The sequence below is a fragment of the Leiobunum rupestre genome, chromosome 3, assembly GCF_980474605.1.
Source record: "Leiobunum rupestre chromosome 3, qqLeiRupe1.1.hap1, whole genome shotgun sequence".
NCBI classification, from domain to species: Eukaryota; Metazoa; Arthropoda; class Arachnida; order Opiliones; family Sclerosomatidae; genus Leiobunum; species Leiobunum rupestre.
The window spans coordinates 21,964,953-22,022,442 of NC_143386.1; the positions used below are offsets into that span (position 1 = coordinate 21,964,953).

Genomic DNA, 57,490 nt, shown 5'->3' on the forward strand with positions numbered 1-57,490 from the left:
TGATTTACAGATTTGTTAAAGCTTAAAAAATGCCACACTAAAACTTACTAATATAGGGATTTATACCTCTCTAATTTAGCTGATGAAAAGACTAACACTTTGCAAAATTCAATCTTAAGGGAACTTGCGGTTTTTTATTAGCAAAGACCAAATAAATTGCTTATTTTTTTAAAAACTTTATTTAAATACGATAAACATTAACATTTTAAACTAGTAACTTTATTATTTGAATTGAAATTAGTTTAAAAAACTTATTAATAAACCCCTCCTAGGGTACAAACTCCCCTCGGAGAGGTAAAAACTTCCTTTGGACATCCGATAGAAGTCACACTCGGATCTAGCCTTCGTCCGTTTAGACATCCTCAAATCCGGGGTTGACGTCGGTTGGATGTTAAAGGACGACCAAATGTCAGCCACCAGGGTATTAGTTCCGTGGGAATAAAAATACTCAAAGAAATTGACCCACTAAAGTTACGAAGATCTAACGGCACTTTCGTCTAAAAATTTCAAATGAATTCTTAATTTAAAGTTTAAACACATCACACTAAAAATTTATTGCTGGCTTTGCTCGCTCGATAACAACTATATACCAGAGAGTGTAAAGATTATGAGAGGCGTCTCTTCCTATTCCCGTAACGTTAAAATTTCGTACAAGATTTTGAGTGCACGCGCCCATAGGAGAGGTTACGATACTATCCGACACACGATGTCGCTACTGGAAAATTTTTAAATTTTGTAAACATCCGGAAAGTATTTTTCATCAGTCATGGCTGTTAAACATAGTTTAATTATGCTAATTTAAAATTAATAAAATTCAATTCCATGAAAAATAAAGAAACGTAAGTACAAGAAAGCGGACTATTTATAATATTTTGATACTAAAAGAATTAATTTGTTTGATTAACCAAGGAAATTAATGGGAAATTTTTATGAAATGGCCGAGGCTTAACGAGAACAGAGCGGTATAAGTTAAAAAATACGAGGAAACATTGAAGTTGGTAAAATGTGATTAATATTGTATTTTTAACAGTTTCCTAACTTATCTTTTCTGGGTTTTCATGTATTCATGGTTGAGATCTTGTTTTTTAAGGGAACTATGTATGCAGAATTCTATGAAAAAAGATATCATGTTTTGGTAAGCAGTTGCACATGGAGAATCTTCATTAGCTTTAAAATATTTCTTGTCAATTCTTTGAATGATGAATCTCTCCAAACGTCCTTTAATATTTGTCATGTGCGATAAAAGCTTAAAACTGGTGTCAAATACTTCATTTGTCTCCGTTACAAATTTGAAGAAACTATCAGTTGGTACGATGAGGCTGCTGAACAGCTGATAGAAGAATTCTTTGCTGGTTTGAAAGCTTAAAAGTAAAAGAGCAGATTTGTTGGGTCAACAATTGGATTGTATTTTTTGAGTTGACTTATGCAAGAAGAGCATTGAAGGTTTGAGTAGCAGCGGTGAATTAGATATTCTGAAATGTAACTAAGAACATTTTGTTTTAGCAGGTTTGGACTTTCAATAGATTTACAAAATTCTAAGTCTTCATCGGAACATTGCCCCTGGCTTTGCGAGACTACAAGATTTTCAAAATTTGAGAAATCTTCATCCAGTCCTGGAGTTGCAGTTTTAAAAGTGTCAATGTTTAAAATGAACTCATCCAAATCATCAATGCAATTAGAATCCGGTGGTTTCAAGAGATTATTACAGAGGCAGCCCTGTATGCAGCTCGAAATTGTTGTCTATTGGGATGATCACGGTTGCCTCCTTTCTGTCTTATAGATCCAAGAAAATTATCTACAAAATCTTGGCTAATCCTGTCCGTTAATAAAATCTTAAAACCAAAATTATCATTTAGATCTTCCCAGAGGAGTAGCAAGGCTTGAATTGAAATTACCATTTTCTGAAATTTCCAATGGTGTAGAGTCATTAAGACTGAAAATTGTTGGCACAGCGGATGGTGTGAGCCTATTTTTAGTTCTAATATTCATGAAACTGGCATCAATGAAATGATTCGCGCAAATTCTATGGTTAACGTGTAAATATTCCGTAGTTTTATTTGTAAGTCAATCATTATTTACAATTTTCAGCCACAAAATAGAACTAAAATTCTAATGAAAATGCGAATTTACCAGGCTTTTTCCTTTGGAAACTTAAAAAAAGATAAACAAGGATTTCTTGTTTTCGATATTTTACAATTTAAAACGGAACAATATACCCCAGACATACTAAATTATTTAAAAACCTTGTAAAACTAGCATTAAAAATCTGGAAAGTTTTTGCGTCTCTTTTAAACCTAACATCGAAACGCACGCGCTGTAGTGGACATTTTTGGGAAAAAAAAAGTTAGTACGCTTTTTTGAAAGAGAGACGCCTCTCATAATCTTTACACTCTCTGTATATACTATTGAAGTAAACAACTGAATATCATTAAAACATAATTTATTCCTGTTGTGGTTCTAACTAAAATATGGCTATAACAATTCTGCAAATGATTTTGAAATTGGCAAAGCTTTGCCTAAGGCCCGTAATTTAACTAACGAGGACCTGAGTATAAACAACTTAAAATTTGTAAAACAGCTTTGTGTTAATTATTTCCTTAAAATCCTTGTATTTCGGGTATTTTATCACAAAAATATTTACCAATATCATTTATCGCAAGCTGACTATGCACGGAGCCTCACAAACCCTAAGGTCGGCACTGGTCGCCATTTAAGTTTACTTACTACCGTACGAATACCCTGTTGGCTGGCCAACCGCAGAACACGTTGGCCTATCACCAGGGTTTTTGCTTCGCGGGAAAGTAAATTTTAAGGGTGACAGGCTGAAGAAAACCTAGGCCTTTGAAATGACTTTGATGTCCAACCCCACCTACTCTTATGAGAGATATTGCAAACTGTGGAGGACGATGACATGTATCAGAATTTATAGCCCGGTGAACCGGTAAGATTGAAACCACACCACCGGAGGTTTATCATCAGAATGCTCTACGCCCGCGTTCACAAATGCGGACAGGTGACAAAACCAGCATGGGCAATAGAACCCTACCACCGATGGTCGCACCCTTGACGCAAGCAGCTCAACCCAGCAGAATTTGCAGCAATGGGTGGACGAATTCCCACTTCGCACACAGCAGTGGGATTGAGAGCGGATGCTCTAGAAACTCCAGCCGACACCCTACCCAGGAAGGTAGAGAGCCAAACCCTTTGGAAAGAGCTCCTTAAGGGGAACGACGAGCACACAGCAGCCCAAGTAACCCTGCACAGCTGGCACCGGAGATCCCGGTGGACTCCAAAAGGCCGGAAAACAGGGCCGCCAGTAGGATAGTCTAACCTCTTCATGGTTTTTCAATGTACAGGTAGAAAGGGGGTCGGCACCGGAAGTCCCCGCTTCCTTCCCCCTTCCGGCAGGTGGCGCGCGGGGTGTCGACATTTTATCCCCCCCTCGGGGTAAGTCACCGAAGGTCATTGACCTCCGCAGAGTGGCACGCGCTGATTGGCTGGCGTGGTAACTACGCGGCGCGGGGAGCACGTGGTTACTACGCGGATACTGCGCGCTGATTGGCTGGCGCGGCGCGTGTACTGCGCGCTAATTGGCTGACTCGAAATTATTCAAAATGGCGCCGATTGGTTGGTGTTTTGGCGCGAAAAGGGGTCAGTACTCCTTTAAAGGAATTCCCAGGCTCGCTATACTCGGGCATTGTTAAAGTGGTGACAGGTTTGATTGATTGAGCAGGTGTAGAAATAACTTAGCGGCGCAAATACCTTTAGTGACAATACCGAGAGAAAAACCTATTAATTATGTCATCGAATTAAATTGAGTCGCGCTGGAAATGCGTTAGTGAACAATCCTTTCGCATAGTCATGGTAGAACCGGTTCATTCCGCTTTCGTTAAGTAATTAATCATTTTGACAAATTGACAATAGGACTGTCACGCGATTATTTTGTTCTTTCCCCCCCTTACCTTGCGAGTATAAAAGAAACCGCCCAACGGTCAATTTCGCAGAAGCGACTAACAGCGCACCCACTCTCCGACGACTCAAGAAGATCAGCAAGATGGTAATTATGTTTTTGAAATTTTTTAAGCGAGATTAGTTTTTAATCTCTATATGTCTTAGGCAGCCCGAGACGACATTAAGTTCGATTATGACACTCCCCCAACAGCACCAGTGAAGTTGCCCGAAGTGTACGCTAGAAAATCAAAGGTCGGCGAAGTAATTAAAAAAAATAAACCTCGACAATTATACGCGGGGAAAGGGGCTAACCAAGACCAAGAAAAATTAACAAAGAATACCACTTGGCACGATATTGTAATAGAATTCTCCGAGCTCGGAGATTTGGGCGTTAAAATAACGACCTTTGACCAAAAAATATATATAGATATAAGGCGTTACGCCACGCACGTAGCATCCAGTCTTCCGCAACCGACTAAACAGGGTGTATGCGTTAAACTAGAATCAGGACCCCAGCTTAAAGCAGCCTTAGAAGACGTCAAGGACCAAGACGCCGTTTACCTAATTGAGGGTGATAAAATAGAAATTCGCCATAGCCAGGCCACCGGTCACACTTGCTTGACCAAAAATTCTGGTTCCTCATTTGCAAAATCGCTGACCCTATACGGAAGAAAAGACATTCACGACGTCCTACGGTTATTCAGGGAAGTGACTCAACGCTACGACGAAATTCGTAAATTACAATGACTCAAGAAGCCCCTCTCGATTTAAGTACCAGGTTTCGACCTGAGAACTATTATTCGGTTACTAAAATTATCGCTCGGACTTCCAAAAAATACAAATGTAAAACTTTAGAATTCAAGTGCGAGTTCAAAAACTTGGACGATATCAACCACGCGCGAATAGAAACCCAATGAAACGAAATTTTCCAATCCCTATTAAACGAAATTAGCGATGAAAATCAGGGTTATAGTCGTATCAGAATAGCGGTCAGTTCGGACGAACTCGAAGAGCCCATTAATTTCCAATTTATGAACCTAAACGAGTTGACGGCCGATAGAATTTTAAGCGGTATCGAGCAGGTAGCCCAGTCCCATAAAAATTTATACTTTGAAGCTCCCCTAAAATTCGACATAATTCTTCTGCAAGACACCAATATGAGTGGTATTCGAAAAAGTATTCGTAACAGGACTATTGAGTGCTTAGATAATTACATTGAACAGGGCAATACCTTTATCCCGATTCGCAATTCTGATAATCTGTGCTTTGCGAGGGCTGTTGCGGTAGGACAGTGTCTCGCCGACTACCAAGAATTAAAAAATAAAGGCCAATCCAAAAATTTTAATATGAATGATCTAGATTATATTCGTAATGTCAACCATCCAAAACAAAAAAAAGCGGCCTTAGCATTACACAGATTATCAAAAGTTCCCCTAGGACCTGTTGAAATAAAAGACATTCCTAAATTCCAAAATGTCTTGCCCGATTATCAAATTATCCTACTCGATTCCGATTCCAATTTTGACCCCATTTATTTAGGCCACTTTCAACCCAAACAAATCTTTCTCCTTAAATTAGGAAACCACGTTCACGTAGTGAGGTCTTACGCCGCCATGTTCGGGGGAATAGGGTACTGTCCATTTTGTTTGAAAGTTTTTGGGAATGTCAAAGAAAAAAAGCAGCACAATTGCGAGGGCCCCGTCAGCTGTAAGCGGTGTCTCGACACGAATGTTTCCCATACCGAAGCTAGTCAACGTTGCGCCAACTGCTTTAGATATTTTTCGGGGAATACGTGCTTCCAAAAGCATATAGAATTAGGGACGTGCGACAAACTCAAACGTTGCCTAACTTGCGGTAAAGAGTTTGAAGGGGACCACGTATGCGATTTGAAATGTCACTATTGCAAAATTGAGCACCCGAAAAATGCGTATTTTGTTCAACCTATCACGTTACCGGAAAATTCCACCAGAATCCTTTACTTTGATTTTGAAACTTTAGTCGACAATGACGAGATTAAACCCGTTCTGCTAATTACCGCTATGCAAGACAGTCCTTACTCTGAAACGTACGATTCCCATACCTTTACCGGCTTTAATTGCGTAGAGACATTTTTAGATTACTTATTGGAGAGTCAGGTCGTTGCAAAAAAGGGTAAGACCAAATATTCAAAGGTCAAACAAGTTTTTAATAACATTACGTGCATTTCGCATTTTGGATCTGGATTTGACAGTTTACTCGTATTAAAAGGAGTTCTGGCCCGGTCAATAACCCCCGAAGTTATCTTTAAAGGCTGCAAACTTCTCGCGATGTTTCTTTCCAAATACAATATAAGATTTATAGATAGCTTTTCTTATTTTCCAGCACCTCTCAGAAGCTTCTCCAAAACCTTTAATTTAAGCGAAAGCAAGGGATTTTTCCCGTATTCATTCTTAAAAAAAGACACCTTAGACTATATCGGCGTCGTACCGGAAAAATCCTTTTTCAAAGTAGATAAATTCACCCCCGACCAATTGGCAAATTTCGAAACTTGGTACGACGCCCAAAAATTTACCGTTTTTGATTTAAAAGAAGTGTTGACAAAGTACGCCATTGATGACGTCAAGCTGTTACAGAGGGGTTTTGACCGGTTCAGAAATCTTTTTAGAGAAAAGGTCAATTTCGACATTTTGGCGGGAAAAAGCGTGACTCTACCCGGAGCTTTAACCGATTTATTTTTGAGCCGGTATCTGAAACCAAATACCATAGCTATTATCCCGCCAGCAGGGTACAGGGGTAAGCATTCCGTTAAAGCTCTCAGATGGGCGGCTTACTTGGAGCAAAAAATGCACGTAAAGTTTCAAACGGCGCGATCGTTGGAGGGAGAAAAGTATTTAGCTCCTTACCACCCCGACATTTACAGCGCTGACCCTTTAATAATTGGGGATTTTTTCGGGTGTTTCTGGCACGGGTGTCCCAATCACACTGACCATAATGGGTACAATTACGAACTTAAAGAATCTAATATCAATAATTACTTAAAAACTCTCGACAAAATCGAATTTTATCGTCAAAATTACCCCAACGCGCGTTTAATTACCATATGGGAATGTGAATGGGACACTTTTTTAAAAGAAAACCCCGAAATAAATTATTTTTGCGACGAACTGGCTTTCTCCGATCCGATCAATTCGCGAAGCGCTCTGAGGGGCGGCCGCGTTGAAAATTTTTTACTGTATATAGAATCCACCCCCGAGAGGCCGATTAAATTTTACGATTTTAACAGTATGTATCCGTCGGTCTCCATGTCCAAAAATTACCGCTACCCCAAAGGGCTCCCCGAAATCTTAACTAGCAACTTTAATTACGAACCCGATTTCTATTTCGTGCTAATCAAAGCGACTCTTCTCCCACCCCAAGATCTATATCTCCCCGTCTTGGGCTCCCTGATTGGTGATAAATTAATGTTTACGCTATGCAGAACGTGCGCCCTCTATAATCTAGCCGACTGTCGTCATACCGAGGCGGAACGCGCGATTACGGATACGTACACTACCCCCGAGTTTTATTTATCCCTTCAATTTAATTATAAAGTTTTACAAATTCACGAAGTGCAGCATTATCGCGAAACTTTCGACTCTGACTGCCCCCTTTTTGACGATTACGTCAGAGATTTTTACAAAATGAAAACCCAATACGCTGGTTTTCCTAAAAACGTTGACTCCTTAGAAGAAAAACAAAAATATTTAAACGACTTTTGGGAACAGGACGGGATAAAAATAGGCCTAGAAGAGGTTAGCTCTAACCCGGCTCTCAAAGCGCTTGGCAAGCTTTCCCTTAACCAGCTTTGGGGGCGTCACCTAATTCAATTACGTCAAAATAATAGTTCTTTTATAAATTCCTACGCCGACTTGGTTAAAATTTTAACTGATAAAACGAAAGAGCTGACCGATTTAAAACTCCTAGAAAACGGAATGGCTCTCGTGACGACCAAAGATCACGAAGACCACGTCCCGGCTTATCGTAAAGGTTCCCCAACTGTGGGCATTTTCGTCGCCTCTTATGGGCGTATTAAATTATACAATCTAATGGTTAAAATCAGGCCTAATTTGGCCTACGGCGATACGGACAGTTGTATTCTGATACACGATAAGAAATTAGATTTAACTTTATCAAGCAGCTTGGGCGGACTTACGGATGAATATCCTAATGACCCCATTAAAGCATTTACCACGATAGCCCCCAAGGGTTACTCTATCTGGTTCGAATCGGGCAAAATTTTAACCAAGATAAAAGGCGTCACTCTTACTAAAAAAAATCAGACCATCTTAAACTTTGACACGATAAAGCAGTTGGCGCTCGAGAACCGCGAATTAAAATACCGTGTCGAGATTCCCTTTAACGTGAAAAGACAAAAAACCGGGCACTTGTATCTCAGACAAGCCGAAAAACTAGTGGGATTTACGTCGACGAAACGTATATTTTTCAAAGACGGTACTTCTATTCCCTACGGATATTCATGTCTCTCACACGCCTAAAATTTCAAACCCCCTGTACCTTTCTTTTGGCTGGCCCCAGTAAGTCGGGAAAAAGTCACTGGACGTTTAATCTCTTGAAAAATAAAAATTTAATGTTCGACAATCCACCCCAAAAAATTTTATATTGCTACAATCTTTGGAACGATCAATTTGACGAATTAAAAACCCTCGCCCCCGAAATTGAATTCCATAAGGGGCTCTTTAGTGAAAAACCCGAAGATTTGTTCGACAAAAGACAAAACAACCTCTTGGTGCTAGACGACCTTTCGAGCGAGTGCTTAGACAACGCGCTGGTATCTGAACTTTTTCGCGTGTGTTCGCATCATCTGAATCTGAGTATTGTATTCTTATGCCAGAACGTCTTTGGTCAGGGCAGATTTTCGCGCGACATTTCGCTTAACGCCTCATTTATAGTCCTGTTCCGAAGCCCCCGTGATCCATCACAAATAAAACATTTAAGTCGTCAGATCTTTCCGCATAACCCTAATTTTCTGAGCAACGTTTATAATTACGTAACGTCGGATACGCCCTATTCTAACGTGGTTGTTGACCTACAACAAAAAACTCCCGAATTTCTAAAAGTTAGAACGCAATGCCTCATGGAAGAAGGACCCATGCTAGTGTTTACCGAAAATTAATTTTTTATTTTATGTATTTATCATTTTTGGTAGAGGAAAATGTATATTATTGTAATAATCAGAATATATAACAAAGTGTTTATTCGAATTTTACGTCATTCTGTAAAATGCCTTTGCCCAGGTCAATTATAGAAAGCCGCCCGTATCTAACTTTATTGAAAAAGGCTTCCCCAAATCAAAGACGATTTTTACTGAAGATCGCCACGCGAGATCATCTTGGCTCAATCGCGAATATCTGTCATAATATTTGCCGCGGAGCTTTGCCCGTTGGCGAGCATAAACGACGGCAATTACAACGATATAAAAAATCTATTAGAAAACTAGGTTAAAGAGATCTCAGTGATCGTTATCGACGAAGAATTCTAGTCTCGCAAACGGGCGGTTTTTGGGGGGCGATTCTCGATTCGCTCATCCCGCCAATCTTGGGTCGTATAATTAATCCGGCGCGATGAAGAAATTTGTCTTGCTACCCGCGGATAGCTATTTATCCGATACCGAAAAATTGCTAAATTTAATACTAGAACACATGAATAGTATTCTTAACAAATCCGTTCGAGACGGTAGTGAAGAAGAAAAACTACGAGAATATCTGGCAATGTTGGCGCGGTATCTCAGAATTAAAGACTACGACGGCGCTCCAGCCGTTCAAATAAAACCGCCCCCTTTACCTCCTTCTTCGAGTACGTTAGCGCCGATACAGTTAGCACACGGTGCGATCTACCAGCCTCCCGCTGTACCTAACGGTTCATTCGGTAACCCGCCGCTCGCCTCGCCAAGTTTTTTTTCGCCTCCCCAAACGCCAAATCAGCTCCATCAACTATTGGCCGCGCCGCAACAGGTGCAAAGAGCCGTACAGCAACCTCTACGCCAACTGGAAATGGCTATTAACAGGCCCCTCCCAGCATCACCGATAAATCCTGGAATTTCTACACCATGGCAGAGTGTCTCCGGCATTTCGGGGTTGGACGAAAGTCAATCGCCCGATTACGCCCATAAAACTTTAATTGCAGCCCCACCGCATCTCGTGACGTCACGAAATATTCCATTCAAGCCTGACTTTGCGAGTACTCCAGGCTACCAAAAGGGAAGATGGAAGAGCGGCGCTAGCAACGTTTTCACTTCGCCCGTTCGAGCTGAGCTACGTAAATCTCGAAGCGAAACGAGTCTCGATGAATATAGCACGCCAACTTTCAAAGACAGCAGCTATAAGCCTTCGGAATCCACCCTTCGTAATACGACCGAACCTGTTTCCTTGCCTTTCGTAGGACCGCTCTTGACAAGAAAGGAATTGCCAACCCGACAAGGTCGCAAAGAAAGACGCCGGGCGTATTCTAAAGATCGTGAAATTAATGATTTGGAAATTAATGAATGGGAAAATTAATGTTATTTTGTAAAACCATGTTTATTAAACACTATTGATTACAAAATCTGTTTTCGTGATTAAATAAATGCACACACAATGCCAATAGCGAAATTACTTCGTTCATATATATTTCATTATTATACATTTTTAAAATTTTCTTAAAGCTTTATCCAGCAGACCTATTTAACAGAAACGAAGCAACGTGCAAACCGCAAGTTTCTTGGTTCATATCTTGAATTATATTTTTATTATAAAACCATTTCTGAGCTAAATGATCCAATTTAAAACCGTAGACATCAAAATGTTGACCGAAAGAACAAAAAAAATCTCCCACGCGTTGTCCTTTCCTATTTTTAGCACTGACGAAGATTCCTATCCAATGGCTTCCCGGCATTGATGAGTCTTGTACATTGGCCACCAAACAAAAGGGCTTTTTTTTCGGACAATCTCGAGGTAAAGTATCTTTGGAAAATGTGCCCAGAAAAAAAGGTTTGGTTCTCGGGTCGCATTTTAAAAAGGCGTCCAATTGAAAAGTATTCATGGCAAAACCCTTTGAATTTCTTCGGGGTAAAATGACCCCAATATTTTCTCGTTATTCTTGTCCTTGATATGGTAGAGTGGGCGGGGTTTATTTATCACCTTCGATATGGTGAAAACCTCTTTACCCCAATATCCTTTAAATCCCTTACGAAATACTTTGCTGGTTTTTGACAGGCGCACGTGATCGCCAATCTTGAATTTCGGTTCCTCTCTTTTCGCTTTCTTTCCAAATAATTTTTGCCAAACAAGATGCTCATTGGCTAAGCTTACTTCGCTAGGTCTATATCCCGTCGTGCGATGAATGCTGTCGTTATAGGACTTTACAATTTTTGGTAGTTCTTTTATAAATTTTTTTCCTTTACTTTTGGTAAGAAATCTGTAAATTTTATTTTTAAGCGTCCTATTCACTCTCTCGCATACGCTGCTTTTTTTATCGCCGTAACAAACGAAATGCTTAATCCCCTGGTCCTTGAAATAGCGTTGCACTTTACGATTTAAAAATTCAGAACCTTGATCAGTATTAATTTTCAAAGGCTTACGTTGTTTGTGGATTTTTTTGAAAGCAGCTAATATATCGCTCGCTCTCTTAGTTTTCACGGGAATAGCGAATAAATATCGGGACAGAATATCGATATTAGTAAGAATATAATTAAATTTATTAATATTTTTTAATTCGTTTAACTCGATTAAATCAGCCTGGTGTTCTTCGTTCAAGCTCGTGGCATACGTCCTATTTCTAGGAAAATTAAATTTTCTATCTTTGTGCAACGTATAGGCGTCTTGGGTCAACGCCCAATCTTTAATTTTTTTCTTGGAAATAGAGGGTAATTGTTCGGATAAACGTTTTAGTCCTCCCAGACTTCCGGGATTTTCTGGGTCAAAATAAATAGATTCTATATTCATGTCTTGACAGTTCAAAGTGTGCTACATTATTAAATGAAAGACCAGCAAAGTTTACATTTTTATACATTTTAATGGAAATTTTTAATACATCAGCTCTGATAAAATTTCAGATTCATTTTGCATGATATTATGATATAAATTTTCTACCCCCAGTTTATAGTCGGGAAAGTTGACGTAAAATGCCTTAATTACGTTGTCATAGTTCATAAGGGGTATCGCCATCTTGACACTTTTTTCGAGTCTTTCGCAGAAATGTGACGCGATCGGTTTGCAGCTAATGTGATGGGCCAATTGATTATGGCAGGGCAGGTTTGGGCACGCCTCGGTTAACGTAAATAATACACTTTTTAATTCGTCTAAAATAGACATTTTCATTCCTTCAAAAGCGTCTTTTCGGTCAGTTATTTCTTTGTCGAGACTCGTACGGATAATCTTCAAACGGTCCCAGGCTTCTTTATCTAGGGCGACCCCGTTGGCGGAGGAATACACAACGTCGTAATTTGAATTAGACCCGCGAATATAGCCGCGAATATCAATAATTCTTCCACGCTGACAGAAGAATCCTTCCAACTTGACATTATCCGACAACCAGCTGTGAAAACGTATAGCTTCGGTAGTGGTATTGAAAAATCTTTCAATTTCTTGTTCATAGTTCCAGAGATTCTTCCACACTTTTACGCTAAAATTGACATATTTTCTATGTCCTTGACGGTTAATTAAAATTTCAGGCTCCGCGAGATTCGCCGATAAAAAAATGTCGAGTTGGTTGGAGAGAAAATGGGGGCGTGTCATTCTCAAACAAAAGCTCGCGTCGAACTAATCGAATAGAAAACAGGGTGGCTCATTTTATTCGATACTATATATCACCTTTCTGTCCCGGGTAATTAAAATCTCGTTATCAAATTCAAAGTACATTATACACACGACATTAGTCGGTAGGGGGTCTTTCAATTGAACATCTAAACGTAGAGACCCCTGTCGAGGAATACTCGTATGATCAGCCGAAGCATTCTGGTCCGGTGACATATCGAAAGTATAGATCGTGTACCCCTCCTTAAAATTCGCAAAATTTAGATAATTACCCCTATCTTCGGAAGCTATGCCCATTGACTCGAATAAAGACTGAAAAGGTAAACAGTAATTTGAATTTGCATAATCCATTTGAAAGCCGTCAGGAGGGTATCTATCCGGTCCGACTGACAAAGATAAGTCGGTGATATTTAAATGTTCAAATTTCAAGCTATTTGTGGTCAATGACCCGTTGAAAGCTTCTTCTTTGACAAAAACTACAACTGCCCTTTTTGGTATTTTCCCGAGTATAACGTTATCGCGATTTATGTTTTTCAGACCCTGAGCGATAGAAAAACTTTTCATAATTGTTTGCGTAATGGGATAAATCGCTGGTATTCCGCTTTCTAGCATCCTAGCGTGGGCTAAACTTATCTGCGGAGCCACCTTGACTTTAGTAACGTATAAATACGCCTGTTCTAAAATTAGCTTATAATCTTTTCCCTGCTCTAAAGCTATTATACAAGTTAAACGAGGGCTTCTTACTAAGCGGAATCTTACGGGTAGTTGATTGACAATAAACTTATTCATGTGACAAATATCGAGGGGTAAATGGCCCATTAACTCAAACGTGGTCGATTCTTTCGTTCGCGCGCATCTCTTCAGCATTCCGTTACGATCATTGTTAAAAGCAGGTTCCCACATGTCTTGCGGGTTACAGGCCGCGTTCATATAATACATTCCATTCTCCAGTTGCGTTTTCTTAGCATCTTCACCAAAATTCAGCAATTTCGCCAAGTACGCGTTATACGCCGAAAGATTATTTGTAGACTGTACCGACGTATCGCCCAAATACGCGTCGATTTGCGAAAAAAGAGTTCCAATAAGATTATTCGTGACCCCGACTTTCACTTCAGTGGCTGGTACGTCTGTACCGTCGAAATGCACGAGTTTCATTTTTAGTTTGAGCATAGTTTTGGATAAATCAATGTATAAGTCATCAGATGCCGGAATAAAAAATTCGAGAGGGCCATTGTCGGTTATGTTATTCGTGGGCAGATATCGTATTTCGGTTGTAGCTAATATGTTGGTATTTAACACGGGTCGTTCGAACAAGTCTAACGAACTTAGCATGCCTTCTCGAAGCGCCATTGTTTCTTATCCCAAAAAATCGTCTTTCGTCCTTGATTTTTTCGTTTTCTTTTTCCGTTGTCTAGGAGGCGCGCGTCTCTTACGAGTTCCACTGCCTGACTGGGGCTTACTCATTCTGTCAGCGGCTTTATGTAACAAATTGCTTCCGGCTAATCGTAAATTGTTGCGGATAGCCAATTGCGGATCTACACCGGATTCCAAATCACCGAACATACGCTTTCCGAGACCTAGGGCTTCGCTGCGTAAAGGTATTACCATCGGTGTAATATATCTCATTAATTTCTTAAATATTCCACCCAAACCACGCCCTCTCTGGTAAACGGGGCCGGTAAACACTTGCCCCCCATATTGAGACTTATAGTAACGGAAATAACTGTCACTCTCTGACATCTTTCTTGAAATGAAGTCGAACGACCGTCTTCCCCGCGTTAAATATCAAATTTTCTCCAAAATCAGTTTTTAAGTCTATCTCGATCAACTCAAGCTCTCTTGCTTTAACCGGGTAATAGTCTATTTTGTCGTATATAATAGACTTATTACTAGACTGATCATTGCTCGCTAACGGTATAATTTTCATGAGAGGAGCGAAAGTATCTCCGGTATACTGGGGATATATTAAATTCGAATATAGATAAAGCGTACTCGCGCCTCTAGATAAATCGGCCGGATAAGTACTGTCGTGACCAACCAGGTCAAAATCAAAATCCGTAAATCCTAATAATTCGCCTAAGCCTTTCTTACTCGATTTGAAGAAAATAGTCACAGCCCCGTGATCAGCTCCTACATGGATGGTGCCATTGGGGTTTATACCGAAATGAACAAGGTTTCTCACGTGATTAGGGATAGTGTTTGACATGGCGTCTAATATTGCTTGAATACTTAAATAAGTTCCAATCGGAATATTACAGTCAACTTCTACGTTGCGTGTAAAAGTCATATCGCGTAGATGATTTTCTTTGATTTCAATATAATTTAGATGATTTAAAATTATGCTCCTCGTATAGGGGGTTACCGGTTTTGACGGCTGATATACCCCCGATTGATATCCCGTGTCATCCTTGCTCTCGAAACATAACAGTTCTTTCAAAGGTCCGTCAGGAATAAATAACTCGAAATTGGTCTTCTTTTTCTTGGTCGGGTCAGCCGGATTATGTATTGTCGGATCGTAAATCCAATAAAGTCCATCGGGTTTTTCCCAGATTTTGAACGAAATGTAGGCGTCTAGTCCATTTTCCCTTATTCCTTCGTTAATAGCGCGTACAACTTTTTTAACCAGACTATATTTGATGACAAATCCGGCAGTGTCTTTTTCGGCTTCCAATTTAGCGACTTTTAATGAGATTTTATAAATGTAAGGTCGTTTTTTATAATAATCAGCTACCACCGTTTTTAATTGAAAATTATTAGTTTTATCCGTGATATTTTCCCAGTTGGGAGGCAAAATTACTTCCGACACGCCAACAACAAATTTGTCCGGTAGTGTTATAGAACGACCCAAGTTTACTTTAAAGTTTGACTGAGTATTCGCCGGATAGAGGTCGCTAGAGGCGTTACTCGGTAGAGTTACGTAAAAGTCGTCCATTTTTATAAGAAGAATGACGGTCTCTTATTTGGAGGGGATTCGAACTCGTGACTATTTTAATTTGCTATTTACAAAGTTGTTCGTCCTACCAAGTAAGCTACCGTCATCCCTACTCGAGATTCGTTTCGTTTCCTACAGATTCTCCTTTCATGAAAGGGCAAAGCGGTATCTTTTCCAAGTGTCGAATGAGTGCTACGCTTTTCCAGTCGGTTATGACTAGCGGACAGAAGGCGCACTTGACCGAAACGCTGTCTGGTAACGAATAAAACCCTTGCGCGGCCAAGTCTGATTTATGTACACCTGGTACCTTCCAATTAACGAAACTCATTAATCGTTTTTTTTTCCGAAAGAAATTTTAAAGGAATATCGTGGCTATTTACCGTAGCCATTTTTTCTTCGAAATTTACGTATACAACGAAATCGTCCCGAATACAAATCTGGAGTTTCCTCTAACAGCGTACTGGGTAACCTAGCAACGGCGCATTCCTCGATAAACACCTGCTCGTAATCAATCAAACCTGTCACCGCCTTAACAATGCCCGAGTATAGCGAGCCTGGGAATTCCTTTAAAGGAGTACTGACCCCTTTTCGCGCCAAAACACCAACCAATCGGCGCCATTTTGAATAATTTCGAGGCAGCCAATTAGCGCGCAGTACACGCGCCGCGCCAGCCAATCAGCGCGCAGTATCCACGTAGTAACCACGTGCTCCCCGCGCCGCGTAGTTACCACGCCAGCCAATCAGCGCGCGCCACTCTGCGGAGGTCAATGACCTTCGGTGACTTACCCCGAGGGGGGGATAAAATGTCGCCCCCCCCGCGCCACCTGCCGGAAGGGGGAAGGAAGCGGGGACTTCCGGTGCCGACCCCCGTTCTACCTGTACATTGAAAAACCCTGAAGAGGTTAGACTATCCTACTGCCGCCGTGCCCGAATATGGAGGCCCACTGCCGCACAGCAGGCTAGCCAATCCGCCGAGGCGGCCAGTTTGCCCGGACCCACTCCGCTAGCCTGGGCCGAAGCTCAGTATCCGGCCCAAACCTGAGGTGGAGATAGGACCATTTGATCGGAGCTAACATCTCCCAAAGCGCCACCCCCCTTATGGGTTACAAGAGCCGAACCCCGACTCCCCGGTAAAGCCACCAGTTATTGCACACTCTAACCCATTTAGGGCCGGACGACGATGACAACGACGTCACCATTTTACGGCCTTTAAGGGGGAAGAATACAGTAAAAGCCCCTTTTTCGTTCATGCTGAACGTTTCTGTTATAACATTTATATAATTGAATTATATTTTTCTTAGTAGGCTGAACCTTCCTCCCACTAACTAAAGGGTAGTTTGGGCGCTTGCCCAACTTGTTTAGCTCCGGGGGTCCGAATTAAAACGTAATAACTTAATTACTTTTGAATTTAAAATTGTCAAAATTATTTTAAGCACCAAACAAGAGGCTGTTCTACACTTAAATATTAATTTTATAAGTTAAAATACAAAATTAAAAGAGTTCAGCTTGAAATAGAGCGAAAGTAGACAATGGCCACTGTAGTCTTCCCCCTTAAACCATAAAAATGGTCTCACTTCAATGAATACAATTCCCCCCCCCCCCGCCACCGAGTGCGCCACTGGAGCAATTGTAGTACTCGCTTACTAAGAGAAATGAGAACAAATATGTAAAATTAAGGTTTTCTAACTGGAAAGGTGTGAGGTGAAAACATTAAAATTCAATTAACACAATAATCCATTCCCTCCCCTCCCTCCCAATCGGGTGCGTCACTCTAGTCGCTAGAGAAATGAGATGATGTATGGCAAATTTGGGCGTTCTTACTTGAAAAGTCGTTGAGCTAAATTAAAATTAAGTTATCCCCCCCTCCCCACGTACGCCACTTCGATATACAGAGTGTCCACTAAAAATGAACGAGGGCGAATATCTCAAAATATGTTTTATGTAAGATTTGGAAATTTTCAAGTCGTATACAAGATATAGGGGAAAGCTACTGCGAAAATGTCGATGATCTTGAACCATGTCTTCAAGGTCATCCAAAAACTAACTCGAGAACCGTAAGGGTTAAAAATTTGATTCCAATTAGAATTTCAATAAGAACAACAAGTTGGGAATTGGGAATAAAATGTAAAGAATCTTTCACTTGCGTGAAAGTCAACATTACAAGTTGGTGATGAAGTTCGTTTAGCGGGGTCCAAAGTGCCATTTGGAAAGGTCCATCGGGGAACATTTATAACCGAGCCTTTCTTATTAGATAAAATTATAACTAGAGGCCTTTGCATGAACGTTGTTAAAGACATGGGGAAAATGTTATAAAGGAGGACATCAATCAAGAGGAAATGGATAAAATTAACACCTGATCAACCACGATGCTTTTTTAACCCTCGTTTACCATGCGATATGTAGCAGTTTTTCTTGGTGTTGCAATTATTATTTTTTAAATAGATGGACTGGAATTTCCTATATATCTATTAACACTAACTAAACATTTAGTTGTTTGCAACGCCCATTTTTATTTTCTTGGGTTTTGATTCATAATTCTATAATATTTCTAAGAATTAAAATTGTCTAAAGGAGAAAAATTAGGTCATTGTTAGTCACACTCTCCCTTACCGACAGACATTTCCTTATTACATACCAAACAAAAAAAAACACTTGGGAACTTACTTTCGATGGAGGAAGAACGGTGTTTTCCCTTGTCATTTGTTTCAAACGGTTTATCGTGTTCAGAAACCGGATGACATCTAAAGACAGGTTGCTGTTAGAGAACATTTTAGTCGCGTACGATCAGCCTTCCTTGCGAGAATCCCTCTAAAGACCGGTACGGATATCTCCTCAATTTTTACTCTTTAAAACTCCTGTTCGTCTTTGTAAGTTTAGAGCGCCTCAATTTATCTCCAATAATTTTATTCAACGATAAAAAAGCCAATCACTAGGCATCAAATAACCGGAAATGCCGACATCTCGATGGTTGGAAATATCGGTAAAACGTTGATGATTTCAGCACTTTTAAACAAATTGAAGCATTTATCGTAAAATACTCTTGCTATCTAATTTCCAATCTTGAATGCAATTGGAAAGTTATAAGCAATGAGAGCGGTTAAAGTTTGCGAACACGAAAAAACGATCACATCGGCCTATTACGAATAGTTCCGCTTAAGCTTAACTTTTTTTTAAGGTTTATATAAAATGTAGACGTTGCATGATGATCTTTAACATAGCGTCGCCAAGTCTAAGGGCCGATAATGAATTCATTGATAGTTTGGAAATTTTAATGGGGATTCCCCATAAAAAAGAAAATAATGTCGTTACTTTTTATATAAACTAGAGACACATTTTTAAAGACTTCTGTCGACGGATTTCACGGATACGAGCAAAAAGTAGAATTTCTTAATAAAGTAATATTTTTGTTTATGAGAACGAGCAAAGCGAGCTTGAAATCTCTTAGTGTTTGTGTGTTTGTCTTTACGAAAAAGCTAAAGTTAATTAACAAAGTTGTTTTCGTATTACATAAGTTGTTAAATATTTATTTTCTGTATAGCTAAATGAAGTTAACTATCAAATATTTAATTTTCTATAAAATATTTGTTTATCTGTTTTGATTTTATTTATTACTTAAGTTATTTCTTCTTCGATTGCTTAAACATGATATTGATTATTTTATAATCAGCTATTTCATCGTTTGGCTTATGTCGAAATGTAAGATCTTTCCGCATCAGCTGTTTGAAATAGCTCCACATGTACGTAATTAACAATGGATCAACTTATACAAAGTTACTAAGAATAACAGTTACAAAGTTACTAAGAATAACAGCTACAAAGTTACTAAGAATAACAGCTACAAAGTTACTAAGAATAACAGCTACAAAGTTACTAAGAATAACAGCTACAAAGTTACTAAGAATAACAGCTACAAAGTTACTAAGAATAACAGCTACAAAGTTACTAAGAATAACAGCTACAAAGTTACTAAGAATAACAGCTACAAAGTTACTAAGAATAACAGCTACAAAGTTACTTAGAATAACAGCTACAAAGTAACTAAGAATAACAGTTACAAAGTTACTAAGAATAACAGCTACAAAGTTACTAAGAATAACAGCTACAAAGTTACTAAGAATAACAGCTACAAAGTTACTAAGAATAACAGCTACAAAGTTACTAAGAATAACAGCTACAAAGTTACTAAGAATAACAGCTACAAAGTTACTAAGAATAACAGCTACAAAGTTACTAAGAATAACAGCTACAAAGTTACTAAGAATAACAGCTACAAAGTTACTAAGAATAACAGCTACAAAGTTACTAAGAATAACAGCTACAAAGTTACTAAGAATAACAGCCACAAAGTTACTAAGAATAACAGCTACAAAGTTACTAAGAATAACAGCTACAAAGTTACTAAGAATAACAGCTACAAAGTTACTAAGAATAACAACTACAAAGTTACTAAGAATAACAGCTACAAAGTTACTAAGAATAACAGCTACAAAGTTACTAAGAATAACAGCTACAAAGTTACTAAGAATAACAGCTACAAAGTTACTAAGAATAACAGCTACAAAGTTACTAAGAATAACAGCTACAAAGTTAATAAGAATAACAGCTACAAAGTTACTAAGAATAACAGCTACAAAGTTACTAAGAATAACAGCTACAAAGTTACTAAGAATAACAGCTACAAAGTTACTAAGAATAACAGCTACAAAGTTACTAAGAATAACAGCTACAAAGTTACTAAGAATAACAGCTACAAAGTTACTAAGAATAACAGCTACAAAGTTACTAAGAATAACAGCTACAAAGTTACTAAGAATAACAGCTACAAAGTTACTAAGAATAACAGCTACAAAGTTACTAAGAATAACAGCTACAAAATTACTAAGAATAACAGCTACAAAGTTACTAAGAATAACAGCTACAAAGTTACTAAGAATAACAGCTACAACGTTACTAAGAATAACAGCTACAAAGTTATTAAGAATAACAACTACAAAGTTACTAAGAATAACAGCTACAAAGTTACTAAGAATAACAGCTACAAAGTTACTAAGAATAACAGCTACAAAGTTACTAAGAATAACAGCTACAAAGTTACTAAGAATAACAGCTACAAAGTTACTAAGAATAACAGCTACAACGTTACTAAGAATAACAGCTACAAAGTTACTAAGAATAACAGCTACAAATTAAATATCAGCAATTTTTCTTTATTAATTAATATATTTAGTTTTGACTATCCAATTTGTAAATCGTTTACTGCTCAATGAGTCCAGCATCGATGCAAATTTTACGGAACACTGAGTTAAGGTCTTGTAGAAGAAGATTAGGCGGATCATATTCGATGACTGATCCTTGGTCCAAAACCAACACTCTAGAATAATATTGTTTATGATTAATTTCTTAATTGTGATAAAAATGTAAAATTAAATAAACAACCATCTCCCGAGTAAAATAAATCGACCCTTACTAAATTAACTTTAGAAATTTGCTTAATTAAAATACAATGAACAACGTATTTTGAATACCGAAAAAATTAAATAAATTATTTTTGTAGTTTCATTGTACTCATACTTTTTATAAGAAAATCTTAAACACGCCACATAGACAATATCACCTTCTATTTTAATTACCTTAAAACTATGACCAGTTTTAGGAGTTGTTTAAAATAGCATATATTTTGTAGAGCCCTTTTCGAATATTTAAAAATTGGAACAGAATAAAAGGAATATTTGCGAACATTTTTCATTTAGCAATGTTTTAATTCGCAAATAAACACGTTTTCAAAAATTTATGAAAGGAAATGTACATCCCTTTTATCCTTCAAATATTATTTAAATATTGCAGGTCAACCACAGACTGTCGAGTTTGTATCACCTTTAATTAATTTGATTATCATGCTTTTACTTTATCCCAAAAATAAATTACAAAAAGTGTGCTACATGAAGTTCCGTCTATATTGTAAAGTAATTCCATGAACATCTCATTTTATTGGAAATCAAACAGTATTGTCGGTGTGGCGAGTTCCCGCGAGAAAGTTCTGGAAAACGAAGGGCAACTGAAAGAAGAACGGCTGAGCTAAAACAATTTTAGATATTTTCTCATTTACATTCATCAATTTTTAATGTTAGAAAGTATTCAGGTGAGGAGATAATATGCGAGCAGCTTTTTCTTGAAAGAAACTCCAGCCCTCCGAATTCCCTCATGTTAAATCTTTCTATTCATTGATCACAAGCTTTCTCTCCTTCTAGACTGATAAATCTTTCGGGTATTTTGACCACAGACGTTATATTGCCGGTTACACAATCTTGGTTAGACCAAAATTACATCTTGGAACGGTATGGAACTTTGTTGCTTTCCGTTAAATTTTTAACTAATAAAATGTTCTTTGACCCTTTGAAGATAATATTGTAATTCCCGCAATTTAAAATAATACAAGCTTTATATACTGATAGCAAAACAGCTAGAATTTTCAATAATTATTTGTAATAGTAATTTTTTAGCTGATCTGAAATAGGTTCATGTATCATGATCACCTAAGTTAATAATTGTAATTCGACAAATCAAGGATCAGTAAGTATTAAATATAATTTGCCCATTTTGTTCCAAGTATTGGGTTTTTCAAAATACTTGTTTGTTCCATTTCTCTCAAATATGCCGCAACCTACACATTTGAATTTTATGAACAAATTCAAAATATTTTATTCTTTTTGGAAAATGTTTTCTCTAAAAATTTTCAGATTAAAAACTCGGAGATAAGAAACTTAAATACTCGTCATAGAGCACGCCACACTTGTGAAATGTTTAGTGCACCTTTAACGTAATAGCTGAAACGAAGTTAGGTTAGATTATAATAGTAAATAATTTGATATTACTTGTCGTAATCCATGATGGTATTGATTCTGTGGGCGATAGTGATGACTGTGCAAAGCTGGAATTCTTTCCGAATCGTGACTTGCAGAATTTCGTCAGTTTGTGGGTCCACAGAGGCTGTGGCTTCGTCCAATACCAAAATTCTGGGTTTCCTCAGAAGGGCCCTCGCCAAACAAACCAGTTGACGCTGACCCAGACTATTTAGAAAAGGCAATTTTGTCTAATCAATTTTAGGCAACCAGTGTAATGTTATAAGTGCGATATAAATCTTTGACTGTTAGTTTAACACTAGTTGGCATTGGTTCCTTAAAAAAATCTAATAAGAATTCAATTTCTAATATTTTTTATTAAAATCAAATGTCCGCTAATAATGTTAGGGGCACACTTTCTAGATAGTTTGAATCGAGAGGACAAACTATAACGTCGCTGATTTCTTACTCGTTCATGTAAAAATAAAAGCACGACAAAGTAGAGTTATGGGTTACGTTTATTAAAGTCAAATTTAAGAGACCTGAGGAGTTCAGACCCGCAGTAGCCCAACCAACGTGCCATCTAATATTTTTTTACAGACGTTTCTTTGTCTGTCTCTTCCTCTGTTGTAAGTAAGCCGTATGCCTTCAAGAGCCCAACTTTTGCCCAATTGTTGTCCATGTCCAGGCTTTTAACGTAAGGTCTTCGAGTATCTTTTAATTTTTTGATGAAAGCTAAGATTTCCGTTACTTTTTTGGTTTTTTGAGAACCAACTTTAAAAAGTACATCGGACCTGATAAAAAAGAACTGTGTTTGTAGCCGTCAAAAACGCGAGCCACGAATTAAGTGAGTTTCAAATGTTATCATCGACCAACGTGAATTTAGATAATTGCTTTCCATGAGGCAACACAATATTTTAATAAGTCAGTCCTTGAACCTTAAATCTCTGGGTTATGTCTTCATTTCTTTCTGTCATATATTTTAATTTCACTGTCTAGCAATTTGAATTGTTTCAATAGATTTTGTCTTAAAATTGCAGATTGGTTTTAACTTTATGATAAATATGTAATTGACTCAACAAGCTGGGCACGTGGACGACGGACGGGCTTCTCAGCGAGAACAGTTCAATGCCGAAAAAGAAACGGAAAATATTAAAAAACGTTCATAGAACAACGACGAAATATATTTTTTGCCTATTACGAAAATTTCCACGTGTTTAATTAAAATGTTAATAAAATTTTAGAGATAAGTTTGATTTGATTCAAAAGTCAAATTTGTTTCACCTCATGTTCGATCCTCCTTCGTTAATTTCGTACAATAAGCTCTTGCCAGAAACCTGAACGAAGCGCTTGAGGTTGGCCAACTCGAGGGCTTTCCACACTTCGTCATCGCTGTATCTTTCGAAGGGATCCAGATTCATTCGCAGCGTCCCCGAAAACAGAACCGGATCTTGGGGAATGATGGCTATTCGTGATCGGAGGTCGTGAAGACCAATCTGACTGATGTCCACGCCGTCGATGAGGATTTCGCCGCTAACTGCTTCGATCATGCGGAACAGAGCCAGCGTCAGAGACGATTTGCCAGCTCCGGTTCTTCCGACAACACCAACCTATAAGTGCATTTCAAATTGTTAGTAGAAAGCGAGAGAAGTCGAATTATAAATCTGATATTGGCCATCCTAACAATTTCCATAATTTTATTGACCTTTAACCCATCCAAAAAACTCTTATCCTTTTTGAATTCTGCAACTGGTATTAAACCAAATCAATCAACATCTCTAGGTATTCGTTTCATTCTAAAATATGACTATTTTTGTTAAACTTGTTTCGATGCTGCGTTAACACGAAATATTATTAATAAAAATTGTAACTTACGCTATGAGCTAATAGAGAAACCCAAAATTAATTTAATTCTGGAAAGTCCTATCTGGACACGAAGGAATGATCCCACGCTACAATCTAAGATAAATCCGGGTACACGTATGGCTTTCACTATTGGTGCCAACGTTAAACTTTAAATTAATGTTGTAAGTCGGAAAATTTTCCGGAAAATGACCGAGGCCTTTTTTCCGGAAAATTTTCCGTATTTTCCCGAAAAAAGTAAAAAAAAAGTTTTTATTCCATGATTAGTCTAATATATTGTTTGCAAATTGAAATAAAGCGGTCATTTCGCCTCATTTTTTCGAATCTGAAAGTAAAACTTAAACCTCTAGACTAGTTTAAACTGATTAACAATGTAACACTATAAATGTTTTGTAGTATGTTTACTGATATTAGACATTTTATATCGATAAAAAGTTAAAAACATTAAAAACCCTTAAAAGGTAATTTATGTATAAAATTTTTATTTTTCCGATTTGCGGAAAATTTTCTGCAATTCGGAAAATTTTCCGGAAACTTTTCTGGAAAATTTTCCGCATTTTATTTTTCCGCAAAATTAACATCCCTACTTTAAATCTTAATTAACACCTTGTCTAGGGGTATGATTAGTTATTAGAAGGGTTAGAAGGTTGCCAATTAAAGCGTTTAATTTTATGACACTTGTAAAATAAACTACAAAACTAAGTTAAATTATGGTGCACCTAGATAATTAACTACAGTTTACTACTAAAAACTAAAACATATACATGTATCAAACCCGTTAAGCTGGTTGAACTAAATATTTAAAATGAAACTAAAACGACGCTCGTTAGGCGAGATGTGCTGACTAGAGTTCCGTTGGGAATATAGTTTCCTTTTGTTTATTTTTAAACTATTACATAGGCTTTGTCGGTTTCCAACGAAAATGACACGCAGCGCGTCTTCTGGCGAGCTCGAGCTTAACTTGATTAAAAGTTTTTCCCCGCCCCCATGGAAATTAATGTTAAGTTGGCGAAAATTAAACTTTAATTAAACTACCAAATGATTTAAGAAATATTCCACTGACATTTTTTCCTGTTTATATGAACTTAAATGTAAAATAAAATCGTCTTGAAAAATCTATATTTTTCAAACTATGTTTTCATTAAAATGTTAATTTTTCAAAAAGCCATTATTTTAAAATGTTGAAAAAATTATCAGCTTTCCTCTGTATTATTTTCTTAAATTTCCCAGAGTTTCTTGTTGGTATCAAAAGATAGAGAGATTTGAAGTTACACACGTTCATAACACATGGATAAAAATATATGTATTTCTAACATAAATCTAAAATTTCAAAAACTTTTCAATGCCGTTGTAATTGTCTTCGCTTCATCTTCTGGTAGAATGTAGGAACGGTCAGTTGGAGTAATAGGTTTGACTTTGTAAACCAAATCAGTATAAGGTATCTAGAGAACATCGGCGTTAGAAGGAAGTAGAAGGAAAGTGATGGCGAGACGCCACCCCCGGGGACGGGGTCAGGTTCGGGATCGGGGTCCGGGATTTAAGGGGTGAAATGAGGGTAAAATCATCGAAAAGTCAATGTATTTAGGGTTTTTTTGTCGCGACGATTTGTTTTCCCGTATATCAACATATTGTGTCCAGGCCAACTTGTTCATTTATCTACGCTTATCTCGAAAGATACTTGAACGTATATCTTATCAAGTTTTATCGTACCGAATAAGTTGAAATGATGTAAAAATTGATAACCTAGGCGACGCGTGCGCAGATTACCCCGGGGGACGCGGTTAATTTGAATTTAAGAGTGTTTTGACGTCATGGAATATTCGTTGTTAAAGTAGAATGGAAATATTTTTAAACTTCATTTTAATATCATTGTAGTACTTAAATATGCTTGACACTTGAACCAATCTCACGAGTATTTCTTAAAACGAATATCTCGATCGCGTTTTATCGTACGAAATAAGTGGAAATTATGTAAAAAGTGATAACCTAGGAGATAGCAAACTATTTAGTTATTTCACATTTCAGACGTCGACGGAGGCTCGGGGCACCATCAGGGCGAGGGCGCGGACGCTGGGGCACTGGCGCCACCCGCGTCTCAATGTCTGACTATCATCTCGCAGTTCCATACTGGGCTATTTGACCATCAAAATGACCAAATACACGTATATTTGAACATTTCCTTGACTACATGACTGAAAAATTGTTTAAAGCTCCATCTACTTGATTACAAAATTTGTTAAATACTTGGCTTTAAGGCCATCTAAATTAAAGTTAGAAGAAGCTAGACGAAGAGAAATTGTTCTGAAAAATAAAATTAAATATATAAAAACTAACCAATAGTATTTCGAATACCAAATAATTCGACGTATTTGTTTTTGAAATAACTAAATAGTTTGCATATTTGTCAAAAAAAAACTAAAAAAGTAATTGAAATTACTATTAATTTTACTTGCAATAGTAAAATACTAAACCAAATGTATAATTTATATTTTATTTTATTTTATTTAATAAATTTAAACTATAATACTAAACTTTTTCAAAAAAAACTTTAACAAACAAAGTTTTAAATACACATTTTTAAAATTTAACTACACCAGCTCCAAGTCAGCTAGCGACTTTTTTTTTAAGTAACTACTAACTACAATTAAAATCAAAGGATCTGCTATATTTTTCATGCTTTGAAAAGAATTCATTAAAATCTCGAGTTTTTAAATATATGTAAAACACGAAGGAGCAGATCTTTTATCACAAATTTTCAAAAATTATATTTAATTTAGTTTATAATAATATAGGGAACTCAAAAATTAAAAAACGAAAAATCAAAAAAATTACTTACTTCAACCTTTCTCCCAGTTATTAGTTTCGTTTTAAACTTGGTTTACGTTTTAGTTTTACTTTGCTATTCTAGAAAATTCCAAAATTCCTTTAGAGTTTATCAGTAAAACCACTTACTTTAAGTATTTTTTTTTAATTAGTTCGGTCTAATAGTAGATTACGCACCTATAATCCATGATGTTTTCATTTAAATTCAAATTATAACGAATTGAAAGTTTGAAGAAAATATTAATTTAGTTTGTAAATGAAATCCTTTTATAGTACCCTGAAGGGCTCTTAATACGTTTTGAACTTCCAAAATAAATTAATGTACTAAGTTACGTTTAAAAGAACCTTTTGTAACAATTCAAATATATATATATATATATATATAAAAAACCGTGATAAACAGTAAAACCCACTTGTTTTTCAATTAATACATTTCAGATACACAAATTAATTAAATAAAAGTATTTAAATAAGAATTGCTTCACTAAATTATGCATTTGTACTTTAAATAATACCTGATTTTGAAATTATATTAGAATAATTATATTGTTAAACTTCTTTCATTTTTAAAAATGTAGTAGAAAATGAAAGATATTTTAATTAAAACATTTCTTAATTTCTTTATTACCTAAAAATATTTACAATATTTACAAATTTTTATATTGTTTAACTTCTTTCATTTTTAAAAATGTAATTGCTTGACTTAAATAAAGCGTGAAAATTATTAGTTTCGAATGATATTTACAAATCTTATCAACTCTAAAGTCCATTTTTCAGGTATTAGTAAGTATTTCATACAAACTAACTTCTAAAATATGGATTTAGTTCGTAAATAAAATTCTTTTAAATTACTTTGAAGGACTCTTTATACGTTTTGAACTTGAATAATATTAAAAACAATAATATAAGATACCCTTTAAAGTTAAATTCCTTTAGTTTATCAGTAAAACCACTTACTTTAAGTATTTTTTAATCCGTTCGGTCTAATAGTAGATTACGCACCTATAATCCATGATGTTTTCATTTAAATTCAAATTATAACGAATTGAAAGTTTGAAGAAAATATTAATTTAGTTTGTAAATGAAATCCTTTTATAGTACTCTGAAGGGCTCTTAATACGTTTTGAACTTCCAAAATAAATTAATGTACTAAGTTACGTTTAAAAGAACCTTTTGTAACAATTCCAATATATATATATATATAAATAAAAAACCGTGATAAATAGTAAAACCCACTTATTTTTCAATAAATACATTTCAGATACACAAATTAATTAAATAAAAGTATTTAAATAAGAATTGCTTCACTAAATTATGCATTTGTACTTTAAATAATACCTGATTTTGAAATTATATTAGAATAATTATATTGTTAAACTTCTTTCATTTTTAAAAATGTAGTAGAAAATGAAAGATATTTTAATTAAAACATTTCTTAATTTCTTTATTACCTAAAAATATTTACAATATTTACAAATTTTTATATTGTTTAACTTCTTTCATTTTTAAAAATGTAATTGCTTGACTTAAATAAAGCGTGAAAATTATTAGTTTCAAATGATATTTACAAATCTTATCAACTCTAAATTCTGTTTGTTTTATTTAAACATTTAACAATTTTTATTTAACTATTGGTTATTTAAATAAATACCACTTTTATTCAAATAAATGCTTGGTTGGGTAAAAAACACAATTAAATAAGTTAAAATGATATTCTTTTTACCAACGTTTTTTAAATAAATCGGAAAATTTGTGGATAAAAATTAATCGACTGCCGAACACTAGAAGCAATTCTAATTTAAATGCGTATATTTAAATAGGAAAAAATGAACGATTCGATCGGAGGCATATCATTAATTTAACGTATTGAACGCAGAGTAAGAGGCTTTTGTAGTAATTATACTACCTATATTTGCATTTCAGAAATCTATTTTAACATATTGAACGCCAAGAAAAGAGGCTTTTGTAGTATTTACTACCTATATTTACATATTGGAATGCAATTTAACGTATTGAAGGTAGAGTATAGAGATTTTGTAGTATTTACTACCTACATTTGCATTTCAGAAATCTATTTTAACATATTGAACGCCAAGAAAAGAGGCTTTTGTAGTATTTTTCCTCCTATATTTACATATTGGAATGTAATTTAACGTATTGAAGGTAAAGTATAGAGATTTTGTAGTATTTTACTACCTATATTGGCATTTCGGAAGTATATTTTAACGTGTTGAATGTAGAGTATAGAGAGTGTTGTAGTATTTTTCTTCCTACGTGACTACACCGGAAACGTCTCTGTGTTATTCGCTTTAGTAATCAAGCCAACTCTGAACATATGTTTTACTCTTTATTCTACGAGGTTTAAACATACACCATTTCAGTACATTCTTAACTTATTCCATACGCTATTTAAAACACATGCGATAAAGATAACGAGGAAACAAGTTAACTCTGAACATATATGTTATGCTCTATACGTGAAGGATGTTGTAAGCTTAAATTCATAATGGTTAATGTGTAGTATTTTTCTACCTTTTTACATTTTATAGTATTTCTTTATCTATATTTGTGAATCGGAAATGTATTTTAACGTATCGAACGTAGAGTAAATTTGTTTTTATATTTTCTTTATATATTTGCGTATCAGAGTTGTGTGTTGTCGTATTAAAAGAAGAAAAAGGAACTTTTCATAGTGTTATTCTACCTATTTACATATCGGAAATGTATTTATATTTTACCGTATTTAAAATATAGGTAATTGTTTTTATTGGCTTGACTTAAATAAAGCGTGAAAGTTATTAGTTTCAAAATGATATTTACAAATCTTATCCACACAAATTTAATTTAATTTTAATTTTAGTGTTTTATAGTATCTTTCTGACTATATTTGTGTATAAGAATTATATTTTACCGTATTTAAATAGTAATAAAAGCGAATTGAAAGTTTGAAGAAAATATGAATTAAGTTCGTAAATAAAATCTTTTTATAGTACTTTGAAGGACTCTTAATACGTTTTCAACTTGAATAAAATTAAAAACAATAATCTAAGACACCCTTTAAAGTTAAATTCCTTTAGAGTTTATCAGTAAAACCACTTTAAGTGTTTTTTCAATCCTTATACCCCTATTTACATATTGGAATTGTTACAAAAGGTTCTTTTAAACGTAACTTAGTACACTAATTAAGTATTTTTAATTTACCGTAATTAAAATATAGGTAAGTGGTTTTTATCTTATTTTATACCTACGGAAGGGATAAATAAATTAAAGCAATAAATTTTTGGAGTTTGGAGATGGGTGGAAAAAAAAATAAGGCTCTTCGTTTTTCCAACTGCTTTTCTGATGTACCAAAAGTACCCTTAAAACGACCAAAGTCACCATTTTCGGCCCTATGTACCCCATTTCGGAACAAAAGTACCCCAAACTGGACCTATTAGCTTTATTGTAATGTTAAACTCCCATAGAGATTCCCCTAAAAGAAAAAAAAAACTTGCGGTCCAATTTTGGGTACATGAATTATTTCGGAGAGGGAATCCATGTTTTAAATTCAAATTAACCGCGCGCCCGGGCAATCCGCGCCTCCCAGGTAATCCGCGCACGCGTGCTATCTCCTAGGTTATCACTTTTTACATAATTTCCACTTATTTCGTACGATAAAACGCGATCGAGATATTCGTTTTAAGAAATACTCGTGAGATTGGTTCAAGTGTCAAGCATATTTAAGTACTACAATGATATTAAAATGAAGTTTAAAAATATTTCCATTCTACTTTAACAACGAATATTCCATGACGTCAAAACACTCTTAAATTCAAATTAACCGCGTCCCCCGGGGTAATCTGCGCACGCGTCGCCTAGGTTATCAATTTTTACATCATTTCAACTTATTCCGTACGATAAAACTTGATAAGATATACGTTCAAGTATCTTTCGAGATAAGCGTAGATAAATGAACAAGTTGGCCTGGACACAATATGTTGATATACGAAAAAACAAATCGTCGCGAGAAATACCCTAAATACATTGACTTTTCGATGATTTTACCCTCATTTCACCCCTTAAATCCCGGACCCCGATCCCGAACCTGACCCCGTCCCCGGGGGTGGCGTCTCGCCATCACTTTCCTTCTACTGAAGGATATTTAAAAAAAGAGAAGGTGCAGAGGGGTGCAGAAATGTCACTTTAACTTCACTTTCTTACGAATGGGCAAAATGTGACCGTCATAATTCAATAAATATGTCGTGGAATGTTTTTCTTATAACTGAGGCTGGTCAGAAATCAGAAGAATATTCTTGATGACCGTGAGGTTCAAAAACATTTTTTTGCGGTTAAAAATGAAATATTTAATGGTTTACTTTAAGCGAGGGGCAGGTCACTTCCTTGATTAACGACGCACCCCTCAAAAGATTAAATCCGATTTAATCGTGATTATTTTGATTAAATTCAATTTAATCACGATTAAGTTGATTAAATCACGTTTAATCATGATTAGAATGTTTAAATCTGATTTAATCATGATTAAATGATTAAATCTGATTAAAATGATTAAATCCTGATTAAAAAATTATATCGTGATTAGTATGATGAAATCTCGTGTAAATGATTAAATCCTGATTAAATAGATTAGATCATGATTAGAATGATTAAATTTCGTTTAAATCGTGATTAGATTTTCTGATCTTGATTGGATTTTTTAATCTTGATTAGATTTTTTAATCTTGATTACCCTGATTTAATCACAATTACCCTGATTTAATAATTTTACTATGATTAAGTGACCTGCCCTCGACTTTAAGTGAGAGTCAATGCTAAGGAGCGGTTGATTTTGAGCCCAGAGCGAAGAGATTATAATCATTACTTTTAGACCTCTTATTCCGTCATCTTACGATAATGTACAGTTTCCATTGTGGGCAGTAAAAAGTGCTGTATTCTAAAAATACTAAATTTCATATATTATTTTAAGTATCACCCTAAATGAAATTTGGTAAGCTTGAGAGCTCCATCGCCTGGCTACTATATCATTTGTGAAGGTTCATATCGGAAGCTTGTACTACTGCGCGTTTTAAACACTAAATTAATAGAATACAAGTAAACTTATTTGACCCTCTAAAATGAGATTTTAATGGTGGCCATCGATTGTGGCATGATTAAAAGTAATGAATCTGAATGGTTCATTACACTTAAAATAATTTGAAAGTTTCAAACTAGGATGAAGAGTAATTGGACATTAGCTTATGCTACCAATGAACAGTGTTGCCAGATTGTGGAAAATTTACCATATTGTGAGAATTTCCGGGGAAATTTTCGAGACAGCTTTTATTTATCATAGGTTTTTTAATTTGACTGTAGAAAGCTCAAAGTTATCTACAGCAGTGTATATTCCTGAATCTTGGGATTTTCTAAATAATATAAAGGAGGCGTTTCCTAGTACTAGAATTAATCAATGCAAAAAGGTTTAAAAATTGTAATTTCAATAAAATGTATTTTAAAAAGTTCATTTTCCAAACATTTTGAAAATTATGGCATTTTTTCTTTGAGTTTTCGTTGGGGGCGGGGCTTAATAAGGTTGTAGGAATTTGTGGGAAATTTACTATCCAGCAATTTGAATTAAGAATTTCGAACATTGGCAACACTGCCAACGAAAGAAATATAATATGCACAACAGCCCGCTTCTTGCAATCTACAGTGAGATAAATGGCTCCCTTTGGGTATATAAGCGTATGAGTAATTGCGTGTCCAACAAGAGAACCTAGTCATCGACAGTAGGATACTCCACTGATTGGGAGAGTTCGTTCATCTTAAGCGAAAAGTAAGTATTGACTTTGCTCTCTATTTAGGGCGGAAAGTTCAAAAAAAAGATGAGATAATGAGTATGGAGCGTTTTGCGAAATGTGAATTATATATATCACCGCGATTTATTTTTATTTAAATATTTCAAATTGTGACAAAGCTCATAAATATCGTAACTACTTTAATAAATAATTCATAAGCTGTTAAGTTTATTGGATTTCACTTTAAAATTCATTTATCTTTTAAATTTTTATAAAATTCTACAGGCTCAGCAAATCAAACTTTCCTGGACTAGTTTCTAAATATTGATATATGAATTTAAAATTGAGATAAAATTTGCAGCTATTAAACGAAGTGAGGCTGTGTTTGGTCCATTGAGTTGGGAATAAATAGAGGTACAACTAAATCTGGCTGGTGCGGGACCAATTTCGTTTCATAAGAGGACTTTGTGACCTTTATCGTTATAATAAATAATTTTATTCTGTCAACACGATCCTTTTTAACTCAAGTTACGGTGGGTTAGCTAATAATTATTTATTTTTAGCCATACAACTTTACAAAATATAGATGGCGCTACCGCCTAATTATAAAGAAGAATTTCGTACAGTCTTATCAGAACAGGTCCCGCGTAACCATGGCAACCGAAATCGTAGTTGTAATTCTAGCAGTATTATTCCCAATTCAATGGTTTGGTCTTACGAAACGTAACCACTGATTTCTCGTTTGTTGTACTTTTTGTGTATAACAATTAAATGAGATTTACAACCGACGACGTGTGACAATAATAACTCACCTTTTGTTTTGGTTCTATAACAAATGAAAGATCGTTTAAAACCAAATCTAGCCCTTCCCGATATCTTGTTGAGTATTTCCAAAAGACAATTTTTCCTTCGTGAGGCCAAGACTTTGACAATTTTCTTTCCGTTGTTTTCCGAGCAGCCTATTATTGAATATTTAATTTTCAAGAACAAAAATAATAATTTATTTAATAGTTGTTTATAGTTGAGATAATTTTCTATACAGGGTGTCTGTTTTTGCTTTAACTGGGCATGTTTCTCACCAACTACAAGAGTTTTAGTTACGAAAACTTAAATTGTATTATAAAAGAAAACTTGGAACCTTTTTCACGTTTTTGAAAATATTTATGGTAAGAAGGTGCTAGACAAACAATTCCAATGAGAAAACTGTAGAGTACTGTCGATAATGTAAAAAGAACAAGTTGGCAAGCCAAAATCTACCTCTCCTCGGAAGAATTGTCAGTAGTGGTATTATTTTCTCGAGATAACCCTCAAAGATATATCTCCACAATTTAGAGTTATTTGTTAAAAATGTTATCCCAGTTCTATCCCGCCTGGTATAAAATTTAATTATAATCAGAATAATTGAGACGAAACGACCAATTTTAATTTATTCAGAATATCGTAAGTTAAGTAGTTACAACAGTGAGTTAGACGTACTATAACAATGCACAATTGAATTAAACCCTTTTTCCAGTACAAGTTTGTAGGTTGAATATAATACAAAGCAAATTTTAATGAAATAAATATCTACAGAGGGTATTATAACGACCGTTCGCTTTTTGGTTTATAATTTTAACGGAATCGGGCCGATTTTAATTAAACGATAGTTTATCGAAATTTTGTTAAAATAATATTCCCTAAGGCCGCGCGATAAATTTACGAGAATAATTTCCCGTCGCCGTTATATCGAAAATTTAGTTGATTCGGGATTGCCAGAACTGTAATGTTGTTGGCGAACTCTTATCTTAATTAACAGCTGAGACTGTTCGCTACTAATATCTTCCAATCTACTTAATTAGCCTCACGGGTTAAGTTGATAATTTCAAGGGTATAATTAGGTTATTCCAATTAAAAAAAAACCTTCAATTTTATCTTACAGCTGACTTGAGTTAGTTCACAATTACTTTAACACTTTCAGTCTTAAACACGCACTGTTCATACACTTAAGTCCATTCGCTCACGTTCCAAACGCGAAACACAATTTAACTCTTTCAATGACCGAAGACCGAACCTAATAATTAAAACCGCAAAGTTACCTCATAACTTTTGACCGACACCAGGACCCCGTCCTGTAGTAGTTCGTCTGACCGGAAGTCAATGGCTCGGCGGTAAACTATCTGCATTGTAACGATGCGACCCGAGTTCAATTCCTGAACATGATCAATTAAAGTAAAATACTCAGGTATTTAATTAAATATAATATTAATAAAATATTAATATAATTTATAAATATAATATTAATATAATTTATGAATATAATATTAATATAATTTATAAATATAATATTAATATAATTTATAAATATAATATTAATATAATTTATAAATATAATATTAATATAATATAATATTAATATAATTTATAAATATAATATTAATATAATTTACGAATATAATATTAATATAATTTATAAATATAATATTAATATAATTTATAAATATAATATTAATATAATTTATAAATATAATATTAATATAATTTATAAATATAATATTAATATAATTTATAAATATAATATTAATATAATTTATAAATATTTAATTAAATATAAGATTATAATTTATAAATATTTAATTAAATATAAGATTAACATAATTTATAAATATTTCATTAAATATAAGATTAATATAATTTATAAATAATTAAAATGATGTAGAATAAATTATAGTACCTAACGTTATAACTTTGTAAATGACATTCGCCAAATCTGTTTTTAGAAAAAAACCGTAACTTAACAAGCGTTGGTGGCTGAGTGGTTAGAGTAAATCTCTCACACGAGGCAGACCCGGGTTCGATTCCTGGCCGGCGCCAAGAAATCGCAAATTGAAACTAGGACGAATACCGTGAACAATTGGTGGAAACCCTGCCATTGGACGTTGAGAGGATGCATAACACTCAGCATTCGGTACGTCCCAAAGTCATTAAGTAGAAGCTGGAGAGAAAACGCCCGTACAAACACAACATTCTCAACATCTACAACCATCATAACACAGACACACCACAATCTCCACAACCGACATAACACGAACTCAACATTCACAACCATCAAAACACAAACACAACACTCACAACCGTCATAACACGAACTCGACATTCACAACCTACGGATAAACATTACAAAAACGTAATACACGGAACCGTCACGACGGTGAGCGAAAAAACACCATCCAAACCAAACCGCAAAATAATCCGTTAACGCTCACCGTCACACGGTGGTTTTGCCAACACTACGAAAAACTGCGAACGCAGAGATTTCGCGTACATTGATTAACCTTTGCACGGAAAATGCGAACGCGTTCGCAGGGCGGACAGACTGACACGGTGATTGTATAACCCCTCCTAGGGGACTTGGTCTCCTCAGAGAGGTAAAAATATTTGACGAAGATCCGACGTGATGAATAAACAAGTTGTCCATATGGGGCCAAATCTAGTTTGTGCACAATTTAAAAAAGTCATTAATTAGGTTCCTTTTAAAGTAAATTCGTTCAATAATATCAAAACATTTACATGTAAGGTTCAATGATATCTCAGTTGGTCACGAGCCGGAGATCATATCAGGAGTGAGAAGTTCGAAAGCTGCAGTAATTCATTGTCGAAAATCATCTATGCTCGCAACGGGCGTCTCGTAAACTCTTTCTTTGATAAAATCCCATAAAGAAAAGTCCATCGGCGTTAGGTCTGGAGACCTCGGAAGCCCACGAACGGGACCGTTTCTACCAATGCTGATGGATGTTCCACAACAAAACTGTCATGTTGGTACCATAGTTGTCTCTAAGTGTCCAACGGAATGTCCTCTAACGCGTCTGCTTCTTTGTTCTACAGGAGTGCCAAGTAATTTGGTTCATTAAGATGATTGGGAAGGAAAAATGAGCCGACAACTCTTATCTCCGATCAAACCCGCCCAAACATTCTGTCGCAATTGTTGTTGATGATGGTAAGGTTGTTTTGTTGGTTGAAAGGTCCATCTCTTCCGAAGGAACACTCGTCGGTCACCAAAAGATTAGTTATGAAATTTGGGTCATTATCCGACATGTTTACTAGCCAGTTGCAGAAATCAGTTCGTCGTTCCATATCTCATTAGTGCAGAGCTTGGTAGGCGATACCTCGTTTCGGAAGAAAGTGCTTATTGTGAAGAGATCTCCAGACGTAGTTCCTTGATAACCTTAACTCGTCAATTGCACCTCTAATACTTGCTTGAGTGAAAGCAGCAAAGTACGCTAGAACGATGTTGAGGTTTTTGATGACCTTGTCCACGGAGCCGGCGATTGACCTATCCGTATTTGTCAAAGAATCGAACAACTCCACGATCAGTGTTGTGGCCTTGTTTTTTGTCAGGATAGCGAATACTAAACATGTCACTTACTATATGATCGACCTTTAAAGCGCCCGGCTCACGAGAATAAGTAGCAAAGTTGTTGATTAGACTCAATAAATGTTAGGGAATGATTAAAAACTGAAAAAAATCACTTTAAATAGTACCTGACAACCAACCTTTTTCAAAAGCAACATACAAGGTTTTAAAAGTATGCCTGAGATGTTTTACATTATTATAAATCACACGCAAAAACCTATTTTAAAACTTTAATTGGAATTTTTTTGTCCAGCCCCATCCCGGCAAAAATTAAATTTTTCAAAACTTGAAAAATGTTTGAAAACACACCCTGTATAAACTCCGATAATGCTTTTGTTTAAATTTACCTCGGGAGTCAAAGATAAATATTCGATAATTCTCTCGATTGACACAAAGCTTGTTTCTAAATTACCCGCTCGAAGTACAGTGATAAAAATCATGTTATTTACCTATAAAGAGTTGCATATTTACACACACAACATTTTCAAATTATCTGGCTTTCAGAATTGTATAATTAGTCTCGTATTATAATTCTTACTAAATTTGCATTGTTTAAAATATATCCAATCATTCCGGCTGAAAGGCTTCCCTTTGCAAAAACGCTACTTAAAGCGGCAAAAAACAGCAAACAGCTTGCTAAAAATCTTATTCGCACACTCAACCACCTGAAAAAAAAAAACTTATCTTCAATTGCTACAAACATTTACACGTTCCATTTTTAAGTGGTTGTATCTCTATTAATATTATCAGTGCTGCAGATAGAAAGATTCGCCCAACCGCGAAACGGGAAAATGGGTACTCTTTTATACTTACGCCATGACAGTTTTGGCCCACATTTTGCGCATTGACATAGCTAAGGCACTCGGTGTATAAAATATTAATACGCACCTTTGAGCGGATTCTACACTGTAATTTATTGCCTCTTTTTCGTTGATAAGCGAAATGGCTTTTGTCGTGAATAAGACCATTGCGTCAAGTGACCTGATGATTCCGACGCCAGCCAACGAATCGGAGAAGTGCGAATAAAGGGGCGAAGACAGCAGCCTCTTCAATTTGCCGTTGGATCTCATAAAATATCTCTGCAAAAGAAGGGCCGGTTTTAATTTAAAAAGTCTATTATAATGTTACTTAAACGTGTTCGTTAGTCAAATAGTTATTGATTGATTAGTGAGATATGATGTAGAAAGAACTTCACATGGAAGTCGATATGTAAGGCTTAACTCGCTTTGATAACTATTTCATGTTTTAAGTTGGCGGATGATTACATTCTTATAAAATAGAAATAATGAATAATTGAAGAAAAACACAAACGGAAATTTACTAAAATTAATCGGGTTTAGAAAATGTAGTGCAGCCTAGAATTAAAACTTGGTATTGTTAATAATGTTAATATCATCTAAATCTGAAACAATTTTCCGATTCGTTAAACCGGAGAGGGCTTGAAAATAATTTTCTCATTTCATTTTTCTTAAACAAAATGGAAATAAGAAAGCTAAAACAAATATAGTACTTTTAAATACGGATGAGTCCAATAAAATATTCAAAGAATAGAAAGGTTAAGTCTTTATGTCAAACTAGTCAAAAGATGTTCTATGGACATAGATGGGCAAAGTTTTACGCCAGTAGGATGTACCAGCATCATCATGGTTTTTCAATGTAGAGGTAGAAAGGGGGTCGGCACCGGAAGTCCCCGCTTCCTTCCCCCTTCCGGCAGGTGGCGTGGGGGGTCATTGACCTCCGCAGAGTGGCGCGCGCTGATTGGCTGGCGCGGTAACTACGCGGCGCGGGGATCACGTGGTTACTACGCGTGTACTGCGCGCTGATTGGCTGGCGCGAAATTACTCAAAATGGCGCTGATTGGTTGGCGTTTTGGCGCGAAAAGGGGTCAGTACTCCTTTAAAGGAATTCCCAGGCTCGCTATACTCGGGCATTGTTAAGGTGGTGACAGGTTTGATTGATTGAGTAGGTGTTTATCGAGGAATGCGCCGTTGCTAGGTTACCCCGCTCGCTGTTAGAGACTCGGGGAATGTGTGACCTTGTAGCTTTATAATAAAAACATTTTTTGGCGGGAATTTAGACAAAGGCTTAACATAAGTTTGTAACTCTCTTTTAACGGTTATTATGTGAACTCTTAGTAATTTGGAAAATTGACGTGATTTGGCCTCCATCTTTAATGTTTCATATTCAAACGGGTTCTGTAGGGTGGCCATCTATATATTTTTAGGAAATTTACCATATTTACGTCAATTTTTTAACGCTTTTTAAACAAGTTGTTCCTAACGGATTTTTTATATCGTTACGTACCTAGATGGCTTGAACTTGATTATTATGACATATGTATCATATATTACCGTCACGTAACTTTTAATAACGACGCGAGGGAAAGCTTTCTAATGTATATTCAATACATTGCCACTATACGAAATATTTACATAAATTAAACAAGGTCGGTTCGCGCTCATGAAATTTAAATAAACGTAATAAGTAATTACATTGGTATAATAACAAACAAAACGGATTATCTTACATCCTTCTATGTTTAAAATAAAAAACTCTGATTTAAATTTAAACTTTATTTTACAACATTTGTTGTTGACACAAAGGAACTATCGTTAATAACATTTAAAACGCTATCAATAAAAACCACTAACTCGTCTATCGCCTTTAAGAATCCAGTTTTTGCGGCTCGTTCCAAAAGAATTTCGTGAGAATTATGCTCTTTTTGAAAATATCTCATTCTTTGTGCATTCAAATCCATTTCAAGTTGACGATTCATTTTTTTCAATTCTTTATTTATATGTTTAATCAGTTAATAGTCCTTGTTTTCTTTATAAGTCATTATTCCACAACAAAAACAAAGCGAAACTAGTTTGTATAAAACGCGATGTGGTTAGTTCAGTACAGGTCGAACACAAAGGAATCTGATTACCGCTAACTATCTCTCTACGCCGTTAGAGCTCCTCTGATTACCACGAACTATCTCTCTCTCCGCGTTTATCTCCATTGTTGATTTATTTAGAGCAGGTGTTGAGCGGAGAATCCCCGTTAAATTCGTTAACCTCGCATGGTTTAAAAGTTCTCCACTTAAATATACGAAGTTTGAGAAAAACTTTGGCCAATTTTGTGTTTATTTAGAATCAATTAACATATCATTAGATGTAATTATGAAACTTTTCAAATTATGGAAAATAATGAGTTCAAAATAAATGGTTATAATTACTGTTTTACGAAAATGTGTTAAAACCGAAACGGTGGCATAGTTATTTCCGTAATAAATGATTTAAGTTTAGTTGAGAATGTATTTACGATAGCCGAAGCAACTATCAAAAGTATCGACGTCAAATTACCTAATAATAAAATTTACAGGATTATAGGATGTTACCGAGTAACAGTGCTCTAGAATTTATTAGTGATATGAATTCCAAATTGTCTTATTATACGAATATTGAAAATGTAATTTGGGCTGGAGATATAAATATAGATCTTTTATTGCCACGCGAGAAAATAGTTACTGAGTACGTAAACGTACTACACGAAATAACCCTACTCGAGTAACTTCCACTACTAAAACGAGTATTGACCACTTTTTCATTAAGCAAAACGTAAAAAAAGAAGTGTTATCCACTACTCATATAGTTAATATTACAGACGACTACCCAATTTATATTAGTGTCCCTAACATACGCGAAACAAATAAACTGAATAATTCAACAGAAGTTATCGAAATTGATAATGAAATTTTAACCAAAAATATCGGAAAAGAAACGTGGAACTCAGTTTTTGAAGAAAACGACCCTAATGAAGCCTCGAAACTATTTATTGATGTATTAAAAAAAAACATTTTCTCTCATAAAAAAAATAAAACCTTGGATAACAAATTCAATAATTGTATCGATAAGGAAAAGAGATGCATTAGCTAAGCGTATTAAAAAAGAACCATTTAACGTTGCATTAAAAAATTATTATATAATTGCCCTTCTTAGTAACATTTCTAAAATATTTGAAAAAGTTATAAAAAATCAGTTAATTAACTTCCTGGAGAGCTCAAAATATTTATCGAAAAATCAATACGGTTTTAGAAAAGGTCTATTTTTGAGCTAACAGAAATGCTATATAAAACTATTGATCAAAATGTAAAATCTATTGGCGTGTTTTTGGGCTTAAAAAAGACATTCGATACTGTCTCCCACCCTATATTAATACAGAAATTAGAAAAATCTGGTATACGTGGAATTGTATTAGATTGGTTTAGAAGTTATTTACTCGAGAGATATACAATACTTAAAATAAATAATACCATAAGTAACTCACTATTAATTAAATTTGGTATACCTCAAGGTACAATGATTGGCCCGATATTGTTTTTAATATACATAAATAATTTATGTAACAACGAAATTGATGAGAAACTCGTATCGTTTGCGGATGATACTGCGGACACAAAGAGCTCTAAATATAGTTTATATGAAACTTAAGGAAAATTTATTAACATTCAACATAAATAAAACTAATTACAATTGTTTCTCCTCGAGAACGACTATAGATTTGTTACATGAATTTAAAATTCACGAAAATAATAATTGTAGAAACTGCACTGCAAAATGTTTAAAGTTAGAAAGAGTAAATAAACTAAAATATCTGGGGGTAATAATAGACAGTAATCTAAAGTGGAATGTACATGTGACCTATATCACTAATAAAATTCGACTATGTATAAATTCCGTGAAATTAAAAACTTTTTAGAAATACCGTGGTTAAAAACAGTATATTACGCCATAATTCAATCAATTACATCGTACGGAATAATCGGCTGGGGTGGTACTTATGATACTACAATCGTACCATTAGAAATATTACAAAGAAAAATTCTACGTATATGTACGAAATTATTATTATTAACCTCGCAGTTTGAAACAAGTCGCCCCTATATGAACTTTTAAACGGTTATTCGTGTTAAACGTGTACATTGCTTAACATTAACGACAACATATAAAAAACAGCAGTCGATAAGTATGACATTCTAATTACCGTCAAATACAAAGCTAGAAGTTACTTGGTTAACCATTTTTAGGTTATTTTTATGGTCAGTTATTGAGCGTTTCACTCCTATACGGTTCAATGGGAATTATTATTGATCGCTATTGTCAGTTATAATAAGAATTAAAATAGAGTTGCAATTTATTCCGGCGATATGTACTTTTAAATTTTAACAGATTTGACATACATTATAAAGTCTAGCACCTTATATCCTATGAACAATATTTTTGGAAAAAGTACAGCTAGATAAATGGCCAAAAAAATTTTACATTACCGAAATACTACATTATTATAGATAATAAATAATACTATAAATATAGAACTCAGTTAATCAAGTTATTTTTTAACGAAACATGCAAACAATTACCAGCCTATCAATTTGATATTTTAATTATTGTTGTTGGCAATTAAACTTTGGGGTCATTTCACCGAGAATCATGTTTTGTTATCACAACAACTTGAACACAAGTTTTTTAACTAATGTTTGATACCTATTTAATGTAAAAGTAGCTTCATGATTTGTTGCGCTTTGGGTTTAATTTAATAGACTAGTTTCTTTATCTTTCAGGACTCTTTTGTTAGTAGATTTCTGTAGTTATTTGTCATAATATCGCGGTAAAGAATACGTTTCTCAGTATAATAAGCGAATAAGAAAAAAAATCGTTGTGTTTTACGACTACCTATCGCGGACTAAAGGAGTAGAATCTACAAAGTATAGCAACCTTGTAAATTAATCCTATAATTCTTCTCTCCTACTTCAGTCATCTGAATTGAAACGTCGTTGTCCTGTTTCTCCAACCGATAGCTATCGGGATCGGGTAGACCAGACACGACCGACTTCGAAGAACGATAAAGAAAACCATATATAAATAATGTAAAAAACTTTAAATATTCCCTAGGCTGGTTTATTTTTCCAAGACAGAAAGGGCTCTAAATATAGTTTATATGAAACTTAAGGAAAATTTATTAACATTCAACATAAATAAAACTAATTACATTTGTTTCTCCTCGAGAACGACTATAGATTTGTTACACGAATAAAAAATTCACGAAAATAATAATTGTAGAAACTGCACTGCAAAATGTTTAAAGTTAGAAAGAGTAAATAAACTAAAATATCTGGGGATAATAATAGACAGTAATCTAAAGTGGAATGTACATGTGACCTATATCACTAATAAAATTCGACTATATATAAATTCCGTGAAATTAAAAACTTTAGAAATACCGTGGTTAAAAACAGTATATTACGCCATAATTCAATCAATTATATCGTACGGAATAATCGGCTGGGGTGGTACTTATGATACTACAATCGTACCATTAGAAATATTACAAAGAAAAATTCTACGCATATGTACGAAATTATTATTACCCAAATCAATTACTATATGATGAATTTAAAGTTTTTTCTGTTAAACATTTATATGCTAAAGAAATTTTATTATACACTTTCAAACACAAACAACTTATCGACTTGACTAAAACTTAGCACAACAGATATGTAGAAGTAGGAAATTTATTTACGCCAAGATCCTATAAAACGATCGGTCAAAAACATGCTCGCTATCTAGACCCTAAAATATATAAAGCAAAAAGTTTTGATAAAGTGTAACAAAAGATGATAAATTTGACTATTGAATAAACCGGCTGTATTCAATTGATTGCTATTTCAACATTTTTAAATTTTCATGGTTACCTTCTCTGGTTTTATTTAAGAAAATAAGATGTTAATTAGTTGCATATTGTTAAAATGTTAAGGTGTTGGTTGCACGAAAAATCTTTAGCGATAAAAACGAATGAATGCCCTAGACGTTCTCTTTAAAAAAATGTCATTGTCCAAACAAATTTCAATTCTAAGTGTACTAGTAAGTGTCACACTTATTTGTTACTTCAGGTCATACGTTTTAAGCATCGCGTATTACACCGATAAGTGTCACACCTATTTGTTATTTCAGGTCACACGTTGTAAGCATCGCGTATTACTCCGATAAGGTGTAAAGTTAATCTAACAATGCATCACGTACATAAATCGGTTACGTATACATTAAACTATTATAACGGAAATGTAATGTTTTGCCCTTTGGGGATTTACATGTACACTGTTTGAAAATGTATTAAAAAACATTTATTAGTTTTTGAATAAATCTTGGGGTTTTTTCATGTCATTACATTTATTAGTTTGAATAAATCTTGGTTATTTTAAACAATTTTATATCCCTTTTACAAATTGCATATCAAATAATTGTTATTATTTTTTTTTATTTTCATGTAATAACATTTTCTTGCCATTACACATCACATGGGATAATATTTTTTCACAGAAATCAACACCTAAAAATGTGTTATTATTGATTGTAGAAGTGATATCGGAATAATTTAAATTATTAGCTGCATTTAGGAAATTAATTTCCACTCGTTCATCCCACGATAACATTAAACAATCGTGTTGGATTTGGGATGGATGATCAATTTCGCAACCGTTACACTTTTTTCGTATATAACCCTCAATTTGACTAATTGCGGCAAGTTTTATTTCATCGTAAACACGTTTAACCTCATTGAGGCACGCTATAACCTCATCGTACTTGTTGACAAACGCTTTCCATGTATAAACGGAGATGGCGAACCCAACCTTGGTGGGGAAAAACGTTCCGTTATTCACCCCCACCCCGCGTACCATTTCTCGGATGTTCAATATTCTTCGACCTTGATAAATACTTAAGTCAATTTTCCTTGTATTCGACCCCTCTAAAAACCACGAGGACGGTGGTGTGGATTCGCTTTCGAAAAATGTTGTAATTCGCTCTCGATCCATCCACACTTGTTTAAGTTCAAATTCCGATAGTGTAATACCAGAATCACCGTCCACCCGCCCGAGACGTATCGAGCAATCGGGGGTAACTGCGACCGCCTTTATCGGGGAAATTAGGAAAACTTTCATCCCTTCCCTGAAAACAAACACCAAGGTATAAACACATTTAATTTATATTAGCTTAACCATACTCGCATTTTTAGTTGTGTTGCACCACCGTTCGTGAAGTCGCAAATAGATTTTATAGTTCGCGTCTGGGGTTTTAATCATTTTCTTTGAAGGTTCTTTGTGGCTTTTATACCCGGAATGTGTCGACCTTTGAGTCTTTCAGATCTAATGAAAGTCACATGTCGAAATGTTGGACTGACGTTTGATACGGGTCTTTCAGATTTACTTATCATTGTGCTATTAAAATAGTTTAGGTAACGTTACTGCAATCGCAATAATGTGGTAGTCGTACACCTTCTCAGAGGGTATACATTTTCAAACAGTGTACATGAAAATCCCCAAAGGGTAAAACATTACATTTCCGTTATAATAGTTTAATGTATACGTAACCGATTTATGTACGTGAGGCATTCTTAGATTAACTTTACACCTCATCGGTTTATTCAATAGTCAAATTTATCATCTTTTGTTACACTTTATCAAAACTTTTTGCCTTATATATTTTAGGGCCTAGATAGCGAGCATGTTTTTGACCGATCGTTTTATAGGATCTTGGCGTAAATAAATTTCCTACTTCTACATATCTGCTGTGCTAAGTTTTAGTCAAGTCGATAAGTTGTTTGTGTTTGAAAGTGTATAATAAAATTTCTTTAACATATAAATGTTTAACAGAAAAAACTTTAAATTCATCATATAGTAATTGATTTGGGTAATAATAATTTCGTACATATGCGTAGAATTTTTCTTTGTAATATTTCTAATGGTACGATTGTAGTATCATAAGTACCACCCCAGCCGATTATTCCGTACGATATAATTGATTGAATTATGGCGTAATATACTGTTTTTAACCACGGTATTTCTAAAAAGTTTTTAATTTCACGGAATTTATACATAGTCGAATTTTATTAGTGATATAGGTCACATGTACATTCCACTTTAGATTACTGTCTATTATTACCCCCAGATATTTTAGTTTATTTACTCTTTCTTACTTTAAACATTTTGCAGTGCAGTTTCTACAATTATTATTTTCGTGAATTTTAAATTCATGTAACAAATCTATAGTCGTTCTCGAGGAGAAACAAATGTAATTAGTTTTATTTATGTTGAATGTTAAAAAATTTTCCTTAAGTTTCATATAAACTATATTTAGAGCTCTTTGTGTCCGCAGTATCATCCGCAAACGATACGAGTTTCTCATCAATTTCGATGTTACATAAATTATTTATGTATATTAAAAACAATATCGGGCCAATCATTGTACCTTGAGGTATACCAAATTTAATTAATAGTGAGTTACTTATGGTATTATTTATTTTAAGTATTGTATATCTCTCGAGTAAATAACTTCTAAACCAATCTAATACAATTCCACGTATACCAGATTTTTCTAATTTCTGTATTAATATAGGGTGGGAGACAGTATCGAATGTCTTTTTTAAGTCCAAAAACACGCCAATAGATTTTACATTTTGATCAATAGTTTTATATAGCATTTCTGTTAGCTCAAAAATAGACCTTTTCTAAAACCGTATTGATTTTTCGATAAATATTTTGAGCTCTCCAGGAAGTTAATTAACTGATTTTTTATAACTTTTTAAAATATTTTAGAAATGTTACTAAGAAGGGCAATTATATAATAATTTTTTAATGCAACGTTAAATGGTTCTTTTTTAATACGCTTAGCTAATGCATCTCTTTTCCTTATCGATACAATTATTGAATTTGTTATCCAAGGTTTTATTTTTTTTTATGAGAGAAAATGTTTTTTTTAATACATCAACAAATAGTTTCGAGGCTTCATTAGGGTCGTTTTCTTCAAAAACTGAGTTCCACGTTTCTTTTCCGATATTTTTGGTTAAAATTGCATAATCAATTTCGATAACTTCTGTTGAATTATTCAGTTTATTTGTTTCGCGTATGTTAGGGACACTAATATAAATTGGGTAGTCGTCTGTAATATTAACTATATGAGTAGTGGATAACACTTCTTTTTTTACGTTTTGCTTAATGAAAAAGTGGTCAATACTCGTTTTAGTAGTGGAAGTTACTCGAGTAGGGTTATTTATACATAGAAAAAAGCCGTTTTCGTGTAGTACGTTTACGTACTCAGTAACTATTTTCTCGCGTGGCAATAAAAGATCTATATTTATATCTCCAGCCCAAATTACATTTTCAATATTCGTATAATAAGACAATTTGGAATTCATATCACTAATAAATTCTAGAGCACTGTTACTCGGTAACATCCTATAATCCTGTAAATTTTATTATTAGGTAATTTGAAGTCTATACTTTTGATAGTTGCTTCAGCTATCGTAAATACATTCTCAACTAAACTTAAATCATTTATTACGGAAATAACTATGCCACCGTTTCGGTTTTAACACATTTTCGTAAAACAGTAATTATAACCATTTATTTTGAACTCATTATTTTCCATAATTTGAAAAGTTTCATAATTACATCTAATGATATGTTAATTGATTCTAAATAAACACAAAATTGGTCAAAGTTTTTCTCAAACTTCGTATATTTAAGTGGAGAACTTTTAAACCATGCGAGGTTAACGAATTTAACGGGGATTCTCCGCTCAACACCTGCTCTAAATAAATCAACAATGGAGATACACGCGGAGAGAGAGATAGTTCGTGGTAATCAGAGGAGCTCTAACGGCGTAGAGAGATAGTTAGCGGTAATCAGGTTCCTTTGTGTTCGACCTGTACTGAACTAACCACATCGCGTTTTATACAAACTAGTTTCGCTTTGTTTTTGTTGTGGAATAATGACTTATAAAGAAAACAAGGACTATTAACTGATTAAACATATAAATAAAGAATTGAAAAAAATGAATCGTCAACTTGAAATGGATTTGAATGCACAAAGAATGAGATATTTTCAAAAAGAGCATAATTCTCACGAAATTCTTTTGGAACGAGCCGCAAAAACTGGATTCTTAAAGGCGATAGACGAGTTAGTGGTTTTTATTGATAGCGTTTTAAATGTTATTAACGAAGTTCCTTTGTGTCAACAACAAATGTAAAATAAAGTTTAAATTTAAATCAGAGTTTTTTATTTTAAACATAGAAGGATGTAAGATAATCCGTTTTGTTTGTTATTATACCAATGTAATTACTTATTACGTTTATTTAAATTTCATGAGCGCGAACCGACCTTGTTTAATTTATGTAAATATTTCGTATAGTGGCAATGTATTGAATATACATTAGAAAGCTTTCCCTCGCGTCGTTATTAAAAGTTACGTGACGGTAATATATGATACATATGTCATAATAATCAAGTTCAAGCCATCTAGGTACGTAACGATATAAAAAATCCGTTAGGAACAACTTGTTTAAAAAGCGTTAAAAAATTGACGTAAATATGGTAAATTTCCTAAAAATATATAGATGGCCACCCTACAGAACCCGTTTGAATATGAAACATTAAAGATGGAGGCCAAATCACGTCAATTTTCCAAATTACTAAGAGTTCATATAATAACCGTTAAAAGAGAGTTACAAACTTATGTTAAGCCTTTGTCTAAATTCCCGCCAAAAAATGTTTTTATTATATAGCTACAAGGTCACACATTCCCCGAGTGTCTAACAGCGAGCGGGGTAACCTAGCAACGGCGCATTCCTCGATAAACACCTACTCAATCAATCAAACCTGTCACCACCTTAACAATGCCCGAGTATAGCGAGCCTGGGAATTCCTTTAAAGGAGTACTGACCCCTTTTCGCGCTAAAACGCCAACCAATCAGCGCCATTTTGAGTAATTTCGCGCCAGCCAATCAGCGCGCAGTACACGCGTAGTAACCACGTGATCCCCGCGCCGCGTAGTTACCGTGCCAGCCAATCAGCGCGCGCCACTCTGCGGAGGTCAATGACCCCCCGCGCCACCTGCCGGAAGGGGGAAGGAAGCGGGGACTTCCGGTGCCGACCCCCTTTCTACCTCTACATTGAAAAACCCTGATGATGCTGGTACATCCTACTTACGCCCCACTGTTTACGAAATGTAATATCTTAAATTATTTTAAAATTAGTGTTTTTTTGTGTTCGTTTTATTGCTTGATTTTAATTGGTCTCAATTATGTCAAGGGTTTCTGTTTTGAGGATATTAAAATTTAGGTAAACTTTTTTTTAGACCAAACTAACGTTGTTTCTTTCGGCTTTTTCTAGTTTGTAGTTGAATAATTAAAAAAATCCCAAGACAAAAGTTACGAAGAAAACTTTATGATAACAATCATTAAGCTAGGCTTATACCCAAGGTCACGCCTGAGGGCCCAGTTAGCTAGTGACTTGCAAATGCCCTTAAATCAAGTAGCTGGGTTACAATGCGTAGGCAGCCATTAAATCAACGCTAACCCGCAGCGCTCCGTACTCTAAATATTACCATTATCCTCATCTAGTTGTTTTGGTAAGGGGAAACCGAAGAATTCCGGCAAAACCCCTACAGCCAGCAGGAGCATATCTTGTAACCTCTGCTGGGAGTAGAATATGCAATTGCACAAATCCCAAAATCGGAATTGGCCTTAACAATACTTCATATTCGATTACATACAAAAATGGTGTTGGCACACCGCTAGCAATTTCTATTCCCATTTCATCCTTAAGTCACATTAATATCCAAATAAAGAAGAATTATAAATTCAAAATATCTGATGGTTGCGGACCTTACTCAGAAAATGAAAATCTTTTGTAAAAATACCGTTATAATAAAAATCTTTACCTGTACAAATAGAAAAAGTATAAAACAGAGGAAAAATCCAAAGACGAAAAATGGAACTTCACAAACGATTGCTATAACGTATCCGAGCAAAAGAAACGCAGCGGAGCAAACAAAATCGGCGTCCGTAGGAATGGTCTGGTCAGCGTCTTGTACGTCGCTGGAAAATCTATTCAGAATTCGCCCAACTGGTGTGGTATCGAAGAAGAGTACGGGCGATCTTAAAATGGATTTGAGCAATTTGTGGTGCATTTTAAACGAGCCTCTTAAGAAAGAGAGCAACAAAACAAATGACATTGCGGGTATTAACACGCACTGCCCGAGTGTAAAAATTCCAAAAATTAAAAATCCTGGTTGACTAGATGTTAGTTCGTTTTTGGTGATATTTCCAGCTTCAATGGCAACTGAATTCAAGCTATCACTCCAGCCCGCCAGCCAATACTTCGAAGCGATTGAGAGATATTGCGCAATTGCCACACCAATTATTATGACGAAGCACCATTTGATTCCAATCAGTTTGAAAAATTGTTTTAAAACTGAAGGTGTAGACTGTTAAAAAAAAGTTATCCATAAGAATTTGGCTTGTTTTGGTAAATTTGAACTGTGTGATCAAATATGAAAGAGCAAAATGGATAAACCGTGTAAAACACGTATGTAGTATTTTGTCTTTAAAATATCAGTTATTAAAATAAAATAATTATTTTAAGGTATTATAAATATCAAGATGTTGAAGAAGGATTTTAGAAGGAGACGACCCGAGGTAAAAGGTGATTACAAAAAATAAAACAATAAAAACTAAAAAGTATAAAATGTTTTTATCTGCGTCACGAGCCTAAGCTTTGTAGTACTTTATTGGTACGCGCTTTTTGCACGCGGGTTTCAAATTCCGAAAGGTCTCGCGACTTAAGCACGTGCTCTGCTCTCTACCTTCAAGAGCTTCGGCTAAGTGACGTAGACAAAACATTGTCACATGACCTCCCGTATTTTTTGTAAACATCTATTCTGACCATTTTATTCAAACTCGGGGATCTAGTAGACATTCGTGTAATTTGAAAATTTCCCAAAGGAAAAATTAGAATGGGCTTCCAAAATTGTTTTTGACAACTCAGTTTCAAGTTTTCATAACGGTATTTAACATGGCTTACTTTAAAAGTGTTAATAATTTTTAAAATTTAAAAATTTTATATCTATAAAAAAAATATACAAAATTATGAAATTTGGTCGAATTCGGATCATTTTGCTTAAATGCGACTAACTTTTTGTAAAAAGAATCTATTTTGCAAAATTTCGATAAATATGATATATGCCAAAAAATTAAGGTAAATGTTATGCCAAATATTTGGAAATTATGGTATAATTAAATAATTTAGCCAATTGAAATGAAATTGGGTAAATTTAATTTGGTTAAATTGGGTAAATGTAGGGACATGTGGGAATAATAAAAAATTGGGTTTGTTTAAATGAAATTGGTAAATTGGTTATGAAGCGGAAAGCTCATTTAAGGGAATTTACTAGTTAAAAGCCCCTTAACCCATTAATTTGGTCAAAATACGTTATTACCCCATCACCCCAACCCCCAGAAACCAATAAAAACCCTTCCGGAAGTAAAATTATGGATAAGCCCTTTATTGAGTGTTTCTAAAATTACCTTCTTAATGGAAATCCGGGAAAATGGAGGCCAAAGTCCACTAAAACATCAATAAATCACCAAGTCATCAAAATATATTTACGTGTTTTAGCTAAAACTATATAGCTTTTTTGTTAAAAATAAAGAATTTATGATTTCGAAATTACAAGTTTAACAAACATATATAAAATTCACTTCATTTACCATAATGAATTCAGAATAGCCTAGTATATTTGTCTCAATTCATGTGAAATCATGCAAGCATTTAAACTATAATAATATGATCGGATTCTGAAATCTGAATCGGCACCATTTTTCTATATAAAATATTTTTTTTACTGATCAAAAGCTACCCGAGCACTTGCTATATTATCTCGAACCAGAATAAAGCCGATTTTACCCCCTCGTATCTCAAAACTATCGTTTGCAAGGTTACAGGCACGCGACAAACAATTACTAATTCCATCTAACAGGGTTGACGCGAATCTTAGTAAAATTGAGTCCAAGTGAGGCTTAATTGTTCTCTTTTTTCATCTTAATAATAATAACCAGCTATGCTAATACCCAAGGCACCACCTTATGCCTAAGTCATCAATCGACTTTTAATTCACGTGTCCGGGTTACAATGCGTAGGAGGGTGGTGCCAAGCTCTTACTGTCACGCGAGCCAACAGCTCCCTACACTCATGGAACTAATCAACGCTAGGGGCGGTTCGCAGCCGTATATTTTACTAGAAATTTGGTGATTCAATTCGGAAACGACTTAGTTCTTAACGGGGTCTACATTTCGGTTTCTAAACTAATATACGGAATTTTACCGTCTAAAATAGTCAGTCGTTTGCTAAGTTTATAAATGGTTTATAAATGATTTGTAATTTCTGACAATGCATTACTTTCCTGTATTTCATTCCAATGACTTAAATTATCAAAATATCACTAGATTGTCATCGCTGTCATCTGTTATAAATAGTTTAATTAACTTTAATATCCTAATGGCCAAGGAATAAAATCAACATACGTGAAAACTAATTCCTTCATCACCACGACGTGCTCTTTTTTTAATATTCGCTAGATCTACTTCAGGAATAACTAACGTTTTATACGTATTTGCATTAAACATAATCACGGCTAAGCCGTTTTAAAACTATTATAATATATTAAATATAAATATAATATATTATACATATGAAAGGGTTTATCACAAGTTCGCAACAGTACATTTTTAAATCCTTAACCAAATCATCTAAGTCTAGCAGGCAACAATTTGCTTTTCCTTCTGAGTGACGTCCGTCCCTCCAAAAAAAACTGTATCACCTTTCCGGCGTTCTGCGAAGATCCGCTAGGGAGGGTTGTCAATGAAATTTTTCGGATTTTCCTGCCTGCAAAACGTCCCTAGCGTTGATAAGTTCCATGCTACACTATAACCGTTTACCTCAACAAGTTTTTATGGAAGGGGAAACCGAAGAGATTGGTTAAAACCCGTTATACCAATGGGAAGAAACTTGCAAACTTAACGCGGAAAGAGTGGTTCTGAGATTTCACCCCGTGCCACTGACAGGGATCCTTTTGCTGCTAGGCGAAAGTGCTAACCAATCCATCACCCCACTCCACAGCAAATCAAATGAACCGATTTAAATAAAATAGGGTACACATTTTCAATTTAGGCTCCCATTGTGGCTTTGCAAATCTGTTCTAGCTCTTTAGCTACGGCGAAAAATGTACAGTTAAGCTAGTCGGTAACGACGCCAAGGAAAGATAAACACAGTACAGAACGGAAATCCGTTCTTCCATCTTCTCCTAAGTTCGTCTGCTAAGCTTGACTTTGCGTTACCAAACGAAAATAAAAACAAGTTAGCAGATGAAAATGAAGAAATTTTGTCTACTAAAAATAAAAAAGTTCGTCTGCAATGCTATCTTCTCCTAAGGCACCGACTTAGGCCTAATTCATCAAGCGACTTTTAAAGACATTTATTCTGGTGGCTAGTTACAAAGCGTAAAAGGTTGGTGGCTAGCTCTTCATGCCACGTGAGCCAACAGCTCCCTACACAAGATATTATCGTTAACCTTAACAAGTTTTTATAACTCGGGGGAAAAAAACCTTAAATCCTCTAGTTCGTCTGCTAAGCAGCTTGGTTTCGCGTTACCATATTTATAGCTTTGCTTATATTGTTATAAACAATAAGTTGTTCCTTTAAACAAAACAACACGTCCTATATTATATATAGTTTGATTTCACGACTTTTATGGCTTGTAAGAACCTTGCTCATAATATGATTTCGCGACTTTTAAGGGCTATAAGAACCTGGCTCATAGTTTGAATTCACGACTTTTATGGGCTGTAAGAATTTTGCTCATAGTTTGATTTCACGACCTTTATGAAATGTACTTAGATCAAATTATTAAGTTCAGGGGTAATAACTTTTAAAGACCCTTAAATACGCTCACTACTTCAAAACCCATGTTTTGCACCCATTTTGAAATCTATGAACAACTATTCATGGTTTTCTTCGTACTCACCAATTTTTTTTCTCATTTTATTAATAGTAAGTGTAGGGAGCTGTTGGCTCGCGTGGCATGAAGGGCTTGCCACCACCTTCCTACGCATTACAACCTGGCCACCTGAATTAAAGGCTTTAAAAGTCGCTTGATGACTTAGGCCTAAGGTGGTACATTGGGTATTAGCTTAGCTGAAGATTATTATTATTATTAATTCGCATTTTCCGAAATTTCACTTTTTTACACAGATTAACCTTCATTTTCCCCATAACTATTCGCAATTACCTACATTTCCCTATATTTACCCAAGTTTTCCCATATTCCGTGAAATTTTAGTATATTTTGAAAAATTTTAAACAATTTAAACAAATTTCCCTATTTTTAACAAATCTAATCTCAACTTTTTCGAATCAACCTTACTATTTTGAATTAACCCAATATATTCGCGTTTCTATAGTTTTGTTCGCTTTTACCAAAATTTAATTGTATTTTCCCCATTTATTTGCATTTTTGAAAAATTCCTTGTACTTACCCAAACTTATTCGCTTTTACCAATTGTATCCACATATAACCAATTTGTTCGCATTTATCTAAATTTATTTGCATTTTCTAAAAATTTCCCTGGATTTACATTATTTTACCGACATTTAAATTTTACCAATTTAATTTCAATAAGCCCATTTTTATTTAAATCTAAATTTCCTATATTTACCCAAACGAATTCGCACTTAGCCAATTTTGTTCGCATTTACCAAAATATAATTGCCTTTTCTTAAATTTTCCTACATTTACCCTCTTTTTGGTTTTTACCTACATTTTCCAAATTTTTTCAATGTACCAAAATTTCCTAGCATATTTGCCTTAATTTATTAGCATTTATCACATTTATTGAAATTTTCATTAATATATTCGTTTTTACAAAATGTTAATTAGGGTTACTTTTTGTAAAAACCAAATTTGGAAATTATTACTGCCAAATCAGTGAGTTTCACATGTTAAATCCCGTAAACAAAATTTGAAACTGTGTTGTGATAAACAACTTCGGTGGCCGTGGCAAAATGGTAGCCTATTGAAATTTTTCGCTTTGGGCCTTTCAAAATTACTTAAAGGTCTACTAGAACACTGACTTGTGAGTTTGAACAAAATCAGTTAGCATCACCTCGGGTCGTCTCCCTGGTAGTAATATTAAAACGATCAAATTTTAATTTAGAGATTTGGTATTTGTAGTGTCAGTTCAATTTCTTTTGATTGGGCTAATTTAACATATTTTTTCAAAGGTATATGCTTTTCGTAACCATTCATATCATTTCTATACGCGACCATCTATTGTTCCATCTTTAAATTCGAACGATAAATATCAAACGACTTGAGCCTTTTTATGGTAGTAAAAATAATATTACAAATGCCTCGGAGGAAAAATGATAATCTCAGTGGCTCACTTTTTCTAGCTTCAGTTATGGTTGTTTAAATATTTAAACCCTAAACTTATAAAACAGTACTATAAATTTCGTAGAAGGAACCGTATCTTTTAAAATATTATAAAAAACAATTCATGTTTCTAGTCACGTGTTATATACGTCAAGAAAGGCTAGCTAACCATTAAGAATTAATGTTACATTTATTATTAACATTATTTAATAACGAAGTTATCTCAGATTTCAAATACCAATCTAGAAACAAAGATTTTATTGAAAGTGACATCAATTCTCTAACTTAATAGCAATGTGGATAATGAAACTCGGTTCAAAGAAGCTTTAAGTTTATCTTTTGCATTTTCACATCGTCAGAATTTGGGTTCTTAAGTACTTACAATGCGTTGACTTGTTTTTTCAATTTCAATTAGATTTCTGCCAACCAAAATATTTCTACATTCAAAAGATTTTATGTCGCTTTTCCTAAAGAATACATAAACAAAATTAAGTTAAGTTTATCTTTACCATTTTACTATTGTATCAAACTTATTTGTGGTTCATTTTAAAATAATAAGATGAATCTAAAGAGTGTATAAAATAATTCGCAAGTGATAACCGTTTTAGTCAATTCCATACAAACAAAAAATTAAATAAAAGACAGTCCATTGGAAATAATGTTATAAAATGTATTTCTTGGTTTCACCGCAGTAACACCGATCAGTAAGTCTATTCGATATAGCTTTGGTGTGTGCGCAGATTCAGAGCAGATTTATTGAAGGTTTTTTGGTGTGAAAAGAAAATTGGAAATAAATAAAGATAATTTAGTGAAGCTAAATATTACTAAGTTTAAAAACTTAAGTTAATCTTTATATAAGCTCTTAGGCAATTGTCGTTAGAAAAACCATTTCGTAGCTGTCAAAAAAGCAATTTGTGATAACGTTTTAATCCGCCCGTAGTGGATAAAAACGCTTTAAGCCTTAAGGGAGATTTAAAGTAATTGTAAACGTAATAGAAAGTTTTAAATATTTTGGTGTAGTGTTGAAAATGAGCACATTTGTACATCAACTCCAGTTGTTAATCCTAGTAAAATAAAGGGGCAGCTATTACTGAATAGTGACTGGCAAAATATTTTCAGAAATAAGATTATTGCTTTCATTTAAGTTAAAATAATTTTGTTAATAAATCAATGTGTTTCAGATATCAGTTTTAAAGATGGACCTGAGCTAAATATTATTTAAATTGAGACATCAAATCCTAATCCGTCAGCTATTCAAAAAATTTCCTTAGTTAATATTTATTATTGTGTCCTAAGGAAGTATAACCTCGACAACACCAGAAACTGCCTCGTAGCTCATGATGCGGCAATTGGACAGTTACTGTATATTAAGTCTCTGTGAGATCCGATTGCTACAGAGTCTTCGCAGTCATTGATAATTGAGACTGTAATGTATGTGAAGGAGGATGCGAATGTGCAGTTGCGTAGGCAATTATGTTTTCAAATAAAATAGTATACAACATTAATGATTTAAATCATGTTAGAAAATCTGATACATGCAGCCATATAATTGCATTGTTATACTCTTTCTGGAAAGGTATAAGGAAAAACCCCTGGTGATATATGAGATAGCATGCACTTCAACAATCTGTGGTTGGAAAACTCCTAAGTAAAGGAATTTTGAACCAAATCCATTGGGGGAAATTGCACTGAATAGACTCAAACTTTACTCTTAGATATCACCGGTTGATAAACCTCAAAGGGAAGAAAGAAACGCTTTTGCCCTTAGACATCCCAATGATAAGTTATACGATCCCAAAAAAGTGAAATGATTTTTAAAGCTTGTAAAGCCCGCATTTGCATCCGCAA

The 57,490-nt window shown here is 34.7% G+C and overlaps 1 protein-coding gene and 1 long non-coding RNA gene across 4 annotated transcripts; one reads left to right on the top strand and one right to left on the bottom strand.

The window, feature by feature from the left end:
• The first annotated feature begins 927 nt into the window (after nucleotides 1–927).
• Nucleotides 928–2,041, top strand: LOC149949813 (uncharacterized). 3 transcript variants are annotated; one of them, XR_016479964.1, is made up of 4 exons: nucleotides 928–998; nucleotides 1,091–1,135; nucleotides 1,247–1,443; nucleotides 1,507–2,041. It is a non-coding gene; the product is annotated as an uncharacterized LOC149949813 (long non-coding RNA). The 3 variants fall into 3 exon arrangements; XR_016479963.1 differs by having other exon boundaries at nucleotides 969–1,135; XR_016479965.1 differs by having other exon boundaries at nucleotides 969–1,135; nucleotides 1,296–1,443.
• Nucleotides 2,042–20,852: 18,811 nt separating this feature from the next.
• On the bottom strand, nucleotides 20,853–56,059 carry LOC149949814 (multidrug resistance protein mrp-7-like). The gene is made up of 9 exons (XM_090169300.1): nucleotides 56,025–56,059; nucleotides 50,096–50,641; nucleotides 38,226–38,416; nucleotides 37,876–38,002; nucleotides 37,685–37,786; nucleotides 33,760–33,906; nucleotides 23,775–24,100; nucleotides 22,524–22,718; nucleotides 20,853–21,022 (listed from the first exon to the last, which is right to left on the bottom strand). The coding sequence occupies exons 2-9, from the start codon at nucleotides 50,387–50,389 to the stop codon at nucleotides 20,905–20,907; spliced, it is 1,500 nt and encodes a 499-aa protein (XP_090025426.1). The 5' UTR covers nucleotides 50,390–50,641; nucleotides 56,025–56,059; the 3' UTR covers nucleotides 20,853–20,904.
• Between the last annotated feature and the right edge of the window lie 1,431 nt (nucleotides 56,060–57,490).

Coding starts and splice junctions, on each gene's coding strand:
- LOC149949814 (XM_090169300.1), bottom strand. CDS start 50,389: ATGTCATTTGTTTTGTTGCTCTCTTTCTTAAGAGGCTCGTTTAAAATG. Junction 38,417..50,095: donor TACTTTTTCTATTTGTACAG/GTAAAGATTTTT, acceptor CTTCTTTTGCAG/AGATATTTTATGAGATCCAA. Junction 24,101..33,759: donor TTATAGAACCAAAACAAAAG/GTGAGTTATTAT, acceptor ATGCACTTATAG/GTTGGTGTTGTCGGAAGAAC.